The 72,089-nt window shown below is 40.4% G+C and overlaps 1 protein-coding gene across 1 annotated transcript; it reads left to right on the top strand.

Annotated features, from left to right (window-relative positions):
* The first annotated feature begins 13,381 nt into the window (after window positions 1-13,381).
* Window positions 13,382-67,678, top strand: FERMT1 (FERM domain containing kindlin 1). The gene is made up of 15 exons (XM_068524521.1): window positions 13,382-13,511; window positions 18,672-18,840; window positions 20,707-20,940; window positions 24,347-24,493; window positions 25,928-26,141; window positions 28,182-28,284; window positions 45,307-45,414; window positions 45,833-45,964; window positions 47,857-47,906; window positions 56,995-57,119; window positions 57,881-57,987; window positions 59,773-59,994; window positions 60,522-60,646; window positions 61,715-61,856; window positions 65,288-67,678. The coding sequence occupies exons 2-15, from the start codon at window positions 18,690-18,692 to the stop codon at window positions 65,459-65,461; spliced, it is 2,034 nt and encodes a 677-aa protein (XP_068380622.1). The 5' UTR covers window positions 13,382-13,511; window positions 18,672-18,689; the 3' UTR covers window positions 65,462-67,678.
* Window positions 67,679-72,089: the final 4,411 nt, after the last annotated feature.

The following is a 72,089-nucleotide window of genomic DNA, read 5'->3' as shown; positions in this document are numbered from 1 at the left end:
ACAATCAGAGAAGAAAAAGAAATAAAAGGAATCCAAATTGGAAAAGAAGAAGTAAAACTGTCACTGTTTACAGATAACATGATACTATACATAGAGAATCCTAAAGATGCCTCCAGAAAACTACTAGAACTAATCAGTGAATTTGGTAAGGTTGCAGGATACCAAATTAATGCACAGAAATCTCTTGCATTCATATACACTAAAAATGAAAGATCAGAAAGAGAAATTAAGGAAACACTTCCATTTACCATTGTAACAAAAAGAATAAAATACGTAGGAATAAACCTACCAAAGGAAGCAAAAGACCTGTACTCAGAAAACTATGAGATACTGTTGAAAGAAATCAAAGACAACACAAACAGATGGAGAAATATACCATGTTCTTGGATTGGAAGAACCAATATTGCCAAAATGACTATACTACCCAAAGCAATCTACAGATTCAATGCAATCCCTATCAAATTACGAATAGCATTTTTCTCAGAATTAGAAAAAAAATTTTTACAATTTGTATGGAAACACAAAAGACCTCGAATAGCCGAGGCAATCTTGAGAAAGAAAAACAGAGCTGGAGGAATCAGGCTTCCTGACTTCAGACTATATTACAAAGCCACGGTAATCAAGACAATATGGTACTGGCACAAAAACAGAAAAATAGATCAATGGAACAGGTTAGAAAGCCCAGAGATAAATCCACTCATCTGTGGTCACCTAATCTATGACAAAGAAGGCAAGAATATACAAGGGAGTAAAGACAGTATCTTCAATAAGTGGTGCTGGGAAAACTGGACAGCTACATGTAAAAGAATAGAATTAGAACACTCCCTAACACCATACATAAAAGTAAACTCAAAATGGATTAAAGACCTAAATATGACTGGATACTATAAAACTCTTAGAGGAAAACATAGGCAGAATACTCTATGACATAAATCACAGCAAGATCTTTTTTGACCTACCTCCTAGAGTAATGAAAATTAAAACAAAAATAAACAAATGGGACCTAATTAAACTTAAAAACTTTTGCACAGCAAAGGAAACCACAAACAAGACAAAAAGACAACCCCGGAATGGGAGAAAATATTTGCAAACAAAGCAACTGACAAGGGATTAAGCTCCAAAATATACAAACAGCTCATGCAGCTCAATATCAAAAAAGCAAAAAACCCAATCCAAAAATGGGCTGAAGACCTAAACAGACATTTCTCCAAAGAAGACATACAGATGGCCAACAAACATGTGAAAAGATGCTCAACATCACTAATTATTAGAGAAATGCAAATCAAAACTACAATGAGGTATCACCTCACACCAGTCAGCATGGACATCATCAAAAAAAACTACAAACAGTAAGTGCTGGAGATGGTGTGGAGAAAAGGGAACCCTCCTGGACTGTTGGTGGGAATGTAAATTGATATAGCCACTATGGAGAACAGTATGGAGGTTCCTTAAAAAAATAAAAGTAGAACTACCATAGGACCCAGCAATCCCACTCTTGGACATATACCCAGAGAAAATCATAATTCCAAAACATACACACACCCCAATGTTCATTGCAGCACTATTTACAATAGCCAGGACATGGAAGCAACCTAAACGTCCATCAGCAGAGGAATGGCTAAGGAAGATATGGTACATATACAATGGAATGTTACTCAGCCATAAAAATGAAAGAAATTGTGCCATTTGCAGAGACGTGGATGGACCTAGAAACTGTCATACAGAGTGAAGTAAGTCAGAAAGAGAAAATCAAATATCCTATATTAATGCATATATGTGGAATCTAGAAAAATGGTACAGATGAACCTATTTGCAAAGCAGAAATAGAGACACATGTATGGAATAAATGTATGGACACCAAGGGGGAAAGGGGGGTGGCATGAATTGGGAGGTTGGGATTGACATATATCCACTATTGATACTAAGTGTAAAATAGGTAACTAATGAGAACCTACTGTATAGCACAGGGAACTCTCCTCGGTGCTCTCTGGTGACCTAAATGGGAAGGAAATCCAAAAAAGAGGGGTTATATGTATACATATAGCTGATTCATTCCGCTGTACAGCAGAAACTAACACGACATTGTAAAGCAACTATACCCCAATAAAAAGTTTTAAAAATAAAAAGTAAAAAGAAATATTTGATTTGGGATTTCCCTGGCAGTCCAGTGGTTAGGACACCATGCTCCACTGCAGGGGCCATGGGTTCGATCCCTGGTTGGGGAAATAAGATCCCACATGCTGCACGGAGCTGCCAAAAAAAAAAAGAAAGAAAGAAATATTGATCTGTAAGTGCTAATATTTAAGTCAACTAGTAGAGCTCTTTTACAAATTAATTTTTATATCATCTGGAGGTAGAAACATCATATTTTTAATGTGCACACAGACATACATACATCCAGCTAGACACAGACAGAGATTCATAGTTTTCCTGCTTGAGTTTTAAAAGGCCTCTTTTCCCTTTTTTTTTTTTTTTTTACGTTTTAGTTTCTACTAATTGAGCCAGGGCTGTAGTCTCAGGTAATGTGGGCTATGTTTACATTTCAAGGACATGACAAGAGTTATAATTTCAAATATTCTCCTAGGAGTGCTTTTGTTCTCTCAGGGTCAGAATTTTAAAAAGATGTTTTATCAAAGTAGCTTATTCTAACTGTGCACACAAAAAAACAGTTTTGGAATGTCAAAAGTGTCCCAAGTGTCCCTGGCCACTGTAGGGCTAGATAAGTACTTGCAAGTATTAGCTCTGTACCAACTGTACATGAACCTAACTGGAGTTCCAGTGGGTGGCTGCCTGTCCAGGAGCTGGTAGGCATTAAAAGCAAAATTTCCCACCCTTTTTTTTTTTAGTTTCATTTTACTGTAAAGGACAAATATTTCCAATTTTAAGCCACATTTTTTTTTTTTAATTGGAAAGCAGAGGAGCCCTGACTTGTTTAGAGCATGGGACTGACATGATCAGATTTGTGGGGGGTTTTTGGGGTTTTTTTTGTTTGTTTGTTTGTTTACTAATTTTTGGCCACGGTATTCTATTCTATTCTATTTATTTATTTATTTTTGGCTGTGTTGGGTCTTCGTTTCTGCGCGAGGGCTTTCTCCAGTTGCGACAAGCGGGGGCCACTCTTCATCGCGGTGCACGGGCCTCTCACTGTCGCGGCCTCTCTTGTTGTGGAGCACAGGCTCCAGACGCGCAGGCTCAGTAGTTGTGGCTCACGGGCCCAGTTGCTCCACGGCATGTGGGACCCTCCCAGACCAGGGCTCGAACCTGTGTCCCCTGCATTGGCAGGCAGATTCTCAACCACTGCGCCACCAGGGAAGCCCTAAGCCACTTTTTAAAATAAAGGTCAGCCAACTCAGTTCACTCCAAAGTTCCTTCTAGGCTTTTCCTGCCTGGAAATTCCCTCTGGGTTCTCTGCCTAGTAACTTTCCCCTAGGTCCCTTCCACTAGGAAATGTACCGGTTTGTTATCTTAAGACTCCCAAGTCTTAAGATAACAAACAGCTCAAATAAAATTCATGGACTGTCACTTAATGCAAGGAGACCCAGATATCAGGAAAAACTCACTGAAGCACCTGAAAGGTGCTGTGAAGCTGGAGGGGCTCACGGGGCCCGTGCTTTGTACCAAGCGCTGGTCCAAAGTAGACTCCAGGCGATTTCAGGTGGGTTTCTCTGACATCCTACAGGCTATGCTAAGCAATGTCATTGGAAATAATCAATAAACAATCTATAATAGGAATAGAAAAGAGTTTTATTTGGCCCAAATTGAGGACTATAGTTGGGGAGATAGCCTCTCCAATAGCTCTGAGGAACTGCTCTGGAGATGCATGGTTTTCAGCACTTTTACATCTTGTCAGAATAAAGAACATCAAACAAGTCAGGGATACATTCTTTCAAGGTTTCAAAAACAAACAGATCAGCACAGCACATACACAGCGAGTCAATATGTCCTTGGCACCTGGGTAGGGTGTCTTATCATCGAAGGAATACCAGCACTGCCATCCCAGGAAAGGAGACATTTAATCTTTATTTTTAATATGGACATTCTTCTAATCAATGCACCCTTTTCTTTAATGATTAAAGCAGATGTTTGATAGACCACAAACAGGCTGTTTTATCAATAGTTTAGCATAAACTTTAAGCTAAATCATTTATAAGCCAGAATGATTTCCCCATACTTCAATATGTGAAAATTTCTTCCATTACAGAGATGACCAGAGGATGGAGATCAGTGGGCCGTGCAGTGTCCTGCAAAAAGCTCCAGCTCTGGGGTCACTTGGATGTAGTGTGAATCCCAACTCTGGCCATCTATTAGTGCAGCAGCCTAGGGTTAGTCACTTAACACTTCTGAACTTCAGAAAATGTTTAAAAATAGGATCTACAAGGATGAGTTGTTTTTAAATTTAAGATTATGATCTATGTGAGATATGTATGTGTGTATGTGTGTGTGTGTGTCTGCACATATTTTCCCTAGGAGCAATGGTTCATTATTGGCTAATTCAGTGTTCATGGCAACTTTATGGAACATAATTCCCATGAATAATAAGAATCAACTGTATATAATATGTTTCTACTACTAATTCTTAATTTACCAATTTTAGACATCATCTGTGGACTTCCACGTGTAATAGATGAGTATTAAGTTTTCTTACAAAACTCCCACCTCCCAATATAGGTATATCTAGACCTATTTTTATTTTAGTTCTTCTCTTGGTTACTTTTGTTACTTTAAGTAATATACTAAAACCTTGATTACTTGTTTATCAACCATATCTTTTAGCATCCCATAATGTAACATGAGGCTTTTAGCACCTCTAACATTTGCCTTCATCTATTCTTTCTTTCTTCCACCCTCAAATTCTGTCACCTGTGCCTTTATTTTTGCATTGTTGAGGTTGACTGGAGGGCTTTTTCCCCAACCAATTCTCTAAATTCTCTGACATAAATTGGGTGTCCTTCAAGTCAGTGCAATTCTGACACTGGCCACCTGGAGTAGCGGCAGACCCCACAGTTTTAAGAGCTCAGTCCCACAAGACTGCCCTCACTTCAGACGCCAGTTACAAGAATTGCATCCCCAAGTTACCTGTACTCTGACTTGGTTACAAAGTCATGGGTTCCCACAATCCCCCTCCCTCAGTGCCCAATAATTTGTTAGAAAGACTCACAGAACTCAGAAAAAAACACTGTACTTACTACTCCAGTTAATAAGAAAGGATACAAATGAACAGGCAGATGAAGAGGTACAGAGCATGAGGTCCAGAAGGGTGGCAAGTGCAGGGGCCTCTGTCCCTGTGGAGTTGGGGTGCACCACCCTCCTAGCATGTGGATGTGTTCACCAATTCAGAAGCCCTCCAAAACCCATCACTGAAGGGTTTTTATGGAGGTTTCATTACATAGGCATGATTGTGGCAGTTGGTGATTAACTCAAGTTCCGGCTCCTAGTGATTAGAGGGTAGTACTGAAAGTTCCAAGATTTTAATCAAGGCCTGGTCTTTCTGGCGACCAGCCCCCAGCCTGAGGCTATCCAGGGTCCTGCCAAGAGTCACCAGTTACAATGAAAGACACTCCTGTCACCCTTATCACTCAGGAAATTCCAAGGGTTTTAAAAACTGTGTGTCAGGAACTGGATAAAGACCAAATATCTTTCTTATTATATCACACTGACAATGTTTACATTCTGTTTCATAACTATAATTAAGTCTTATTTGCTTTGTCTATAGATTAATTTTTGAAATTGAAAAAGTTATATTTCCTTTTTCACATCCATTTGCTTTCCTGAATTTTCTAAATGACTATTTTTTCTTGTCCTACTTTCCTTTACCATATCCCAAATCTTTTTCCAAACTTCTCATAACATCAGGTATTCTACGATGTCTTCTTTTGCCCCAGAGACCTCCTCCCAGGGCACTCAATTCTCCCTTGCTTTTCTGGATTGGATCTACTGTTTCCTGCATCCTAGGTCTTCCTCTCTCTTGATTCACTTCCTTGTTTTCTAGAGCTCATTTTGAGAACGTTTCTAAGACAGGTTTTGTGAGAATTAAATTTTCTGAGTCCCAGCATGTCTGAAACATATTTGATTGATGGTCTGACTGGGTATAGAGTGTTCATTTGGGTTCTTTTGTAGATAAGCTGTTTTTTCTTCCTAAAAGCTTTTAGGTTTTTGATATTTCCACAGTGATCTTACATTTCACAATGCTGTACTTTGGTGTAGCTATCTCTTATTTATTTGATGGGTATCCAGTAAACTCTTTAAACTGGAGGTTCATGTTCCTCATTTCTGGGCAGTTTCTCACATTATTTCTGTGATAATTTACCCCACTGTATTTTTGCTCTTCTCTTGTATTGACCCTCTAGGTTTCTTATCTTTTTACTCATTTTTTTGTGTTAAATTTTCTCATGTCAATTATTTCAATAAAACTGGAAAAAATAAATTAAATAAAATAAAATAAGGATTTTTTAAAGTTTGCTTCTCTCTCATATTGGAGGATTTCCTTAAATGTTGATAGCATTTGAGAATGAGGATATAGTTTTTATGATCTATTTGGGAGGTTTCACTGATACGCTTTGCTTTAGGGTAATTGAGTGGGGAGTTGGCCTTTATACCAAGTAACCTTTTCAAAGGAAACATTTAACTTCTTTTTTTTTTTTTTTTTAATAAATTTATTTATTTATTTTATTTTTGGCTGCCTTGGGTCTTTGTTGCTGCGCACGGGCTTTTCTCTAGTTGCGGCGAGCGGGGGCTCCTCTTCATTGCGGTGTGCGGGCTTCTCATTGGGTGGCTTCTCTTGTTGCAGAGCACAGGCTCTAGGTGCGCAGGCTTCAGTAGTTGTGGCATTCGGGCTCAGTAGTTGTGGCTCGCGGGCTCTAGAGTGCAGGCTCAGTAGTTGTGGCGCATGGGCTTAGTTGCTCCGCTTCATGTGAGATCTTCCCAGAGCAGGGCTCAAACCTGTGTCCCCTGCATTGACAGGCGGATTCTTAACCACTGCGCCACCAGGGAAGCCCGGAAACATTTAACTTCTAAAGAGCAGAGCCCTCTGGATTTGGCCCCGCAGGGTGGAGATCTTGCAGCCATATATTTACCCTGAATGTGACAGTGAGGGGACTGACTATTCTTTATAGAGATTTTCTATTCATTCCCTTGTTTTTGACAACACATTTCATATCCACTGTCTGTCATACCTGACATTTCTAGGACTTGAGTTTCTCTGAGAATATTCTGGAAAGCCTCAGTTACATTCCCATTTTCACTCCTAGACTATGGATTTCACTACTCTGCTTCATTACTAACCATTTCTTCTTCAATTTTCTATCTTCTAGGAAATCTTGAAATCTCTTATTGGCTGATGGCCTTTCTCCTGTTAACCTTTGTCATTGTAGGTTTATACCTTTTTATTCCTATACTATAATTTTAGCAGGGAGTCAATAGGAAGGAAAGATAAGTATGAGTTGCCAATCAACTATCTTTAACCAAAAATCAAAATATGAAGTTAGATTTAGAAAAATAAAGGACCATGACCGTTCTCACACTCAGCATTCTGGACTTTTCAAAATCATACCTGCTACTATAGTAGTAGCTAGTGTTTATTGAACATATAGTACAAGAAAGCAGGACAGAAATCATTCCAATATTTCTAGAGCACCTTACACCTGCATTGGATTTGGAAAGAGCTCACTGTGACCCTTTTCCTGCTAACCTGGGTGTAAACTGTCACATTTTCCCTGAGGTGCAGTCTGAAAAAGTTAATAAATTCCTACGGGTTCACCTAAGTGACAATTCCTCCCCTTCTTTGGTCCCTTACCTGTGAGCAAGAAAGGAGGCGAGGTCTTAACTTCACTGGGATGAGATGCAACAGCCTCAGAGTCTCCAATTCCTCCTCTTTCCCAGAGAACACCCCATCCTTTCTTATTTACTTATTACTCTAGTAATAAATAAAGTTATTGAACATTTTCCATGTTCCAGGCTCTGTGCTCTGTGCTTCAGGAACATTCTCTTATTTCACAGCACCTTACGAGATGGGTATTATTACTCCCATTTTACAGAACCAGAAACTGAGATCAGAGAGCTCTCAGTTTCGTCAGAGATCCAGACTAAAACATGCCCAAGCCCTCTGATCTGTTGTGTCAGCAGTACCAGCAGGTGAACCCAAATTTGTCAGTTTTCAAATCCTGAACCACCATGCTATAAATTCACTGCTGGGGTAAGAATACCAGACATGGGCCCCAAACCCCAATCCAGTTTGAAAACTCTGGGTTACAGCAAACAACCATCTGTACATGGACTTTTCTCCCCCTGCTCACTGGAGGTCATAGCTGAATCCAGAACCCTGAACCCTCCTTATCCTCTTAGTGAGTTGCTTCAGGGTCAGAGCATGCTCCTGCCACCGCCTTCCTCCTCTTCCTCACTTTGAATAATTTTAGACTTATAGTAAAGTTGCAAAAATGGTACACAGAGAACTTGTCTACCCTTGTACATAACTACAATACACTTATGGAAACCAGGAAATTAGTACTGAAATAATACTATTAACTAACCTACTGCCCTGTTCACATTTCACAGGCCTTCCCCACCCATGTCCGCTCTCCATTCCAGGACTAAATCCAGGATCGCACATGGCATTTAGTTGTCACTTTAGTCTCCTCTGATCTGACACAGTCTCTCAGTTTTTCTGTCTCTCATTCCCACTTCTGAAGAATATTAACTACTTATTTCATAAACTGTCTTCCAATTTGGGTTTGTCTGACATTTTCTCATGATTAAATTGAGGTTGTATATTTTGGGCAAGAATACTTCAGAAGTGATGCTGTGTCTTCTCAGGTGTGTGAGGTCAATATGCATTATTACAGATGATGTTCATTTTGATCACTTGATTAAGGTGATAACTGCCAGTTTTCTCCACTCTGAAGTTACTATGTATCTTTCCCTATGTAATTGACAAATACTTTGTAGGGAGATATTCTGAGACTACAAATATCCTGTTTCTCAACATATTTTTACTCACTTATTTTATAATCCATCAATGATTCTTGCCTATGATTATCAGATGGAAACCTCAGGTACATCTTGTCTTTGCATCTCACTCACTTCCAAATTAAAGTTGTGTCTGTGTGTGCCTGAGCGAAAGGATCTAGGTCATAGGCCTGTGCAAGAGAGGTTGAGAATTTGAGCTCTGATTTCTAGACTGAAATAATAACATAAGAATTTCTACAAATATGTAAAGAGGACTTTCCAAGGGCGGTAGGCAGCCATGAATATGAATGATGTCCACTACGATAACTAAGATATTTTAAAGTGAGAAAACTAAACACAGAAAAAAATATGTATAGAATACTACCATATAAAAGTTAAATAGTCTACGGACAAAGACTATCTCTGGAAGGTTCAAGAGGAAATAGTAACAGTTTTCTCCGGGGAAGGGAACTTCATTATCAGGAGAGGATGAAGACTTAATTATCAGTGTATATTCTTTTGTACCCTTTGATTGAGATGGATGCTAAGGAAGGAAGAAGGAAGAAGAAAGAAATAAGGAGGGGAAGGGAGGGAGGGAGGCACCATCTTTCTTGCTCTTCTCACTCTCAACAGCAAGGAGCAAGGCCTTCTTTGCTCTTCCTCACACTTCTTCATCCGGTGCCTGTCGATACATCAAGACACACCTCTCTACCCTGTCAGGGAGAACATTTTAGAACTTGCCTGGGCATAGAAAGTGCTCATTATCTGTGCAGCTGGAAAGGAGGGTGTAGCTATAATAGGCACATTCTGCTTCTTTGCACTCAATAGAACACGTTGTCCACAGACATGAACACAACTCCTGAGTCGCAAGGACTCAGTGAAAACAAAAATACATTTTCGGTGACTCTTGCCATTTCTTAGTTGCCAGACTTGCAGAATGTTTATAAGCTGAATGCGCAACACAGACATTTACATTGGGTAACGGCCTATTTGTTTTGTCAAATAAAAGCATCAATCAGGAAAAAACACCTCTTTTCTCCTTCTAGCAGCATTCTCATTCTCTCTAAGTTAATTATAAAGAATTTTTTTAAACTTTGAGGGCTCATGTGGTGGAAGTAGAAAGGTGTAGAGGAAGAAAGTCACTTGTGCTTCACAAGTTGAAGTAGCCAGGATGGTCAAAGGCCCTCTACTGCTGTGTTTCCCTTTTCTGTTCAGCGATTAAGAACATGGCCACGGGCTTCCCTGGTGGCGCAGTGGTTGAGAATCTGCCTGCCAATGCAAGGGACTCGGGTTCGAGCCCTGGTCTGGGAAGATCCCACATGCCGCGGAGCAATTAGGCCCGTGAGCCACAACTACTGAGCCTGCGCGTCTGGAGCTTGTGCTCCGCAACAAGAGAGGCCGCGACAGTGAGAGGCCCGCGCACCGCGATGAAGAGTGGCCCCTGCTTGCCGCAACTAGAGAGAGCCCTCGCGCAGAAACGAAGACCCAACACAGCCAAAAATAAAAAAATATATATATATATATATATTAATTAATTAATTAAATTAAAAAAAAAAAAACATGGCCACATCTCTCATCCACTCCAATGTATTTATTACCAAGCTCTTACTGCTCGCCACATAACAGGCCAATAAATCGAGAAACAAGCTGTTGGTGCAAGGAACAGCGAATTTACTTAGAAAGCCAGCAGACTAAGAAGATGGTATACTAGTGTCCCAAAGAACCATCTTCTTGGAGTTAGAATTCAGGCTTCTTTTACACTAAAAGAGGAGCAGTGTGGCTGGTTGTTTCAAACTTCTTGGTGCTGGAATCCTTTGTGCTTGCAGCTATCCATGTAGGTCAGGTCACCATGTTCCTGTAAACCTCTGTTCCACAACATTTTATCTCTACATGAATGAGAAGTGTTATATCTTTAAAGGGAGGCAGAGCCTTGAGAATGGGCTATCATGTACATTTCAGGTTTGTTCTTTTCTGTTACACACTCATATCCCACATGATAATGCAAACATGACTAACTTAACCTATTGAGGGTAATGATTCTCAGGCCAGCTTTGCCATATATAAGTATCTGATAATAGTTATTGTTTCAATATTTGCACCATGAACATGGAAATTTTTAAGATCAGGAAATACATCTCTTGAAGTACAGTAACTATCTGCTAACTAAAAAATACCTTAAAATATTTTTCTAGAAACTACAGGTTATTATAGGCAACTAAATCTTCCAATTCCATCTCAAAACCCATCTCCTCTCTGAAGCCTTTTCTCATACTCCCCACCACGCCACACAACTGGGAGAGGTACACACCCGGGAGAGGTACACATCCCTCCTCTTTATTCCTTCACATCATATTATGATACGAAGATAAAGTCTGTGCCTAATCTGAGCATTCTCAGCACTTGTTTTGGTGTCTAGCTCACAGTTATACAGTGGCTGAATGAATAAATAAGCTTATTCATTGCTTGATGAGTATGTATGGATTAAATAACAGACTCAAAGTGTTGATTCTGCTTGTTTTTTAAGAGGGATTAAGGTGAGTATTGCTTGTTTATATATGTATGAAATTTTGAAGTCCAGAATATACTTTTTAATACACTTCTAAACCAGAACCTTAGGGGATGAGTTGGACCTGCATCACAATAATAGCTAGGTAGTGAAAAAAAAAAAAAAAAAAGCCTAGGACATTCAATATGGATGAAACTAAAAAATATAATGCTGAACAAAAGAAACCTGACACAAAATAGCATACATCATCCAATTCCATTTATGTATGGTACAAACATCAGCAAAACCCATCTGAGGATTAGAAGTCAGGATAATGGTTACTCTTGGTAAGGGGTGGTAGTAACTAAAAGGTGGGATTAGGGGGCTTCTGGGGACTGGCAATGTCCTGTTTCTTGATCGGAGTTTCATTACACAGGTGTGTTCAGTATGTGAGAATTCATCAGCTGTATATTTATGATTTGTGTTCTTGCGTATAAATATATAATATTTCCATTAAAAAGCTTTAAAAAGAATTTAGGCCAAGCAGAAAGCTTAAAACCAGTTAAATTCTTTGGCACAATCCAGATAATTTCAACTAAAATGGAAAACCAATTTGGTGTAAAGAAAGCCGTTACTGCTTCATGATCATATCCAAGATCCTGAAGACAGTCCATGGTCTGATCAACCATGCACAGTCTCCAGAAACCAAGTCTTAGACACTTTCTGCCCCAAACAAGTGCATATTTGCTCAGTTGGTATTAGGCATGCGGGGAAGTCAGACCAGATGACAGCTGACCACTTTCCTATAGTTGACAAACTCTACCAAATTAGGAAATTGTTTCAAATTTTTTAATCATTTTAATTATAAAATCCCATATTTGCTGACGGTTGTTCAACTGACCTTTTAAAATTAAATGTAAAGTACTTTCAAAACCATAATAATGGCTGAATATGGTCATGTCCAAGCAAAAACAAAGATTCCACTTCTAAATTTTACAACATCTTAAATTAATATTTAAGTTATCAAAAGCTTTACGTACTTGACAAAAATCACTAAAGACTACTATACTGCGTAGAACTCCTCCATGGACTGAATGCAATTCTGGTGGTGGGAATTCCATCCCCTTACCCATTTTACAGATGAGAAAACTATAATTTCCTATTTTATAACGACTGTATCCTCAAAGCTCAGCCCAGGCCTGGTGCATAGTAAACACTCAACAAAAGTGTGTAATTTGGGCGAAGGAGGCTTGGAGAGGTTGTGTAAATTCCCCAAGGTCACCCACCCTTCCTGCTCTCTTCGGAAGTGAATCCAACAGGAGGGTGAGCGGAGGGCTGGGTGGTGAATGTGAGGTGAGCCACCCAGACTTCCGCGAGGGGCGTGGCCTTGGGTTCCCCCGGGGTCTTCCATCGTGCATGTTTGGGGTGCCTCACCCTTCTCAGGGGTTTACGCCACCCTCTTACTCAGAGATGAACCGCTTTTTTTTCTTCCACCTGGCGACCACAGGTCCTCCAGGCTCTCTAGAGGGGAGGCGGTTGTTCTCGCCCGAAGCCGAGGCTCCTGGCGCGTGGACGCACCCCGGGGTGTGAGTGACTGGTACATCCTGAGGGCGGGGAAGTAGCAGGACCTTAATCACCGGGCTAGTCCCGGGCGGGCCTCGGTGAACCGGAAAACTGGAGGCGGTCTAAGAGAGGGTGGGCAGGATGAGAGGTCGCAAGAGGGGCACGGGGCTGAGCCTCCGCCGGGTTCTCCCCGCCCTCTCGCCGCGCGGTAGCCCGGCGACCCCCCTTTGCCCGTAAAGTCTGCGGAACGCCCCCTCCCCGGGCAGCGGGACCTGGCAGGCGGGGGCTGGGCGTGCAGGCGCCTGCCCGCTGTGCTGGCCGGCCTTGCCCCGGGGGCCGCGCGGGGCGGAGACTGGGCGGCGGGGGCGGGCGCCAGTCTAGGTGGCAGGTCCGCGCGCAGCCTTCTCCAGCCGAACCTCGCGGAGCAGCTGCCGCCACCGCGCGCCCCTGGCTCGGCCGGAGTGGCCTCTGGCCGGGTCTCCAGGGGGCAGCGACTCCGCACGCCGCAGGCTCCGGAAAGGAGGTGGGTGGCGAGGGGCCGGGACCAGGCGGGGAGGGGAGGCTGCGATGGGCACCGCTGGTTCCCGAGACCCCCGCCCCTGCCTTTCTACAGCTCCTTGCACTTAAATGGCTGCTGAATTAAAAACCGCGTCCTCGGCTTGTGACCACCTTCTCCGTCCTTGCGTATCTAGCTGCGCAAAGTAAACTCTCCGTCCAGCTGCGGGTACTGTCTTTATGGGGGTAGAGGGCAGGTTTCTACCCACCCACCACACTCCCCTGGGCTCCAGGACCCTGCAGAGCTGGCAAAAGACAGGCCAGAGGCCTTCGGACCCACTTACTCTGATCTTCCAGGGAAGCGTTGCGTCTATTTCCCCCCGTCTTTCTCTCTGTCTGCCTGCCTGCGTCTGTCTGTCTTTCTTGATTGAGTTTTCTATAAAGGACCCGAAGAAGTGGTAAACTGGGCTTCCCCAAAGGAAGGCAGGTCTGGTGGTGCGCTTTGCTTCTTGTTCTGGTCTTTAACTTAGATGTGCTTTCCTCAACAAGTAACAGCTTGCTGAACATGAGAAGTTCGCTCAAAAAGGCGCAGAAAAGATAGGAGAGGAATGCGGGGAAACCAGATTATCTAATTTTAGCCAGAATTTCGTTGTAAGGGAATCACCATTTATTGCCTAAATGAGAAGTGTTTTGATTGCCCAGGTTAGGAAAAGAAAAAACCCTGTGTCTGATTGTTCACAAAACAAGCAGCAAGGAGTCACCTTAAAAGTAAGGTTATTTTCTTTATGTACAAAACATTGTAAATAACAAAACCTCAAATCATAGCATTTTAGAAATTGTAAGGATCTTAAAGTCAAATACTTCAATGGCGTGTTATGAGTTTGAGTTATCTTTATTGTGTCCTCACTGGGAAAGATTTATGTTAGTAGGAATGCTTAGTGAAGGTACTGAGAGTTTAGCTCAGAGTTTTAAGAGTTGTACAATATATCCTTGTAGCTTATTTTATTTTTTTTTAAATTATTTTTATTGGAGTAAAATTGCTTTACAATGTTGTGTTAGTTTTGGCTGCTTATTTATTTTATACATAATAGTTTGTACCTCTTAATTTCCTACCCCTATCTTGCCCCTCCCCCCTTTCCTCTCCCCACTGGCAACCACTAGTTTGTTCTCTATATCTGTGAGTCTGTTTCCTTTTTGTTATATTCACTAGTTTGTTTTATTTTTTTAGATTCCACATATAAGTGATATTGTACAGTATTTGTATTTCTCTGTCTGACTTATTTCACTCAGCATAATACCCTCCAAGTCCACCCATGCTGTTGCAAATGGCAAAATTTCATTATTTTTTTATGGCTAATATTCCATTCCACATCTTCTTTATCCACTCATCTGTTGATGGACACTTAAGTTGCTTCCATATCTATTGTAAATAATACTGCTATGAACATTGGGGTGCATGTATCTTTTCTAATTGGTGTTTTCGGTTGTTTTGTTTTATTTTGTTTCTGATATATACACAGTAGTGTAATTGCTGGGTCATGTGGTAGTTCTATTTTTAGTTTTTTGAGAAACTGCCATACTGTTTTGCACAGTGGCTACACCAATTTACATTCCCACCAACAGTGTAGGAGGGTTCCCTTTTCTCCACATCCTTGCCAACACTTGTTATATGTAGTCTTTTTGATAATAGCCATTCTGACAGGTATGAGGCAATATCTCACTGTGGTTTTAATTTGCATTTTCCTGATGATTAACATGTTGAGCATCTTTTCCTGTGCCTGTTGGCCATCTATATGTCTACTTTGGAGAAATGTCTATTTAGGTCTTCTGCCCATTTTTTGAATGGGTTGGGTTGTTTTTGCTTTTGTTTTTGTTTTTTAATTGAGCTGTATAAGCTGTTTGTATATTTTGGAAACTAATCCCTTGTCTTTTGCATCTTTTACAAATATTTTCTCCCATTCCATGGGTTATCTTTTCATTTTGTTTATGGTTTTCTTTGCCATACAAAAGCTTTTAAGTCTAATTAGGTCCCATTTGTTTATTTTTGCTTTTATTTCGTTTGCTTTAGGAGACAGATCCAAAAAAATATTGTTACAATTCAAGTCAAGGAGTGTCCTGCCTATGGTTTCTTCTAGGAGTTTTATGGTTTCTGGTTATATTTAGGTCTTTAGTCCATTTTGAGTTTATTTTTGTATATGTTGTTAGAGAGTGTTCTAATTTCATTCTTTTACAGGTAGCTGTCCAGTTTTCCCAGCACCACTTATTGAAGAGACTGTCTTTTCTCCATTGTATATTCTTGCCTCCCTTGTTGTGGATTAATTGACAAGTGTGTGGGTTTATTTTTGGGCTCTCTGTTCTATTCCATTAATCTATGTGTCTGTTTTTGTGTCTGTCCCATACTGTTTCAATTACTGTAACTTTGTAGTATAGTCTGAAGTCAGGGAGCGTGATTCCTCCAGCTCTGTTCTTCTTTTTCAAGATCGTTTTGGCTATTCGGGGTCTTTTGTGTTTCCATACAAATTTTAAAATTATTTGTTCTAGTTCTGTGAAAAATGCCATTGCTATTTTGATAGAGATTGCATTGACTCTGTAGATTGCCTTGGGTAGTATGGTCATTTTAACAATATTAATTCTTCTAATCCATGAATGTGGTATATCTTTCCATCTGTTTGTGTTGTCTTCAATTTCTTTCTTCAGTGTCTTATAGTTTTCCAAGTATAGATCTTTTACCTCCTTAGGTTGGTTTATTACTAGGTATTTTATTCTTTTTGATGTAGTGGTAAATATGATTGTTTCCTTAATTTCTCTGATAATTCATTGTTCGTGTATAGAAATGCAACAGATTACTGTATATATATTTTGTGGTCTGCAACATTACCGAATTCATTGATGAGCTCTAGTAGTTTTCTGGTGGCATCTTTAGGATTTTTTATGTATAGTATCATGTCATCTGCAAACAGTGACAGTTTTACTGCTTCCTTTCCAATTTAGCTTCCTTTTATTTCTTTTTCTTGTCTGATTGCTGTGGCTAGGTCTTCCAATACTATGTTGTATAAAAGTGGCTAGAGTGGGCATCCTTGTCTTGTTCCTGATCTTAGAGGGAAATACTTTCAGCTTTTCACCATTGAGTATGATGTTAGCTGTGGGTTCATCATATATGGCCTTTATTATGTTAAGGTACGTTCCCTCTATGCCCACTTTCTGCAGACCTCCTCAGAGGTCACCATAGTCCTGGCTTAATAAGTGATCTAGTTAGTTTGAAGGGAGGAACTGAGTCCTGGAGCTAATTTTTCAAGTGGCTGTTGCAATTTGAGGGTGTGAGAGGAAGACCAGCATTAGCTGGATCTTGTTATGAATGCAGGGTCTCCACATCCACCCCAGACCTGCTGACTAGAACCTGCATGTTAATAAGATCCTGCTGAATAGAATCTGCATATTAATAAGGTTCTCAGGGTTCGTGTGCACTTTCCATTAGAGAAGCCCTTTCCTGGGCCGTTTGCATGCACAGATGTTTCTTAAAAACAGGCCTTATGAAAACATAGATTTCTCATAAGCTGTCTTTACTTAGCAAAGTGAAAAACATTTGTTGTCGCTTAAATGACTGATTTTTATTTTAAATTTTAAAATAGCCAGGAGAGGTAGTATCATTTGCTTTCTATTTAAGAGAGAGCTGACATTTTTAAGTTCTGCCAATTTGGAATCCCAGTGTTCCTATTACCCCCACAGCACTCAGTTCTGATACTGCTTAGCTTCTTTCATCATAGTTCCTCCAACGAGGAGAACACTATGGGTTTGAAGTTCTCACCCCTAACTGTACTTTGAAGAGTGGGTTTGTATGTCTGTCACTCCTGTTTTAAATCTGTTGCTAAAGGTGTGTCCAAAAACTTAATTGATACACTTGTTTATCAACCTCTATATGATATAAAATGGTTACTCAAGTAAATCAAATATGTGGCAATAACTAATGACCTGTATCTCTATGTGCTTAAGATAAAACTACCTTATATGACTAGAAAAGAAACAATTTTGCTCTATTTTTATTTTTTGAATTTTCATACCAGAAGATGTCATCAGTATTTATGGGAGGAATGTAATAATACATATGTATATACATTAGAGATAAAGATTTTTTTTAATATTTATTTATTTGGTTGTGCTGGGTCTTAGTTGTAGCAGGCGGGATCCTTAGTTGCAGTTCAAGGGCTCCTTAGTTACAGCTCACTGGCTCCTTAGCTGTAGCATACAAACTCATTGTGGCATGCATGTGAGATCTAGTTCCCTGACCAGAGATCGAACCCAGGCCCCCTGCATTGGGAGCACTGAGTCTTAACCACTGCACCACCAGGGAAGTCCCAAGATAAAGATTTTAATTTCCCCTTTTTTTTTTTAATAAGCATTAAGTCTGATTTTATCAGCTTCCTCATTTTTAATTAATTATATTTATTTTTGTCTGTGTTGGGTCTTCGTTTCTGTGCGAGGGCTTTCTCTAGTTGCGGCGAGCGGGGGCCACTCTTCATCGCGGTGCACGGGCCTCTCACTGTCGCGGCCTCTCTTGTTGCGGAGCACAGGCTCCAGACACGCAGGCTCAGTAGTTGTGGCTCACAGGCCCAGTTGCTCTGCGGCATGTGGGATCTTCCCAGACCAGGGCTCGAACCCATGTCCCCTGCATTGGCAGGCAGACTCTCAACCACTGCGCCACCAGGGAAGCCCTTAATTTCCTCTTTTAATTTCCTTTTTTTAAGTCAGTTCTATTGACATATAATTTGCATACAACAAAATACATCAAAGTGTACATTTAAATTCAATGCATTTTATTGTATACAAATTATACTTCAATAAAGTTGATTTTTTTTAAGTGTCAAGGATTGCCATGATTTGTTGCCTATTGCTAAAATAGTTCAGAGAAGGTCAAGAAAAGTCAGTAGAGAAGGATGGATGCACTGGGCAGGCACAGAAAATAGCCAGGTGGACCTGGGAGGGTGGAAAAGTGAAGTACATAAATTTAGAAGGCTTGAGATCATTTTTATAAGACTTTTTGTCTTTAAAGTTAAGATGCTGAATTTAATATCAGGAACCCTGCAGCATTTTTGAAGACAGGGCTAAAATGGGGGAAAAAAGAGTTTTGCTCTGCAAGGTCTGGTTGGCGAGTCCCAGCATCCTTATGCTCTGTCTGCCTTTTTACACACAGACACCTGCATTTGCCACAATGCTCTCATCCAGCGACTTTGCGTCTGCTTCTTGGGAACTCATGATCCAAGTTGACCATCCAAATGAAGAGGAGCAGAAGGACGTCACACTGAGAGTGTCTGGAGACCTGCACATTGGGGGAGTGATGCTCAAGTTAGTGGAACAGATCAGTAAGTTGCTGCTTCTTTATGGTTTCTCTACATTTGAAACCCTCTCTGTTGCATCACCACTAAATGGCTGAACTGGATTGTCTGACCATCTAAATTTTTTTGATCATCCATCTTGTAATGGCCCCTGCCTGCAAGAGGAAGAGAAATGGGAAGACCTGAAGGAGCCCAAACCACCCCCTGACCCCCAATGTGAAAATTTGAGTCTTTGGTGGCAAACTAAAGCTCCCCAGTAGGTGTAAAAATCTATTTGCACAAGAACGGGACCCCTTCCATGGTGACTTTAGACCACACCTGGGGCCTTAGATTATTGTGTGATTCTCCATTAATGCTTGATTGCTCCGTGATGCAGGCGGCCTGGTGCCAATGTGTCTTTTCACATTGTCCACCATTTGCTACTCACCCTGTTTAAAACAAGGAAAGAAGTCTTCAGGGTCAGAGTCTTCACATCACGAGTCAACATGAGGTACCTAGAATTTAATAATGTTCTATTTTCTTTGTATTTATTTTTTGTCTTCTACTTAAGACCACAGATGTTGGCTTTTCATTTACACTAGTGATATAAAGTATTTTTAAGTAAGCTTTCATTGGAGTATCATATACGTACAGAAAAGTGCACTTATTATAAGTGTACAGTTCAGTGAATTTTCACAGTCTTAAAACCACCACCCAGATCAAGAAAGAGAACATTACCTGTTCCCCCACCCAAGTCCCACACCTAACTCCTCCCAGCCACTGCCCCACCAAGGGTAACCACTATCCTGAATTCTTACTCCATAGGAATAATTTTACTTGTCTGCAAACTGTATATAAGTGGAATTATACAGGATAATATACTCTTAGGCATCTGCTTTCTTTCCTGCCACATTATGTCTGTGAGATTTAACCATGCTATTGCATATAGTTTGGGTTCATCGATTCTCATTGCTGTATAATATTCCATTGTATGGTTATGCCACAGTTTATCCATTTACCTGTTGATAGATATTTGGATTGTTTCCATTTGGGGGCTTTTACAGATAGTACCTGTCTTTTGGTGACTATATAGTACATGCATTTCTAATGCGTATATAGCTCAGAGAAAAATTACTGAATAGGACTTTCCAAAATAGTTATAGCATTTATACTTCTTCTAATAGCACTGAGAGAAAGGTTTTCTAATCTAAATAGAGAGAAAGAAAGAGGGAGAAACTATTTTTTAAGTAAATAAAAATAGCAGTGGCTCTTAATTTAGCAAAATAAAAGATTGAATATTGACTCTAACATTGGCAAAGGGGAAAGATTCAACCTAGATGCCAAGGGGCATTGAAGAAGGAGAAGAATTCAATGTTGATGCTACCATTGAGAGAGAAAATATTCAGCTCTGATTTCAGTGTAAACACTTTGGAAACTGGGAATATGGTGGAACTAATAAGAGATGGACATTCCTGAGAAGAGTGAAATGTCAGCTTCCCAGTACTTCTGCGTGGAATTTGATTGGGAGCTGTTGATACTCCCTTGTGGAAGGATTCATTTCTATTAGAGAAATAATCTTGATTAAACAGAGGTGATGCTCCTGGCCTTCCCAGAAAGGACCATGACACCAAGGGACTTGGGAGAAGAGAACTTTAGTATTTCATCAGGAACAAAAATTGTATGTTTCTCTTCCTTTCATAGTATTTAAATATAAAGAAGGTAAGGTTCAGTCTGTCTTCTACCTGCCCCGCCTTAGGGACTTTGACAAGAAGCCAAGAATGATGAAACCTTGGGTTGTAGGAGGAGGTGGGAGCTGAAGACCAGCATTGGCTTCAGTTTTGCACACAAGGGACTTGACTCTGGGGTGCGAGTGCTCACTCTCACTTTACTGCACTGTGTTCTCCGTTCTTGCAGACATAGCCCAGGACTGGTCAGACTTTGCCCTTTGGTGGGAACAGAAGCACTGCTGGCTTCTGAAAACTCACTGGACCCTGGACAAATGTGGGGTCCAGGCAGATGCAAAGCTTCTCTTCACCCCTCAGCATAAAATGCTTCGCCTCCGCCTGCCCAATATGAAGACAGTGCGACTGCGAGTCAGCTTCTCGGCCGTGGTCTTCAGAGCGGTCAGTGACATCTGCAGAGCCCTGAGTGAGTTCCCGCAGGCACCTGCGCCCTCTGGACTCTCAGCAGAGGAGGACAGGAAAATACGTGCACTTCTGCCAACAAGCAGTTGGCTTTACAGAACACGTCCCTTATTAGGAGCATACTTTTCAAGCCCAGTTCTGGAGACTTTAGCCATTTAAGTGAAGTTAAACCAAACGAAACATTATTGGAATAAATCAGGTTCACTTCCACAAAGCTTAAAACTATTTCAAAAGAGATTTGTAAACAGAGGAGACAACCCCAATAAGATTTCCCCCCCAAACCTCATTTCTCTAAGCCATACTGAAATCATCATTATATTTAAGACAAAAAAGAGTTCCATTAAATTATTATCACCATAGAGCCGATATGTCTTTATTGTTTTTGAGATAATGGTGATGCAATGTCTTAATTGCTTCCTTAACATTTGGCTCCAGTAAATAACTCTGTCCGCACACATCATTTGTGGAGTTTATTTTAAGCAGAAAAGTACACTTAATTATGGATCAGAAACTTTAACAGCCATTAGAGACAGCACTGTCCAAACCATTTCTTCTTCCTACGACTTCCATAATAGGAGCAAACCCTGGGTCAGGAAGGTGTTCTTATTTTATATTTTTTGAAAGTGTATAGGTATATTCTTGAGTTCCAAGGCAAAGATTTAGTATTTGCACACAGTATATACAGTACGTGAGTGAGTGATCTATCTCCCCATTAAACTGTAAACTGCTCATTCATTCCTTCAACAAATATATATGTATTGGTTTGGCAGGCCCTGGGATGAGTGCTAGGGATGGGTTAAGCAATAAAAATAGCCCAAAATCTCTGCCCTCCTTGAGCTTACATTGTAGCATACAGAGACAGGAAATAAATCATGTGAAAAATAAGATGTTAAAAGGAGATATGTAGTGGAGAAAAAAAGGAAAAAGTGTAATAGTGTACACAGGATTGAGAGTGCCAGTGTTGGGTAGTGCAGGCTGGTATAGTATTAAATAAGGTGAAGACAGAACCATTTCTTGAGCATGTCTGTGTTCCTAACACCTAGGAGAATGCCTGGCACACATCAGCTGCTTAGTAACTGGTTGTTGACTGAGCAAATGAATGGAAGCTTCCATTACAAAACATAAGTTCCAGAATTGTCCCTGATGCATGGTGAGCAAATGACAAGTACAGGGCGCCTTGCTTTCAGTAATATTCTAATGAAAATTTGAAGACAGAGTGAATGAGTAAATAAAATTCTACATTTCACACACCACAGTTGACTGGAAGCACACATTGTAGCTGGGGCCGAAAACTTGAAGTTTTGAAATAAACAGAAACATTCATACATTCTTTTCTTTTCCAGATTATACCTTCATGGTAGTTCTAAAGGGCTCAACTTGGCATTTCTAATAAACCCTTTTTTTTTTTTTTTTTTTCTTTTTGACCATGCCACATGGCTTGCGGGATCTCTGTTCCCCAACCAGAGATTGAACGCGGGCCACAGCAGTGAAAGGGCCGAGTCCTAACCACTGGACCACCAGGGAATTCCCTAATAATCACTTTTTATATGTGACCAATTGAAACTAAATCAAATTTAGCAATAGGATGATTTTTTCCCTTGAAGAAAAGACAAGACACAAATCTTGGGCTTGGAGATATCGATGTTTTGTTTTGTTTTGTTTTGTTTGTAAAGCTTCCACTGCACATTTTGATTCATCTCCGGGTTTTGTGTATAAATTATGCATTTGGAATGGTCACAGGTGTGTGTTGCAACCTGACAGTCAGGCTTGGTTACTGGGAGGGAATCGAGCTCAATTGCCAGCCTCAGCCTCAGCACCAAGCAGTGTTTGAACCAAGAGGTAGGAGGACCTATGGAATCAGTGCATTTACCTCCAGGAAAGCTGCCCAGAAACTCTTAACATCCACATTCCTTGGCTTTTACCTAGGATCATAGCAGCCCAGTGTGTTTATAAAGTTATCAGTTCTGATTGGAAATGGCAGTTATACGTATATTTGATTAATGGAGGAAAATGGGGACTATCTTCTTAGTTTGAGCACTCCAGAAGCAGACCTGAGATAAGAATTCAAGTACAAATATTATTTATTTGGAAGGTGATGCCAGGAAACACTGGCTGGGAGTGGGAAAGTGAGACTGGGAAGAGAAGGCCACTAATGAGCAAGTATCACTGATCAAGTAACACTGTGGGCAACTGGGGACCTCTGGGAGGCAGTGTGGACATGTCTTGGAGCTGTGCCACCCAAGGGGCAAGGGAGCTGGGGTGTTAATACACCATTCTCATCAGTCATTGAGTCATTGAGGGCTGTTCTTGGGGAACGTTAATTCTCTGAACTCATGTGGCCTGTTGCATCTGTATCTGAGCAGTGTGGACTCTGGCATCCAGAGCAAGCCCTTGGGTAGAGAGACACATCCTAGCTGCCATTGGAAGGGGGTCAGAGCGCACTGAAATGGTGATGGCCAAGGGGTGGGCAGGGTACCTACCATGTCTGCCTCGGGTATGAAATTAGCTGTTGGGCAGAGAAAGGCTCTGAAGACCGCTGGTCCATAAAGAAAAAAGGTAGGGTCTTTGGTTGTTGCTTAAAAACCTAAAAACAGAAAAGGAAGGAAGGGAGGGAGGAAGGAAAGAAGCAAGGAGGGAGGGGAAAACGTAGTAAATAGATGACACAAGCATAGCGAAATGCTGAGAGCAGTTTAAGCAGAGTGCCGAGCACAGGAAGGAGCCACTATACTATTCCCTTCACATTGGATATGTTTGAAACATTTTCACAGTAGATTAAAAAACAAACTAGAAATTTTCCTAGACTGAATCTCCCTCAACTATCTGACCCCCCCACACACCCATTTTAGGAGTCACTTATCCCCTTCAGTTTCTTCAAAAGGAATGCGATTTAGTTCCATTTATTTCTCAGGAATTTCCTGAGAAATGGTTTCAGATGCCCAACATGACTCTGAGTCTTAGAAGGAATTTTCTTTTTACTTTTTGCATTTCTTCTTTCTTCTTCTTTATTTATTTATTTATTTATTTAATTTATTTATTTTTGGCTGTGTTGGGTCTTCGTTGCTGTGTGCAGGCTTTCTCTAGTTGCGGCGAGTGGGGGCTACTCTTCATTGCGGTGCATGGGCTTCTCACTGCGGTGGCTTCTCATTGCGGTGGCTTCTCTTGTTGCGGAGCACGGGCTCTAGGCGCATGGGCTTCAGTAGTTGTGGCACTTGGGCTCAGTAGTTGTGGCTCACGGGCTCTAGAGCGCAGGCTCAGTAGTTGTGGCGCACAGGCTTAGTTGCTCTGCGGCATGTGGGATCCTCCTGGACCAGGGCTCGAACCCGTGTCCCCTGCATTGGCAGGCAGACTCTTAACCACTGCACCACCAGGAAAGCCCTCTTCTTTCTTTTTTATATTTTTTTATTTTTTAGATATTAGAAGAGCAGAAGAAGTTTCCTTGTTAAAGCCTTCTGGTGAATATTTTAAAAAGAAGAAAAGAAAAGAAAAAAATAATAAGGAGCCCATAATTGAAGATATTTTAAGCCTGGAGTGTTCTCCAACAAATTCAGGTCCACCAGGTAAGATTTATGATAGGTGTTTTGTTGTTTTAATTCATTATTAAATCCAAGAATTTCTTAAATTCTTAAGTCCCAAGAACTCTCCTCCCCTCTGCTCACCTTTCTTCTCTCCCCCAAACAAAGAAGGACTAAAATTGAGGATTCCAGTGATGAGGATAGAATATCCAACTAATTTTAGAACTAACAGAAATTTTTTGACAAGGTATGTTGTATGGCTCATTATTTTAATTGTATGTATTAGGTCGCTGATGAATGTAAAACTTTAGTAGAATTGGCAATGAATTTGTGGGATAAAGGAAATTTGTTAGATCACTCAGATATACTTCTCTTCCTGATCCTACCTTCATATGACTCTTTCCTGAACTCAATTTAAATTTTGCGTTGGACGTGTAACAGGAGGGGCAGTAAAAATTCTGTAAAGTCATCATCCTTTTATTTTTACAGTCTTACATCAGAGATATTGCAGACCACAGCAATAAAGCAAGTCACACGAATTTTTTTTGTTTCCCATCTCATATAAAAGTTTACACTCTACTGTTACTATTAAGTGTGCAATAGCATTATGCCTTTAAAAAAATGTACATACCTTAATTAAAAAATACTTTATTTCTAAAAATGCTAACATCATCTGAGCCTTCAGCAAGTCATAGCAGTAACATCAAAGATCACTGATCACTGATCCCCATGACAAATATAATAATCATGGAAAAGTTTGAAATATTAGGAGAGTTACCAAAATGTGGCACAGAGACACAAAGTGAGCAAATGCCATTGGAAAAATGGCGCCAATAGACTTGCTCAACACACAGTTGCCACAAACCTTCAATTTCTAAAAAAACAAAAAAACAGTATCTGCGAAGCACAATAAAATAAGATATGCTTATATATAAGAATTAATCTCTAGCTTGCTTGCAACTCTGAGGATTTCTTGCATGGTATATTCCAATGCAAAGAATGAAAAGGATTATTTACACTTTCCTTATGCAAATTAGAGTCAGATGATTTATAAACCATCAACTAGCTGGGTTCTTAAAATTGTAAATACGGTGATTTGTTTAGGGGATTTGCCAAAGAATATAGTGTATGCATGCATTCTGCAAGAGCTCCAGTTTTCTAATAGTGCCAGAACTCACTACCGAAATAGGAGAATTCTGAATTATTGAGAAGGAGATAGTCCCACATCTGTCTGGGTTGATTTTGGAAGTTTTTACAGCCTATGAGTTCCCAAGCTTCCCAGGAGCTAAATATTCAGACAGGAGTTTTACCTGTGTTTAACTTCTCTCCCCATCACTCATGACTCATCTGATTATTTTAAATGATAACAAACATTTAAGTTCAAAATCCATTTTAGTACAAGCAATATTGGTAATTATTTTTCTAAAGATTCCTACCCCAAATCTCATATCCTAGTTCATACTCTCCTTTGCTTTGCAGTAAGTCCTGGCTTATACAGTAGAACCATGACCCCCACATATGACCCCATCAACGGAACGCCAGCGTCATCCACAATGACTTGGTTTAGTGACAGCCCTTTGACTGAACAAAACTGCAGTATCCTTGCATTCAGCCAGCCCCCTCAGTCACCAGAAGCTCTTGCTGACATGTACCAGCCTCGGTCTCTGGTTGACAAAGCCAAGCTTAACGCAGGGTAAGGACATGACTTCGTTTTGCTTCTCTGTGAACTGATGCTGATATAGTAAGAGAGATGCTGCAGGGATGGGGGAGGGGGGGTGTTTCATTTTTAAGTTAGCATGCCTAGGGATTGTATACTATTCACAAAAATCAGTGCTGATTTTAGCAACAAAAGGGAAAAATGCAGCCTTTCATCATTTCAATACATTTAAAGTGTGACAACATTTATGCACTGGGTTAATTCAATGGTTTACCATATGTGAATACTAATTCTTTGCCCATACACGTGTGCAAAGTGTATTTTATGGAATGTAGAACAGCTTATAAGTGGGTTGGTCCCCATGGAGCAGCGGAGGAGACCCAAGGTGGCCTCACTGTCTTTCGTAGAGCACTCCTTCTCCATTCTGCGATCCAACGAGTGAGTCCTTCAGCGTTTGTTTGAAGTGGTCTCAGAAAACACAATCTATTTCTCAAACCACCATCTATTTCACTCCCTGCTGTCCACCAAGCAAAGTCAAGTTTGTTAACAGCATTCCATTCCCTGTGAGATCTGGCCCCGAAGATGTCCATCTGTCCGTCCTGCTGTGCTCTCATGCACCCCATCCCCTCACGTGCATGCTCACTCTTCTGTCACCGCCTCATCTCAGCTTTTCCCCTGCTCCAGAACCCTCTCCTTCCCTCCTCCTCTACCAGCCCATCCCTGTTTGTCCTTTAAAGCCCAGCCACATACAGTCTCCTTCTCAGATGTCACCATTCAAGATCAGTCACTTCCCTTGAGTCCTGTTCTTGGCTCCAGTGTTACCTTGTTCCTTTAGTATGAGGCTTGGTTACCCTACTGGACTGTCAGTTCCTTTAGGTTGGAGACTGAATCTTGGTTATTCTTATTCTCCCAAAAGGGAATATATAATATGTAATAGAATATTACATATATAAGTATATATAATCAATATATATAAACATATATAAAATACTTGATAGAAGTTCAAGCCATTTTCCTTCAGTGGTATTGGATGCCCCTCATTCCCACCTTGTTTTGTTGTTAACTTTTCATCACCCCTACCATTGCCAGTACTTATCTTTCAAACTCTAGAATTGTGCTACCCAGTACAGGAGTCACTAGCCGCATATGGACATTTACATTTATGTTTGAACATAATTAAAATTAAAATGTGGCACTAGCCACATTTAAACCTTCAGTAGCCACGTGTGGCTAGTGGCTACTCAATTGGGCAGGGCAATATAGAACATTTCCATCGTTACAGAAAGTTCTACATAGAACTTTCTGTAAGATAGAGCCAGTTCTGGGTTGGACCATCTGGTGTAGAAGTGGTCAGCAGTCAACAAGTACATGTAGCACAAGTACATGCAACAGTCAGCAAGCGCAGATTCTCATTCTGGCTCCACCACGAGGCATGTGACCTTGAACATATCACTTAATGTTGCTGAGGCTCATTTTCCTCATCCATAAAACTGAGAAAATAAGAACTGCCCTGGGGGACTTCCCTGGTGGTCCAGTGGGTGAGAGTCTGCGCTCCCAATGCAGGGTGCCCAGGTTCGATCCCTGGTCAGGGAACTAGATCCCACATGCGGCAACTAAGAGCCCGCATGCCACAACTAAAGATCCCACGTGCCGCAACTGAGTCCACATGCCACCACTAAAGATCCCACGTGCCGCAACTAAGACCTGGTGCAGCCAAAATAAATAAAATTAAATTGTAAAAAAAATTAACTCAAAAAAAGAAAGAAGAAGAAGAACTGCCCTGGCTCCTTCAGTTGGTTACTTTAAAGTGTCAGTGAGAAAATATATACATACAAAAAAGCACTTGGAAAGCTGTATGAAAGCTGTATGTATAAAATGGAGATATAAGCTATTATCAAGTCATCTCCCTTACTGAGTTTTGGTTATATTACTTACCCGGACTTTGTTCAAGGGTGTATGTATACACACGTATACATTTAGATATACATGCATATGTATATATAAACACATTATATAATACTATAATTATGTGTGTAAAATTGATTGACTTTTAAAACTCATCCTGTTGTTTTCTAGTTGGCTAGACTCCTCACGTTCCCTTATGGAACAAGGCATCCAGGAGGATGAGCAGCTGCTGTTACGATTTAAATACTACACTTTCTTTGACTTGAATCCCAAAGTAAGATACTTTTTCTCAATTCTGTCTCTCCTTTTTTTTTTTTTTAATGTGAATGCATGAAAGTGTAAAATTGAGTTATTTAGTTTTCAAAATTAGGATTAATTTATGTAACCTTCTGTTTAGCTCTGTAGGGTGAGACCAATAAATGTATACTGGTCTCTGGATTTTCATCTGTTTGTCTCTAGCGAGCATGGTAGGCTACCCCTGAGTTAGGGGAGTCTCTAAGGGTCTTCACTCATGGCATGTGCTGCCCCTCTCCATTCACGGTGAAGCAGGAACAAGAAGAGAGTGGCTCACAGAGTTGGAGTCCTTCATGCTTAGGAAGGAGGGAGTTGTCAGGGCCCAGGTTAAGAGGGGAGGGGTTTTGGCAAAGAAGCCAGGACCTCATGATAGCACACACCTGGCTCCCCACTGCGGTGCTGAATGAGTCTTGGGCAATGAGACAGAGGGATCATCTGGATAAATAAAGACCCCAGCTGGTTGCCAACTTTCATTTTAAGTGCACATCTCCCACCTGAAATTTCCTAGGACAGCTGAATGGTGAAATAACTCCTCTGAACATCTGCCCCTTCCTTGTCCCAGTTCTCCCTTTTGTAGAGTTGTGAATTGGCACTTAAAATGGCCCAAAGTAGAAAACACACACTGGGTCACCAGTCCTCTGAGTGCACAACATGATTGTATCCTTCCCATCCCAGTTCCGAGCTGACTGCTCTTCTTTGATTACCACCGGGCACTTGTCCAAGGGGCCTGCCTCGGGTCGCCTTTTCTGCACCCATCCCTTCCTCATCTACGGCAGTGTTTCTGCCTCTTGTGTCACTGTCTCCTCCTTGGTCCTCATTTTGTCTGGGCTCCAGAGGCCCATCTGGACTCCCACTGCTTACCTAACTGGCATCTGCTTCAAAATAAGCCCTCTTCCTTGTTTCTGTGGAGCTCTTGCTCAGTCTTTGGTTGAGATCCAGCTTACTGCCCATGGGCCTAGCTTGCATCTGGAGTACATCACTTCCAGTGAATCATGGTAAGAAAGCAAACTTTGGCTCTTCTTTGATAAAATCTTCAGGAGAAATTACTGTTATGGCTTCTCTTAACCAATTGTTTTGATTTTCTTAAGGGCAGTGTGAATTATACAACTATTCAGGTTTTCTTTTTTGTGTTGCCTGCTAGAACCAAATCTTTACATTTTCTGTGACCTCATTTTTTAGCCTCATTCCTGACTCAGCTTTACTCTTTCCTTGACTAGTTCCTAGGTAACTTAATCTACCTTGTTGTATGCTATCTATTCTAATAAACTGCCTTAAATTTTTTTCTGAAACTAGATAACACATAAATAAAACATACTTATGCATTTTCTAATTGCTAAGTCAGGAATGTGGCCCCAACTTATCTCTCAGACTTGTGCCCCTGTTGTTTTATTTATTCATTTGTTTATCGAACAACTACCGTGTGCCAAGAACTAAGATAGAAGTTGAGGGCCCAAAACTGCTGGATGTTAGAATAATGTTTTCAAATTTATGAAATAAAATACATAGGATTACAAAATGGAACTATATTGAACTATAGTAACCAAAATCTTTTTCAGAATGGATATAAGTAACATATCTGTTTAATTAGTTGATATCAAAGTGATGATGAATGTGAGCATTATTTGAAAACAGCAACTGTGATGCAATATGAAAAATCTGTGATTCTGGTAGTCATGAAGTCATAAGTGCTCTGTAGTACTGTGGTTTGTGGCCTACATTCACCATGGAAGGAAATGCTAAATTTCCATTAAGAGCCATTGCAAATAGAGGTGTAGGTTTTCCTAATCCAGGCTTATGGACCACCTGATTTAGACTCCCAAATCCAAGAATCGCAGATTCAGAAACCCTGCCCTAAGATCACATTCAGGTCTTATTCCTTCCAGAAAGGAGCTTTTCTCTACTCTTGGTCACACTGGCCCTTCCCTTTTCTAAGCCACAACTGAGTGTAATTTCAGGACTCACACCTCTAATTGTACCACATTCATGGATTTTCTCTACAAATAAACTGCAAACTCCTTGGAGTTAGGGAGCACTTCTGATATTTCCTTTACTCTCAACCCCTACGTGCTGCAAGGATGCTGGGAGAGTCAGACTTTCCTAGTCGCCTGCTCCAGGATGGGATCAGCTGGTCCTTGGAGACCCTCCTATCAATTTCCTTGCCAAGAGATTCCCCATTAAAACCCTTGCTTTGGCAATTGAGCTCCATGCTAAAAGTAAACTCAGTCATCTACTGCTTAAAATAATAGTCAGGAACATGTAAGTGACATCACAGTCAAGGAATTCAGACATGGCAGATCATCAGCATAAATATCAAACATGGAGGGGCAGTGTTAAAAATGTGTTGTCTAAAAAGTGGAAGATTAAAAGGAATCATACTTCCAGAAGGGGACAAGAACCCGGAAGGCAAAGGTTACTAGGGCTGTTGTCCTAGGCTCTTTGCCTCCAGCCCCTGCTTGCTTAATTGGTAAGGAGTTCTGTGTCCATAGCCTATGAACAAAATGTATCTGAATCTAACAGCAAAATAGCAGCTGTCAACCCAAAGGTGACAGGAAAACTCAAGCTGGTGGGATAGGACTTTGGGGTGCAGGATGATTCCCCAACCACTCTAGAGTTGTGGCAGCCCTCCCTTCTCTGCCCTCCTAAAGTACAGAGTGCTATAAATGAAAGCAAGTTTAAGGCTCCTGGGTAGAGGGATATAGAAACTTAAGATAGAGTTTGTGCTTTCAAAGAATCTACAATCAAATCAAGAAGAGCAAAGATAGCACCCATGAAACCACTGCAAACATACAAGGTACCCTACATTTAGGAGTTAAATCATATAATAGGACCAGGGAGCTTCTCTTCTCTGGCTTTCAGAGGAGAGATCCAAGCAAGCTGTAGAGCTGAGGCAACAGGCGCTGATTAAAATCTCAGATGTATGAAAGTACTAGAATACATTTCAAATATAATATACTTTAAAAATGCAAAATCCGGAATCCATAAAGAAAAGATTGGTACATTTTAATTAAAAAATGAAAATTTTATGCATGGCAAAAAACTGTAAATGAAGTTAAAAAAAAGTCATTGCAACACATACTACAAGCAAAAGGCCAGTCTCTAATATATCAAGAGCTCTTCCAAATCAATAATAAAATACCAACAACCCAGTAGACTAATGAGCAAAGGATGTGAACACATAGTTCATAGAAAAGGAACTACAATGGCTCTTATAAGGTCTTATACTGGCAAAGATCAAAAAGTTTCATGCACTATCTTAGCAAGAGTGTGGGGAAACAGGCTCTCTCATACATACACTGCTTGTAGGTCAAATTATGAATTAATCTAGCCTCTATGGAAGGCAATTTGGCAATATCTATCAGAATTACAATTCTGCATGGCTTTGACCCAGAAAATCCACCCCTCGATATTTATACCACAGTTATACTCAAATATGTGAGTTGATATGTCTGTACACAAGAACAGTTATTACATTATTTCTTTTAGGGAAAAATTGGAAACCACCTAAACATCCATCAATAGGGAACTGGTTAAATACGTTATGGTCCATTCATATAGTGTTGTTTTGTTTGTTTTTTTTTAAACTGTTGAGTTTAGTTGTCTTTTTTTTTTTTTTAAACTTTGGGTTTATTTATTTATTTATTTATTTATTTATTTAGGGCTGTGTTGGGTCTTCGTTTCTGTGCGAGGGCTTTCTCTAGTTGTGGCAAGTGGGGGCCGCTCTTCATCACGGTGCGCGGGCTTCTCATTATCACAGCCTCTCTTGTTGCGGAGCACAGGCTCCAGACGTGCAAGCTCAGTAATTGTGGCTCACGGGCCTAGTTGCTCCACGGCATGTGGTATCTTCCCAGACCAGGGCTCGAACCCGTGTCCCCTGCATTGGCAGGCAGATTCTCAACCACTGCACCACCAGGGAAGCCCTCATACAGTGTTTTGATTAGGAAGAATGAATCAGCTTTCTTTTGATGGGGAGCATATTCAGGGAATATTACTGAATGAAAAAGAACAAGGTACAAAACAGTTGGTAGAGAAACTACACTTTGTGGGGAACAAGGAAAGGTAAGAGACTGACTTTTTATTGTACACCCTTTGTCCCTTTTGAATTCATTCAAAATGAATTCCATCATTATATACTCTCTTGCCCCATTTAAGTGCATTTTATTTATTTATTTTTTATTATTTTTTTTTATAATGAGAGCCTCTGGGAACTACAGTTTTGTCTTTTATTTTATCTTATTTATTTATTTATTATTTATGGCTGTGTTGGGTCTTCGTTTCTGTGCGAGGGCTTTCTCTAGTTGCTGCGAGCGGGGGCTACTCTTCCTTGTGGTGCGCGGGCTTCTCATTGCAGTGGTTTCTCTTGTTGCGGAGCACAGGCTCTAGGCACGCAGGCTTCAGTAGTTGTGGCAGATGGGCTCAGTAGTTGTGGCTCGTGGGCTCTAGAGTGCAGGCTCAGTAGTTGTGGCGCATGGGACGGGCCTAGCTCCGTGGCATGTGGGATCTTCCCGGACCAGGGCTCAAACCGATGTCCCCTGCATTGGCAGGAGGATTCTTAAGCACTGAGCCACCAGGGAAGTCCCAAGGCACATCAGTTTTAATAAGAGGCCTAGAAGATACTAAAACTTGCTATCCAACTGGGGACTTCCCTAGTGGTCCAGTGGTTGAGAATCCGCCTGCCAATGCAGGGGACACGGGTTTGAGCCCTGGTCCGGGAATATCCCACATGCCGCAGAGCAACTAAGCCCGTGCGCCACAACTAGTGAGCCTGTGTGCCGCAACTACTGAGCCCGCATGTCGCAACTACTGAAGCCCGCACACCTAGAGCCCATGCTCTGCAACAAGAGAAGCCACTGCAATGAGAAGCACGTGCACCTAAACGAAGAGTAGCCCACGCTTGCCGCAACTAGAGAAAGCCTGCATGCAGCAATGAAGATCCAGCACAGCCAAAATAATTAATTAATTAATTAATTTTAAAAACTTGCTACCCAAGTTTTTAGGGAATCACTTAAGAGTGATTAGATCCAAATAGTAATCCCTTCCTGAGAGCATGAAAACTATGGGAGGTAGGTTTTGTTATTTTTTATATTGTTGGTTGGTGGAAGGAGGGAAGGGTTTACTGAATTGGCCAGATAGGGAGAAACAGGGATTCATGCGGTGGAGTTGGCAGAAACTACGTGCTTTGGTGGTTTCTATTTTCAATTAACCAGGAGACAAAGGAAATTGAGGGCCAAGGAGAGGGCAGCAGTAGCCAGTTCCCACCAGGGAAAAATTTGTTTCTGAGTTGCTGAAACCACTGAAAGAGTTCTCAGGAAAAAAGCTTTTGGGATACCTGTTAATGAATGAACCTGTGAAGACCCAGGACCTTGTGCTGTCCCAGAGCCTCAGTGGGAATGTGAACAAGCCTCCAAAGAGGAAAATCCAGAGCTCTGTGGATGCCGCAGAGGAATCCAGGTTCCTCAGCAGGAGCCAGGCTGGCCCGGCCTCTTCTCTTGATGTTAGTCTGTAAATGCAGGCAACTCTTGTTTAACCAATATTCTGTCAAAAGAGTTTTTTTTTTTAATCTGGCTTGGGGTGGAGGGGAGTTAGCTCTTTATCTTTAATCTGGCTTGGGGTGGAGGGGAGGTGAGGAAGCTCTTATTAAATTTTTTAAATCTTTTCTAACTGCATTTGAGAGAAAAGCCTTATAGGGTGATTTAACTTACTCTCACTAAAACCCCTACAGCAGACAGAGAGGGAGAGATAGATAGATAGATAGATAGATAGATAGATAGATAGATAGATAGATAGATAGATGGATAGATGATAGATAAATATGACAGTTTGTTAGTCCAATTCAGATTTCGGCAACCGCACATACTATTTAGATTTTGTGTTTCAGCTGTGAATTAAAGGCAGGGCCTTTTTGGGGGAGAGGGTTGGGGGTTGGGTGCCTGGTTTTGGTGTGCACTGTGTGTGTGGTTTGTTTAGTTGTCATGTCTTTGGATTACAGTATAATTGACATACCATAAAATTTACCCATTGTAAGTGTACAATGTGATTTTTAGTGAATCTATATAGTTGTGCAACCATCACCACAGTCTAGTTTTAAAACACTTGTGTCACCCAAAAATGTTTCCTCATACCCATCTGTGGTCAGTCCCTGCCACCAGCCCCAGCCCACACCTGGTCTGCTTTCCGTCTTGAGTTTTACCTTTTCTAGAAATTTCACGTATGGAATCATACAGTGTGTAGTCTTGTATCTGGACTCTCGGCATGATGACTTCGAAGTTTATCTGTGTTTTTGCCGGAATGGTGTCCTATCGTGTGGATGGACACACTTGGATACACTTGTTTATCCATTTTCCAGTTGAGGGACATTGGGTTGTTTCTGGTTTGGAGCTGTTATGAATGATGATACCATGAATGTTTTTATGCGTGTCATGTTTTGGTTTGTTTTTGGAGGATTCTGGGGCAAACTCCTGAGGGTTTCCATGACACCTGTCAAAGTTCACAAAACCAGGACAGACTTTAAGATTCTTATTGTTCCAGCCTCCTGAAAACCACACCCCTGGATCTGCATTTGCCCTCCTTTCCAAGCAGCTTTAGAAATGCTGAGAAGGAGGGAGCCTGTGGACAGGTCACAGTCCCACCGGCCTAAGAGCAGCACCGCTTGCCAGGCTCGGCTCACTGCGGATTTTGACCTTCCCTGTCACCTTTTTCCCTAGTGTACATAAAGTTAATGCAAAAGGAAAAACAAACTCATGCCAACCAATCCGTGATAGACCTGTTTAGGTATTCTGACTATCTTTCTATTTCTCCCCCATGTTATCTTCAACATTTTATCTTTTTTAAAGGATACAGTAAAGTGTAGCCTCAGTATGAAAAAAAAAAAAAGAAAGAAAATCAAACATAGGAGTTATTGTTTAATCAGTACAGAATTCCAGTTTTGCAAGATGAAATGAGTTCTGGACACAGATGGTGGTAATGGTTGCACAGCAATGCGAGTGTACTTAATGCCACTGAACCGTACACTTAAAAATGGCTAAAACTAAAAAGGAATTATTTAGAGTAAAACTGGAAAATAGTCCTTTACCATGACCCTTCTCCTGAGAACTAACCACAGTTAACAGCTTAATGATTAATCATTCATGCAGATTTTTTCACATACATTTATAAACGTATTTTTGAACAGATTTTCAGGATCTTTTCTTCCTACATGAATAGGATCATGTATTTGCTGTGTAGCTCACTTCTTTTTACTTCATAATATATCACGGCCATCTTTTCATGTCAGCATATGTGTCTGACTCATTTTTTTTAACCAGTACAAAATAATCAAAGGAAAGGCTATAGTTTATCAGGACCTGTGAGTTGCTTGAAATGTTTCCTCTTTCAAAAACTGTGAACATTCTTGTACAAGTGTCTTTGATGAGTGCTTTGCATTTCTTTAGAATAGTAACTGTGGACATGCTCATGAAAGGGCAAAAAAACCATTTAAATATCCCGCCAAAGTTCTTCCTACTGATCTCATATGTGTAAGTGCCCGTTTGCACCACATCCTCACCAATACCAGCCATTATCAGTACTTACAGCCTGGGTAAATCTGATAAGAAAATAGAAATTATGTCATCTTGTTTTTTGGGGGTTTTTAAAATAAATTTATTTATTTTATTTATTTATTTTTTGGTTGTGTTGGGTCTTTGTTGCTGTGCGCAGGCTTTCTCTAGTTGCGGCGAGCGGGGGCTACTCTTCATTGTGGTGTGCGGGCTTCCCATTGCAGTGGCTTCTCTTGTTGTGGAGCACGGGCTCTAGGCGCATGGGCTTCAGTAGCTGCAGCACGTAGGCTCAGTAGTTGTGGCGCACAGGCTTAGTTGCTCCATGGCACGTGGGATCTTCCCGGACCAGGGCTCGAACCTGTGTCCCCTGCATTGGCAGGCGGATTCTTAACCACTGCACCACCAAGGAAGCCCTATGTCTTCTTGTTTTAATTTGAATTCTCTGATTACTAGTGAGGTTGAGAATCTTTTCGAATGTTTATGTGGCCATTTTGGTTTCTTCTGTGAATTGCCCGTTGATATATATATTTGCCCCATCTTCTATTGAACTCTTTATATTTTTTGTATTTATTTATAGGAGCATTTTGTGTGAAATGGATATTACCTTTTTTATTGCAGATATTTTCTTTCAATCTATATCTTATAAACATATAATCTTCTTCAGGGTATTTTTCACTTAATAATGTTTAGTTATTGATTGTCAACTCAGCCTTATGCAGCATAACCTAAAGTTTTCCTGTCTTGCTTAGAAAAGGCTTCCTTGCTGAAAAATTACAAAAAGGTTTCTCTCATGTTTCCTTCTAATAGTTTTGATTGTTATCTTTATATTTTTTATAACTGCTTTTAGATATATAATTCACATAATACCATGCATTTCACATACCAACATTTCACCCATTTAATATGTACAAATCAGTGTTTTTTAGTATATTCACAGAGTTGTGCAACCAACACCACTATCTAATTTCAGAGCATTTTCATCATCCCACCAAGAAGTCCATCACCCATTAGGAGTCTCTTCCCATTTCCCTCCAACCCTCCCAATCCTAAGCAACCATCAGTCTACTTTCTGTCTCTATGGATTTGCTTATTCTGGACATTTCATGTAAATGGAGTTATACAATATACAAACTATGTGGTACTTTGTGACAGTTTCTTTCACTTAGCTTAATATTTTCAAGGTCCATTCATATTGTAGCATGTATCAGTATTTCATTTCTTTTTATTGCCAAATAATATTCCATTATATGTATATGTATTTATGCATTTGTCGGCTGATGGACATCTGGATTGTTTCTACTTTTTGGCTATTATGAAAAATACTGCTGTGAACATTCATGTACAAGTCTGGGGTGTTTTTTTTTTTTACTTTTTTAAATTATGATAAAATATAACATAACATTTGCCATTTTAACCATTTTTAGGTCTACAATTCAGTGGCATTAAGTACATTCACAGTGTTGTGCAACTATCACCACTATTTTCAGAACTATTTCATCATCCTGTACAGAAACGCTGTACCCATTAAACAAAGCTCCCCATTCTCCCCTTCCTCCAGCCCCTAGTAACCTCTATCCTACTTCCCGTCTGTATGAATTTGCCTAGTCTAGGTACTCCATATAAGTGGAATCATACAATAATTGTCCTTTTGTGTCTGTCTGATTTCACTGAGCATAATGTCCTCAAGGTTCATTTATGTTGTAGCATGTATCAGAATTCCTTTCTTTTTTTTTTTTTTTTTTACAATATTGCAGATTTAAGTGCACATAATTGAATTACTGTCCAAGCAGGTGTGAAAAATGTTTAAAATATTGTGTTTGAACACTGATTTGGTTTAAAGTATTACTGGCATCTGGGCAATAATGCATTTTACTTTATTACTTGTTTGAATGAGATAAATAATAGAATACACACAGGTATAAAGGCTCAAGATAATTACTACTTAACATTGACTTTGTTTTTTAAAAATAAACATGGCAATAAACAATACATAAGTAATTAGTCAAGCACATCAAGACTAATATTTTAGGTTATATGTAAAGAATTTACAATTAGGATAAAATCAGAAAAAAAATTACAAAAATTACATTGTAACCTCAATATCAACCACTTTCTCTTAATCAACAGATATTTCTCAAGCTCTGATACACATTAGGATATTTTTGTTTGTTTCTAACTGTTTAAATTAGCATGTGTTTCATATAGGCATTCCCAAGTGTTTGGATGTCTTTATTTTTTTTTTTTTTTCACACACACACACTGTGTTTTATTTTTACAAGAGATAAGTAGACTGACACCAAGCATTGTACATGGATGACCACAACAAAAGCAACAATGATTGCAATTAACAAACATGAAACACACTCATACTATGTCATAATATTGACATTCAGTCCAGTAATCCTCCACTGTAACAGCTCCTTTACTTTGCAGTGAAAATTGATTTGTATATTCTTTGCCTCTGAGTCCTTGTGGGATTTTTTTTTTTTAATTCAGACAGAAAGTCACAAAAATTATCCTCATCCTCATCAGTTCACTCAGTCCCATGTAATTAATTTTTTTTTTCATCTTGATCTTTTGTTAGCACTTTTATGAGTTCATCAGTTTTTCATTAGAGTTCTGAAAATGCTTATTCATTCAGTTCAGCAATACAGTCAGTTACCAGAAACCTGTACTTGTCAGAGTCTTTTCCATGAATTTCTTGAAGATGAAACCCTTTTATAGGAACATATTTGCAAAATCATCAGAGTACACCCAGAACTGTCTGTAAATGACAAAAGACTTAAAAATGACCACTGTTAAAGATTTGATGAAAGTTCATAATAATGGAGTTGACAAGAAAATTAGTTATTTCTGAGATATACATTTTAAAGTAATAACTAGGATTATTACATATAACATTATACCAGAACATATAAGATTTTTAGAAATTTCATGTAATGTCTGAAACATTTATATTAACATATTTCCATACAAATACAAATATAAGATTTTTAGAAATTTCATATAATGTCTGAAACCTTTATATTAACATATTTCCATACAAATACAAATATAAGATTTTTAGAAATTTCATGTAATGTCTGAAACATTTATATTAACATATTTCCATACAAATAACCCAATGAAAGTTTAGTATTAGTTGTTTTGTTTGTTGTTTTATACTGCAGGTTCTTATTAGGCATCAATTTTATACACATCAGTGTATACATGTCAATCCCAATCGCCCAATTCAGCACACCACCATCCCCACCCCACCGCAGTTTTCCCCCCTTGGTGTCCATATGTCCATTCTCTACATCTGTGTCTCAACTTCTGCCCTGCAAACTGGCTCATCTGTACCATTTTTCTAGGTTCCACATACATGCATTAATATACGATATTTGTTTTTCTCTTTCTGACTTACTTCACTCTGTATGACAGTCTCTAGATCCATCCACTTCTCAACAAATGACTCAATTTCTTTCCTTTTTATGGCTGAGTAATATTCCATTGTATATATGTACCACAACTTCTTTATCCATTCGTCTGTTGATGGGCATTTAGGTTGCTTCCATGACCTGGCTATTGTAAATAGTGCTGCAATGAACATTCGGGTGCATGTGTCTTTTTGAATTACGGTTTTCTCTGGGTATATGCCCAGTAGTGGGATTGCTGGGTCATATGGTAATTCTATTTTTAGTTTTTTAAGGAACCTCCATATTGTTCTCCATAGTGGCTGTATCAATTTACATTCCCACCAACAGTGCAAGAGGGTTCCCTTTTCTCCACACCCTCTCCAGCATTTGTTGTTTGTTGATTTTCTGATGATGCCCATTCTAACAGGAGTGAGGTGATACCTCATTGTAGTTTTGATTTGCATTTCTCTAATAATTAGTGATGTTGAGCATCTTTTCATGTGCTTCGTGGCCGCCTGTATGTCTTCTTTGGAGAAATGTCTATTTAGGTCTTCTGCCCATTTTTGGATTGGGGTGTTTGTTTCTTTAATATTGAGCTGAATGAGCTGTTTATATATTTTGGAGATTAATCCTTTGTCCGTTGATTCGTTTGCAAATATTTTCTCCCATTCTGAGGGTTGTCTTTTCATCTTGTTTATGGTTTCCTTTGCTGTGCAAAAGCTTTGAAGTTTCATTAGGTCCCATTTGTTTATTTTTGTTTTTATTTCCATTACTCTAGGAGGTGGATCAAAAAAGATCTTGCTGTGATTTATGTCAAGAGTGTTCTTCCTATGTTTTCCTCTAAGAGTTTTATAGTGTCCAGTCTTATATTTAGGTCTCTAATCCATTTTGAGTTTATTTTTGTGTATGGTGTTAGGGAGTATTCTAATTTCATTCTTTTACATGTAGCTATCCAGTTTTCCCAGCACCACTTATTGAAGAGACTCTCTTTTCTCCATTGTATATCTTTGCCTCCTTTGTCATAGATTAGTTGACCATAGGTGCGTGGGTTAATCTCTGGGCTTTCTATCTTGTTCCATTGATCTATGTTTCTGTTTTTGTGCCAGTACCATATTGTCTTGATTACTGGAGCTTTGTAGTAGAGTCTGAAGTCAGGGAGTCTGATTCCTCCAGCTCCATTTTTTTGCCTCAAGACTGCTTTGGCTATTCAGGGTCTTTTGTGTCTCCATACAAATTTTAAGATGATTTGTTCTAGCTCCGTAAAAAATGCCATTGGTAATTTGATAGGGATTGCATTGAATCTGTAGATTGCTTTGGGTAGTATACTCATTTTCACAATGTTGATTCTTCCAATCCAAGAACATGGTATATCTCTCCATCTGTTGGTATCATCTTTAATTTCTTTCATCAGTGTCTTATAGTTTTCTGCATACAGGTCTTTTGTCTCCCTAGGTAGGTTTATTCCTAGGTATTTTATTCTTTTTGTTGCAATGGTAAATGGGAGTGTTTCCATAATTTCTCTTTCAGATTTTTCATCATTAGTGTATAGGAATGCAAGAGATTTCTGTGCATGCATTTTGTATCCTGCAACTTTACCATATTCATTAATTAGCTCTAGCAGTTTTCTGGTGGCATTTTTACGATTCTCTATGTATAGTATCATGTCATCCGCAAACAGTGACAGTTTTACTTCTTCTTTTCCAATTTGTATTCCTTTTATTTCTTTTTCTTCTCTGATTGCCGTGGCTAGGACTTCCAGAACTATGTTGAATAATAGTGGTGAGACTGGACATCCTTGTCTCGTTCCTGATCTTAGAGGAAATGCTTTCAGTTTTTCACCATTGAGAATGATGTTTGCTGTGGGTTTGTCATATATGGCCTTTATTATGTTGAGGTAGGTTCCCTCTATGCCCACTTTCTGGAGAGTTTTTATCAGAAATGGGTGTTGAATTTTGTCAAAAGCTTTTTCTGCATCTATTGAGATGATCATATGGTTCTTATTCTTCAGTTTGTTGATATGGTGTATCACATTGATTGATTTGCGTATATTGAAGAATCCTTGCATCCCTGGGATAAATCCCACTTGATCGTGGTGTATGATCCTTTTAATGTGTTGTTGGATTCTGTTTGCTTGTATTTTGTTGAGGATTTTTGCATCTATATTCATCAGTGATATTGGTCTGTAATTTTCTTTTTTTGTAGTGTCTTTGTCTGGTTTTGGTATCAGGGTGATGGTGGCCTCATAGAATGAGTTTGGGAGTGTTCCTTCCTCTGCAATTTTTTGGAAGAGTTTGAGAAGGATAGGTGTTAGCTATTCTCTAAATGTTTGATAGAATTCACCTGTGAAGCCATCTGGTCCTGGACTTTTGTTTGTTGGAAGATTTTTAATCACAGTTTCACTTTCATTACTTGTGATTGGTCTGTTCATATTTTCTGTTTCTTCCTGGTTCAGTCTTGGAAGGTTATACCTTTCTAAGAATTTGTCCATTTCTTCCAGGTTGTCCATTTTATTGGCATAAAGTTGCTTGTAGTAGTCTCTTAGGATGCTTTGTATTTCTGCAGTGTCTGTTGTAACTTCTCCTTTTTCATTTCTGATTTTATTGATTTGAGTCCTCTCCCTCTTTTTCTTGATGAGTCTGGCTAATGGCTTATCAATTTTGTTTATCTTCTCAAAGAACCAACTTTTAGTTTTATTGATCTTTGCTATTGTTTTCTTTGTTTCTATTTCATTTATTTCTGCTCTGATCTTTATGATTTCTTTCCTTCTGCTAACTTTGGGTTTTGTTTGTTCTTCTTTCTCTAGTTTCTTTAGGTGTAAGGTTAGATTGTCTATTTGAGATTTTTCTTGTTTCTTTAGGTAGGCTTGTATAGCTATAAACTTCCCTCTTAGAACTGCTTTCGCTGCATCCCATAGGTTTTGGGTCGTCGTGTTTTCATTGTCATTTGTCTCTAGGTATTTTTTTATTTCCTCTTTGATTTCTTCAGTGATCTCTTGGTTATTTAGTAACGTATTGTTAAGCCTTCATGTGTTTGTCTTTTTTACGTTTTTTTCCCTGTAATTCATTTCTAATCTCATAGCGTTGTGGTCAGAAAAGATGCTTCATATGATTTCAATTTTCTTAAATTTACTGAGGCTTGATTTTGTGACCCAAGATGTGATCTATCCTGGAGAATGTTCCGTGCGCACTTGAGAAGAAAGTGTAATCTGCTGTTTTTGGATGGAATGTCCTATATATATCAATTAAATCTATCTGGTCTGTTGTGTCATTTAAAGCTTCTGTTTCCTTATTTATTTTCATTTTGGATGATCTGTCCATTGGTGTAAGTGAGGTGTTAAAGTCCCCCACTATGACTGTGTTACTGTCGATTTCCTCTTTTATAGCTGTTAGCAGTTGCCTTATGTATTGAGGTGCTCCTATGTTGGGTGCATATATATTTATAATTGTTATATCTTCTTCTTGGATTGATCCCTGGATCATTATGTAGTGTCCTTCCTTGTCTCTTGTAACATTCTTTATTTTAAAGTCTATTTTATCTGATATGAGTATAGCTACTCCAGCTTTCTTCTGATTTCCATTTGCATGGAATATCTTTTTCCATCCCCTCACTTTCAGTCTGTATGTGTCCCTAGGTCTAAAGTGGGTCTCTTGTAGACAGCATATATATGGGTCTTGTTTTTGTATCCATTCAGCCAGTCTATGTCTTTTGGTTCGGGCATTTAATCCATTCACGTTTAAGGTAATTATCGATATGTATGTTCCTATGACCATTTTCTTAATTGTTTTGGGTTTGTTTTTGTAGGTCCTTTTCTTCTCTTGTGTTTCCCACTTAGAGAAGTTCCTTTAGCATTTGTTGTAGAGCTGGTTCAGTGGTGCTGAATTCTCTTAGCTTTTGCTTGTCTGTAAAGCTTTTGATTTCTCCATCAAATCTAAATGAGATCCTTGCCGGGTAGAGTAATCTTGGTTGTAGGTTCTTCCCTTTCATCACTTTAAGTATATCATGCCACTCCCTTCTGGCTTGCAGAGTTTCTGCTGAGAAATCAGCTGTTAACATTATGGGAGTTCCCTTGTATGTTATTTGTCGTTTTTCCCTTGCTGCTTTCAATAATTTTTCTTTGTCTTTAATTTTTGCCACTTTGATTACTATGTGTCTCGGCGTGTTTCTCCTTGGGTTTATCCTGTACGGGACTCTCTGCGCTTCCTGGACTTGGGTGGCTATTTCCTTTCCCATGTTAGGGAAGTTTTCGACTATAATCTCTTCAAATATTTTCTCTGGTCCTTTCTCTCTCTCTTCACTTTCTGGGACCCCTATAATGCGAATGTTGTTGCGTTTAATGTTGTCCCAGAGGTCTCTTAAGCTGTCTTCATTTCTTTTCATTCTTTTTTCTTTAGTCTGTTCCGCAGCCGTGAATTCCACCATTCTGTCTTCCAGGTCACTTATCCGTTCTTCTGCCTCAGTTATTCTGCTATTGATTCCTTCTAGTGTAGTTTTCATTTCAGTTATTGTATTGGTCATCTCTGTTCGTTTGTTCTTTAATTCTTCTAGGTCTTTGTTAATCATTTCTTGCATCTTCTCAATCTTTGCCTCCATTCTTATTCCGAGGTCCTGGATCATCTCACTATCATTATTCTGAATTCTTTTTCTGGAAGGTTGCCTATCTCCACTTCATTTAGTTGTTTTTCTGGGGTTTTTTCTTGTTCCTTCATCTGGTACATAGCCCTCTGCCTTTTCATCTTGTCTATCTTTCTGTAACTGTGGTTTTTGGTCCACAGGCTGCAGGATTGTAGTATTTCTTGCTTCTGCTGACTGCCCTCTGGTGGTTGAGGCTATCTAAGAGGCTTGATGGGAGGCTCTGGTGGTGGGTAGAGCTGACTGTTCTCCTTTCCTTTTTAAGGCTGAATAATACTCCATTGTATTCCATTGTATGTATTGGATATATATTACATTTTGTTTATTCAATCATCTATTGATATATATTTTGGTTGTTTCTAGCTTTTGGCAATTGTGAATAATGCTACTATGAACATTGGTGTAATAGTATTTGTTTGAATCCCGGTTTTCAATTTTTTTCAGTATATACTTATGAGTGGAATTGCTGGATAATATTCTATGTTCAACTTTTTCAGGAACTGCCAAACTGTTTCCCATGGAGGCTACACCATTTTACATTCCCACCAACAATGCACAGGGGTTCCAATTTGCCCACATTCTCACCAATATTTGTCATTATCTGTCCTTTAGATTAGATTCATCCTAGTGGATGTGAAGTGGTATCTCATTGTGGTTTTGCATGTTTAGATTCTTTAATCTATCTGTAATTTATGTGTTTTGGATGTGTAAAATTGTTTTGTGATTTTCGATTTTTGTTCTCCAAGTTGCTTGGCATTTTTAACACTGTTACAGTGCTGAATTCTTTCTTCCCCTGCTGATAAAATGCCATTTTATTTTATATTAAATTATATACATACATAGGTCTGTTGCTAGATATTGCTTTATTGAAATTTTGTGCATTGCTATACCAATACCACACTATTTTAGTTGCTGCCACTTTATTATATATTTTAAATTCTGGGAGGACAAGTGTCTCCCCAGCATTGTTCTTTTTCAAAATGTTCTTGGAGATATTTGAACATTGTCTCTTCCAGCCCAACTTGATCAGCTTGCATGAAGTTCCACTAAAAACCCCTGTCAGATTCTGATTAGATTTACAGAGTCTACAGATCAGCCTGGGGCCCCTTCTCCTTATACTACTTATCACATAAACCATTTCACTACCTGTGTTTCCCAACAATAGAAGTGTGATAAGAAAGGGAAAATACTGGAATCTAAGATGGGTCAGTTTGGCCCCTTGAAAAAGCTCTGGAAAATATTTTGAGAAAGAAAGTTCTTAATTCAGAAGTAAAATGAGCTGGGGCAGTGGAAAGATAGAGGGATTTCTTTCAGTTACCTGAACTAAAGTTTATTGCATCTGATTAACAAGGATTGGCCTCAGTTATTCTAGATCTTTTGTATTGTGGAATGTAAATATGCCCCCTCATACATACACACACATATATCTATTTCTTTCTCTAGTACGATGCTGTCCGAATAAACCAGCTCTATGAACAAGCCAGGTGGGCCATTCTCTTAGAAGAAATTGACTGCACAGAGGAAGAAATGTTGATCTTTGCAGCACTACAGGTATGGGAACCTTGGTACCTTTCTCTGAAAGGAGACAAAGCAAATTTGTTCTCCTTAAAGTTTCATTTTCTTCATACTGATTTTTTTTCTTTGAAAAAGAGCTGAAAATAAGGGTAGTAAATTTAAATTTAAAATATTCCTCATAACCCATCCACATGCACGTCTTATAAGGCATCAGTCTTGCCATCCTCATCTCTTCTGCACTACAAGTTCAACCAGTGATGGAAAAGAACTGAGTTGGAACATGACTAACCATAAATCGCAGAATAATTTAAATTGTATTTCATTTTCCCTACATAGCTTGGAGATCTCCTTCCAGGAGATGTTCAGTATTACAGGGGAATTGTCTTCAAAGAAGAAATGACCGATGGATTCCCTTGTGTTTATAACATTCCTAAAACTTCTGTTTTTGTTGTAGTATCACATTAGCAAACTGTCATTGTCTACTGAAATACAGGATTTTACAAATGAGTCTGAGGTCGACGAAGTAGAAGCAGCACTTTCTAATTTGGAAGTGACCCTGGAAGGTGGAAAAGCAGACAACACTTTGGTATGAATTTTTCTGATAACTCGGAATTGTGGCTTTGCTCTGACTGATTGACAAATATAGATGAGTTTTTTTTATTATTGTAAATAAGGGAATATTTTGTCTGATTTTGAAAAAGGAAAATACTCTCTTCATCTGACAAACTTAAACCTAGCAAGAACTGACTAGCTTTTCTCAGGTCGCTCTGTAAGAGACAGTAAGGTATTTTCATCACTCTCGATGACAATTCTTTCGTATTGTATTTCTTCTTAAAGATAAGCTAGCTTGTATGAGGGAAAGACTGCTGAGGGCTCCATTTCACTAGTGTGGAACATGAATTGACTCTTTAACTTAAGTCTAGAAGAATGAGGTAGCTGTGAAAGTAGAGAAACCATATGATTTGTTGACTTAGTCATACATTTCAACTGGGCAAGGTTGGACATCGTAAAAAATTCCTGAACCTTTTGACTTTAGTAAATAAAGAAAAACTCTCCAGTAAAACATAAAGAAATAACACTGTTTTATCATCTTTATTGCTCCTTATCCAAGAAATGTGGCTGAATGTCAGCTTTATAATTGCAGTGCCCCTCCTTGTTTGATTCATTCGTTGGGAGCCACCCTTTTGTTTAACTTCCTCAGTCATTAGTTTAATCACATTGAATCAGAGAGGTAGAATCATTGTAATTGGCTATAAATAGTAATAGATAAAAATGAGTCATTATATAGTTTTGTATTTAATGTGAGTTCTATTATGGTTAAATTCCTTAAAATAGGAAATTGGTATCATGCCAAAGCAAATACTTCATACAAACTGAATTCCCAGATTCTGTAGAGATTCAGGCCCTGAATCACATTTATCAGAGACATGGGCCCCATGAAATTGGACTTCTCTTTTGTCTACATCCTCCACTAAATCCTTACAATGGAAAAGTCATCCTTCTTAGAATAAATTAAAAATTCCCTTCTCACCTCACTCAGTATTTTTATTTGATGCCAAACAGTAGTCTTTTCAGTTTGAAAACAGGCACCAACCTACACCGCAGAATGAACTTTGAACGAGATTCCTTCTGAGAGTTTAATCAGTGAACTAGATATAGCTAGACTTATCCACTCTGATGTAAACATTGTAAAATATTTTGTTTATACATAAAAGCAGTAGTTTTTTTAATACATTTATTTATTTTATTTATTTATTTTTGGCTGCGTTGGGTCTTCGTTGCTGCGCGCGGGCTTTCTCTAGTTGCAGCTAGCAGGGGCTACTCTTCATCGCAGTATGCAGGCTTCTCATTGCGGTGTCTTCTCTTGTTGAGTAGCACGGGATCTAGGCACGTGGGCTTCAGTAGTTGTGGCACATGGGCTCAGTAGTTGTGGTGCACGGGCTTAGTTGCTCTGCGGCATGTGGGATCTTCCCGGACCAGAGCTCAAACCCGTGTCCCCCGCATTGGCAGGCGGATTCTTAACCACTGCACCACCAGGGAAGCCCCAAGTTAGTAGTTTCTAACTCAAATTTTTAACTTGAATGATAGTGTGTGGTAGTTTTTTAAATCTTTTTTCATTTGTGTAATATATGACACAGAGAAGTAAAAAATACAAAAACGTACAGCTTAACAAATTATTATAAATTTATCACCCGAGTCACCACCCAAATCAAGAACTAGAACTTTACCAGTCACCCCAGAAGCCCCACATGTGCCCGATCCCAGTCCTAACCCTCCCCCACCTCACCCCCAGGGTAACAACTGGAAATGTAGCTGGTGTGACTGAGGAACTGAGTTTTTCAATTTATTTAATTTTCATTAATTCTAATGTAAATAGCTACACATGGCAGGTGGCTACAGTGTGGGACAGTGCAGGTACAGAGTATCAGCACCACCTGTCTAATTACTGCTTGTCAAATGTCATCTGCTTTTCCTTAGGAGGACATTACTGATATCCCTAAACTTGCAGATAATCTCAGATTATTTAGGTAAGTCACCCTTGAAGAGGAAAGAAGTTACGCAAAATCTTTCAGGTAAAGAGTCTAGGAGTTTAAATTGAACATCCATTAGGCAGGTTCATGGTTCAAAGGTAAGAGCATGAGCTTTGGCATCAGGCAATGGATGGAGTCCTAGCTCCACTATGCACACCAGCTGGGTGACCTCGAGCATTGTCCTTATGTCCCTGAGCCTCAGTTTCCTGATCTATAAAGTGGGGATATACCTCCCCTTAGGCTTGTTGGGAGAATTAAATTAAATGATGCATATGAAGCATTGAGCATGGTGCCTGGCTCATTAAATGATGGTGTAAACACGGCTGGTGTCAGTGATACTGAACACATATGCCAGACTGGAATTCCTTCTATGGTCCACCTGCTCAGGACTCTCACACCATTTGAAAGCTCTTTCATGGTTTAAACATTAGTTGTCTCTAGAACTTTGATCCTGGGCTTATAAAGAGTAGTCACCTTAGTTTATCTACCTTCGCCTGTTAAAGTATTTCTGATAAACTCCCCAGTCACCTCCGGTCAATCTGAAACTGTTAAAAAGGCAGAGAAGTTTTTTACCTTCTTCATGGAAAGAAAGGGCTGCCACATTTGTGATGGTGCCAAGGTGGGTTAGGATGAAAGGAGTAGGGTCCCTTTGAAGTTCTATCAGTTACTTTATGGTTTGTTGACTTTTCTTAACAAGCTGACACTTCACTGAGTCAGTTGGCTTGAAAAGAAACACAAGTCGCTTTTTTTAACATATGATGCAAAGAAAGACTTGGAAAGAATGAATAATGAATCAGCTATAAATGAGAAACAAGCATCGGAAGGTAACAATATTTGTCACTGGGTTTCTACAAGGTTTTTTTTTTTTTTTTAGTGTGATTTTAGCAGATGGTTCCAAACAATAGGGTCATTCATTTAACTTCTGTGGCATAAATAGTTGCAACCACGCATATTGTTATAGTCAGAGCTACAGAAAAAAAATAATAATTTGAATCCACAAATATATCTTAATAAATTATTAATAATTGTTCTTAAAAGAAATTCAGTTGCCGTATTCTCTATATAGAGCAAATTGAGCTCTTCACAAACCAAATGATGACAATATTCTTCCTATAGATGTTTTTGATGAAGGAAACGATATCCTGAAATTAAGCCCTGCATCCGTATCACTTTAGGGTGATTATTATGCTAAAACTCATGAAGTTGTCCTCATATTTCACCAGGGGACACACTTTATCTACCAAAGGTTTCAAGGCATTGAATGTAATATATAATATGGTTTCTGGAAGAAAAAAATAAAGGAGGAAGGGAGGGGGATGAAACAGAAAAGGAGAAGGGAAGGGAGGAAAGATGTTGGAGAGTGGAGCTCTGCTGCTAATGGGTGTGTGACCCTTATAGACCCTTCATTTCTCTGGGCCTCCTTTCCTCAGCAGGAGAAGAGCATTGAACTAACCCTTTGATTTTTAATTTTTTTTTTTCTTTGACAGTGAAGCTCTTTTTTTCCCCCTAAACCACATCTATTGAACCACTATATAAATAGTGGACTTCACTTCCTAGCAACATGGCCTGTGATCTGATGCAAATCTCAGTCTCACTATAAATTCATTTGAACATTGGGTAAGATAAAAAGAATTGTCACTACAAAGTTGATCTTGAAGTGAGACTGGGAAATCTCAGCTTGTAGGAAACGAAGAGGGAACTAGTTCTACAAATGAAGCTTCAGCTGCACAGGGGGATTTGGCCATGAACATTGATTCTTATGGCTCAGGGCTGGGATTTTAATCCCCACACAGGATTCGAGGTGGGGTTGCCTCCTGTAAGGCTGTGAGCCAGGACTGAAGCTGCTGCCTAAAGGCAGAAACTTGCAAGAGCTGCCTTCTCTGCTTAACAGGGAGTAGAAAAACTGCCCATCAGTCGAAGGAAGAGTAAGTTCATCCTTGCATAGAGTGCTGTGTGGGGAGATGAAATGTCTCTTGAAAAATCAGAGCCAAGGTCTGTGCCACACACAGATGTAGATCTAAATTTAAATGTCTTATATGATAAGAGAATTCTGAAAAATAAAACACAAACTGGTCCAGAACCACAAAAGCTATGAAACCCTAGCAAATGTAATTGCAAAAATACTTGGAGGGAAATATTCACAATCTAGCATGCGTGGGCCTTCTACAGAAAACAGCAACACCCCCAAAACAAACAAACAAACAACCTCCCAATAAAAATTACTAACCATGTGAGTTCATGAACCACCATAAAGAAAAGTCAGTAGGCCCAATAAATAAGAGGATTAGCCATTTTAATAATTTTAGGTAATAGAACAATCTGAAGAAACCATAAAATGAGTATGTTTAGAATCATTAAGTACATTGAAAGGTAAAAATTGTATTGAAAGGCAATATTAGAAACTCTAAAAAAGAAAAATATAGTCATAGAAATTTAAAATTGAATACATGTATTAAACATCAAGTTCAAAACACAAAGAGAGGACTTAGAAAGGTAGAGGTGGAAGATATGGTATAGATAGAATGAGAAGGTTCAGTTAGGAGTTTCAGAAGGAAAAAAGGGGAAGAAGCAAACATTCCAAAGAGAATGCTTATTTTCCATAATTGTCGAAGACAAACTCCTTAAATTCAGGAATCACAAATCCCAACAAAATAAATCAGTATAAACGTACATCTTGGTATGGCCAACCATTGGTAAGAGAAAGTCTTTAAAGTCAAAGAGAAAAGATAGATTTCCTATAAAGGAAAAACAGTTCTTGTTGGCTGGAAGATATCTTGAAAGGGCTAAGAGAAGATAACAATCAATCTAGAACTTTATGCCCAATCTCTCAAGATTTTACTTGCTACAAACCCCTAAATATAAATCAGGCAAGATACAATCCTAATAGTAAATTACATATTTAGTAAAAACAATGATTTATCCCCAAACTGTAAGGTGTAACCACTGTTGGAGAGACTACCTTGGAATAAATGGCTCCACAGCAGGGTTATAGGGAGAGGTTACAAATAAAACTCATTCACGGGGTCATTCATAATCAAGTTACTGTAGCAAAGAAGTTCCAGTCAGACGTACCCAATGTGCTATAGAAGACTGTCAGTGTGATTTAGTTCATAAATATGAGACTCAAATTTGGTAGAATCTTTACAGTATTTTTAAAGAGATGGAGGGTGACCACGAAAATCTTTGGTCCTACTCTAAGGCTCACTGGTTATCACATGCAAAATTACCTGTAAGAGTTATACTTTAAAAAAAAAAAAGAGTTAGGGACTTCCCTGGTGGCTCAGTGGTTAAGAACCCACCTGTCAGGCTTCCCTGGTGGCGCAGTGGTTGAGAATCTGCCTGCCAATGCAGGGGACACGGGTTCGAGCCCTGGTCTGGGAGGATCCCACATGCCACGGAGCAACTCGGCCCGTAAGCCACAATTACTGAGCCTGCGCGTCTGGAGCCTGTGCTCCACAACAAGAGAGGCTGCAATAGTGAGAGGCCCGCGCACCGCGATGAAGAGTGGTCCCCACTTGCCGCAACTAGAGAAAACCCTCACACAGAAATGAAGACCCAGCACAGCCATAAATAAATAAATTAAATTAAATTAAAAAAAAAAAAAAAAAGAACCCACCTGCCAATGCAGGGGACACGGGTTCGATCCCTGGTCCGGGAAGATCCCACATACCACGGAGCAACTAAGCCCAAGAGCCACAACTACTGGGCCCACGTGCTGCAACTACTGAAGCCCATGCGCCTAGAGCCCCTGTTCTGCAATGAGAAGCCCGCTACCGCAACGAAGAGTAGCCCCTGCTCACCGCAACTAGAGAAAGCCCATGCACAGCAACGAAGACCCAATGCAGCCAAAAAAAAAAAAAAAACGAAGTTCCAAATCTGTGACCTTTCTGTAATGATAAGTGGCCATCAGTAGTGAGCCTCCAGATACTTTCAAAATAATAAATGCACTTAATCTGTCATTTAGGAAAAGGTGATTGTAAAATGAGTGAGAAAATAACCAGTTTTTGAAAGATATTAATGCTGTGAAGAGAACATTTTGAAACAATTATTTGGAAATGTTTCCATTGCCACAGTGTTGACAATAATGATACTGCCTATTAAAACAATATTATCTGCTCACCTTTAAAACCTGGAAACAATTTTTCTGTGTTAAAGCATCCAAATTAAGAGTGATAGTGTATTTTAAACCCACTTATTAAAAATATTAAAGTGCAACATATCCTGATCAATTTGCATAAGTGAGTGATTGACATCAGGGAAGATGGAAATTAACAGCCTTGTTTCAACAAAAACCTTCACAAACAGGTAGACGGCATTAAAATATGAATAGTGTGATTTAGTAAACACGGCCAACAGTGTGCTTCCTCCACTGGGGTTTGTATAACTGAGCAATAACCTCCCTTCTTGAAACAAACCAAACTTTTCATATATATTTATTTTTAATTTAGGTTTATATAAGTTTTGTAATGTATATATTACAAATATTACAAATAAATAATCGTAAATATGTTAGGGGGTAGGTACTCAAAATATTTTAAGGATTGGGTGTGCCATGTTTTAGTTTGGAGATCACTGGTCTGGAGTTGTGTTTCTCAAACGAGGGAACCAGGTTAGGAAAGGTTACTTAAAATGAAGATGCCTGGGCCCTAACCTGGACCTGCTGAATAGGAAGGACTCTGGGACTGGGCCCAGGCTTGTATATCTTCAACAAGTTCCCTTCCAATTCTGATGAACACCAGAATTTGAGAACCATTTTTCTAGAAAATAAAGCCCAGCTCCTTAGGTGGACATTCAGAGTCCCACCGTGGCCCTGGTCCACTTGCTGTTCTGGTCCCCATCAGCCCCACACATGGAAATGCTGTAGCCTCAGAAACTGCCTCTTTTCCCATTTCCATGGCTCAGCCTAGCACCCAGCATGAGGCAGATGTCCAAGAAGTGTTGACCCAACTCCTACCAGCAAGGTGCCAGTCTCTGACTCGTCTCTGCATTTCACACATGCAGTTGCCTGAACTCTTTTTTTGTTTTTAATTTTATTTATTTTTGGCTGTGTTGGGTTTTTGTTGCAGCATGTGAGCTTTCTCTAGTTGTGGTGAGCAGGGACTACGCTTCATTGCAGTGTGCGGTCTTCTCATTGCAGTGGCTTCTCTTGTTGCGGAACACGGGCTCTAGGCACACGGGCTTCAGTAGTTGCAGCACTCAGGCTCAGTAGTTGTGGCACACAGGCTTAGTTGCTCCATGGCATGTGGGATCTTCCCAGACCAGGGATCAAACCCATGTCCCCTGCATTGGCAGGCGGATTCTTAATCACTGTGCCACCATGGGAGTCCCTGAACTTTTTGAAATTTCTTTTCCCTGTTCCTCCCATCAAATTCTTATTGATCCTTCATTCTATGTTTAAATGTTGTGTACTCTGTTACTCACCACTCCTATGTCCTTGTTGTATGACTTACCACATTTTATTATATTTATTTACTTATACATTTCCCTCTTTTACTTACAAGCTCCATGAGTATTTGACACTGTCTCTTTTCTTTTTTTTTTTTTTTTTGTCATTCTTCAGGTAACATTTATTGATTGTTTGTTTTGTTTTTTGGTTTTCTGAAATTTATTTTTACTGAGATAACATTGATTTATAACATTATATATTTCATATGTACAACATTATATTTCTACTCCTGTATACCCTACAGTGTGCTCACCACCAAAAATTTAGTTTCTATCCATCACCATACAGTTGATCCCCTTTACCCATTTCACCATCCCTGCCCCACCCCTCCCCCTCTAGTAACTACTACTCTGATCTCTGTTATCTAGGTGTTTGTTTTGATTTGGTTTGGTGTGTTCATTTAGTTTGTCTTTTGTTTTTTTATTAGTTCTTTGTATTCCACACATGAGTGAAATCATATGGTATTTGTCTTTCTCTATCTGACTTAGTTCACTTAACATAATACCCTCAAAGTCTATCCATGTGGCCACAAATGGCAAGATTTCATTCTATTTTGTGGCTAATATTCCATTGTGAATATATATGTATACATTCATATACATATACATACCTCATCTTCTTTATCTGTTCATTTATCGATGGATGCTTTGGTTGTTTCCATATCTTGGCAATTATAAATAATGCCACAGTGAACATAAAGGCGTATATATCTTTTCAAATTAGTGTTCTCATATTCTATGGATAAATACCCAGAAATGAAATTGCTGGGTTATATGGTAGTTCTATTCTTAATTTTTTGAGGAATCTCCATATTGTTTTCCATGGTGGCTACACTGGTTTGCATTCCTACCAACAGCGTATGAGGGTTCCCTTTTCTCCACAACCTCACCAATACTTGTTATTTCTTGTATTTTTTATAATAGCCAATCTAACAGGCATGAGATGATTTTAACCTTGTAGTTTTGATTTGCATTTCCCTAATAATTAGTGATGTTGAACATCTTTTCATGTACCTGTTGGCCACCTGTATGTCTTTGGAAAAATGTCTATTCAGCTCCTCTGCCTGGTTTTTAATTGGGTTGTTTGTTTTTTGTTGTTGTTGAGTTGTATGAGCTCTTTATATATTTTGGGTATTAACGCCTTATTGGATATACCATTTGCAAATATCTTCTCCCATTCAGTAGGTTGTCTGTTCATTTTGTCAATGGTTTACTTTGCTGTGCAGAAGCTTCTCAGTTTTATGTTATCCAATTTTTAAATGTTTGCTTTTGTTTCTCTTGCCTGAGGAGATTTATCTAGAAAGATATTGCTAAGACCAATGTCTTAGCAATGTTAGCAAACATAGGCATACTGCCTATGTTTTCTTCTAGTAGTTTATGGTTTTAGGTATGGTTAAGACTTACATTCAAGTCTTTAATCCAAGACTTACATTCAAGTCTTTAATCCATTTTGAGTTGTTTTTTGTGTATGGTGTGAGATGGTGATCTCGTTTCATTTTTTGCCTGTAGCAGTCCAGTTTTTCCAACACCATTTATTGAAGAGACTATTCTTTCTCCATTGTATGTACTTTGCACCTTTGTCATAAATTAATTGTCCATAACCGCATGGGTTTTTCTGCCAATACCATGCTGTTTTGATTACTATGGCTTTGTGATTTAGTTTAAAATCAGGGTGTGTGATACCTCCAGCTTTGTTTTTTCATTTGTTTGTTTTTTGTTTTGTTTCATTTTGTTTTGTTTTGTTTTGTTTTCCCCCTTAGGTTTGCTTTTGCTATTCAGAGTCTTTTGTGGTTCCATATAGACTTTAGAATTTTTTATTCTATTTCTGTGAAAAATGTCTTTGGGATTTTGTTAGGGATTGCATATAATCTGTAGATTGCTTTAAGTAATATGGACATTTTAACAATGTTAATTCTTCCAATTCATGATCATGGAATATCTTTCCATTTATTTGTGTCTTCTCCAATTTCTTTCAACAGTGTCATCTAGTTTTCAGTGTACAAAAAACTGTCTCATTCTTGTGTGCACCATTCCCCACCCAGCCACCTTCTCCACTCCTCCTTCCCTGCCCTGCCTCAGCCTCTGGAACATCATTAGTTTTGGGGATATGCGAAAGCAGCTGGAGGATGAACCAACCTGGAAAAAAATAGTAGAGGGAATTTAAGATCTTTTGGTACTCTTAAAGTCCAGTTAAAATAGAGAAGCAGAGTTTCATTCTTAATTCTGAATGGAAATATTTAGATGCCTAGGACTAAACTGAGACTTCACTGTCTTTTGGTTGTAGGCCGTGTCTTTAGATTTTATTTTGAAAATATTAACTTTGGAGAATCTGATTCTTAGACAAGTAACCTTTTAAATATGTTCCTTAGAATTATACTACCTACAACTCTCAACATGATAAATACTATTTTAATGTAGTGATTTTCTAAATCCTAGAAATATTAACTCCGTATAATGTTTTTCAATTTTATTGTGTGATTGTGATATAATAATCTCCTGTAATACATTGGTTTTTTTTAACGAACATCTTCTCCCTTATCCTGTTGTTAAGGATAGCACATTTTTAGCTAATGAAAGACTAGTACTGACATATTAAAAGACTTACCCCAAATTATATATGAGTGCAGTTAAGCCCAAGCTTCCTCTCTTCCTCTCTTCTTGAATGCAGAAATCTACCCCTCAGACATGAGATACCCTGATGCACCCCCAAGGCTGGGATTGTTCCACTGAACCACATACAATTCCTATTACCTTTTCTCTGTCCATCTGTATCCCCTTCCCTACTCCCCAGCTCGATCTCTTGTTTTCTGTTTTGAATGACCCAGCTGAGGCTTGCCATTGGCACCGCCAACCTTGTCTAGCCCAGAGTACAAAGTTTTCTGGCCCCAACGGATATCATGGTTGGAGATCTTCCCCCAAAATATTTTTTTAATTGAAGTATAGTTGATTTACAATGTTGTGTCAAAATATTTTTTAATAAGAGTAGAGTCTATGTAGATTAGCTGTAGATTTTGGTGATTTCCATGGCTCACTAGGAATTTTCTCATGGTTCCTCTTAAGGGTCAAGAGGAAAGTACAGAAAAGTACTTTTATATCTGATTTTTATGTCTGATAATCTGAAGATTGTGTTGTCCGTATACACAGCTTTTTCAGATTCAAGAAGTAAACTGAAATTTTAGATGTCACCAGATTCATGGATGTTTCTCACATCATCATCATAGTAATAATAATAATAATTTGTTGAGCACTTCAGTTTGCCAGGTACCTTATAGAGATAACCTCTTTCCATCCTCACAAAAGCCCTGTGAACTGGAGGCTGATACTCTCCCATCACATGGAAGCAGTACATGTGGCCCAGACAGATGAAGTGTCTTTCCCAGGGTCACACATTTATACAGTAGCAGAGCCAGAGTGTAGCCCCAGGTGGTCTAGCTCCTGAGATTTTGTGTTAACTTCTGCATCTCATATCAAAACCCCATTTTCAGTTTTTAGAAATGAGTTAGCAATTTGAAAATTATTTTAAAAAATACAGAGGATGTTGTTTCAAAGGGTCCCTAGAGTATCTTGATCCACTTGAATTTGTGATGTGTCCTACATTTCTGGATGCTTTTTCAAATGCTCACTGTACTTTAATTTGCAGGCCCAAGAAGCTAATATTAAAAGCTTTCAAACAATATTGGTTCGTCTTTAAAGACACGTCTATAGCCTACTTTAAAAATAAGGAACTTGAACAAGGAGAACCAGTAGAAAAACTAAATCTTAGAGGTAAGAGGGTCCAATATCTTTGTATGACTTGTCACGGCCCAGCAAGCGGAAGAAAGCCAAGACTCCCACCAGTGAAGCAGGTTCACTCCCAGAGGAACCTCTTATGTCACAGGTTGTCAGTGGCCGCCTGCCTGCAGCTCCTCCTCCCTGTGAAACATGGACCTGAAATGCAAACCAATGAATGGTTATTTGTGTTATGCTGTCCCTTCTTTCCCAGTGTGTCCAAGTCTCTGAAGTGGTGGTAATTGGTGTCATAAACGTAGTACATGAGACATTGTTGGATCCTGAAAAGCGCTCTGAATTCCAAAACAGTTATGTCTAATTCAGTATCACTTTTGTGCCTGATTTCTGAAAGTGGCTGTGAGTGTACTGGTAACTCCATTAACTAAAAATTTAATTAACTAGTGCACTCAATTCCCTTATCATTGTGACAATCAGAGGATTCCCTCTGCTTTAATTCATTTCAAAGCTTATATTCAATAATCGATTATATGACTTAGAATAGCCAAATCAACCAGAAAAATGAATTCAACTGATGATTATTTAAGAAATCCATAAAAGAAATATTTTTATTTATCCATGTTATGTTCATAACTTATCTAGTTATCCTTTAATTAATGTTATCAGTCTGCTCCTCAGTTTTTCAGAAGAGAACCAAATCTGAGGAGCTTATGTTCAAAGTCTTTATTTTAGATGCACATCTGATATTTGTCTAAGAGATCTCTCAGAACTCAGTTCTGTCCTTGCCTTTTATCATTCAGGCTGTGAAGTTGTGCCAGATGTAAATGTAGCAGGGAGAAAATTTGGAATCAAGTTACTAATCCCGGTTGCTGATGGTATGAATGAAGTATATCTGAGATGTGACCATGTAAGTAAAACCACAAAAATGGTAAGTCACTTCACCTTTATTAAGCCTCAGGACAAACCGTCTCAGGTGTTTTCTCAAATGAGAGCACTCATCAGTCAGCTATTGCTTTGTAACAAACAATCACAAAAATCACAAAGACACATACCAATAAACATTCTGCAGGTGGGCTGGGGATTGAGTGATCCAGGCTGAGGGCATCTGGGCAAATCTGCTTCAAGCCATCCACCTGGCTCGGCTGGCTCCTTATCGCAGGCTGTGTTCATGGGATTTATTCTGGGTCCCAGGCTGCCTGGGGAGGAGGCTGTTCTCATAGTGATGGCAGAAGTGCCAGAGGGGAACTGGGAACGTGTGAGACCTCCTAAATCTTAAGCTTGCAGTCAATCAGTAGGTACACTGTCATTCCCACCCATGCTCCACTGACTAAAGCACATCCATGGCCAGGCCCAAAGTCAAGAGATGGGAAATTACACTCTGACTCTGGTGGGAGGGACTGTAAAATTACATAGCAAGAGGTGTGGTTGCTAGGAGGGTGAAGATTGAGGCCAGTGATTCAGTGAACCACACCTACTGTTGCCCTGAAGAATTAATTCGACTCTTCACCTGCATCCCCTCGGCTTCTGGGACCACTCCCCTTCGCTCCCTGAGGTAACAAATGAGCACAGACATTAAAGAACAATAGAAGCCACCACTAACTGGTTCAGCACCACCAATGGACCTGATTCTTACCATGGGATTAGAATCTTTACTAAGGATAGGCCAGAGGAGAAATAATATGAGAAGTCAGTTAATGATTTTTCCTCATTTTCTTCTGTCATAGAGATAAGATGTGATATGAAAATGGAAATACGTGTCAAGGACGCTATCGGGTAGTTTGGGTTTTCACCTGTCTGTGCCCCATGGAGCTCCTTTGTGTCCTTGGTTCATCTTTTTTTTTTTTAATTTATTTGGTTGCATCGGGTCTTAGTTGCGGCAGGCCGGCTCCTTAGTTGCAGCTCATCAGCTCCTTAGTTACAGCACACGGGCTCCTTAGCTGTGGCTCGCAGGCTCCTTAGTTGCGGCATGCAAACTCTTAGTTGCATCATGCATGTGGGATCTAGTTCCCTGACCAGGGTTCGAACCCGGGCCCCCTGCATTGGGAGCATGGAGTTTTATCCACTGCACCACCAGGGAAGTCCCTCCTTGGTTCATCTTTAAATGCAAATTTCTCCGCACGGAATTTCTTTTTTTTTTTTAATTTTTATTTATTTATTTATTTATATTTTTGGCTGTGTTGGGTCTTCGTTTCTGTGTGAGGGCTTTCTCTAGTTGCGGCAAGCGGGGGCCACTCTTCATCGTGGTGTGCAGGCCTCTCACTGTCGCGGCCTCTCTTGTTGTGGAGCACAGGCTCCAGATGCGCAGGCTCAGTAGTTGTGGCTCACGGGCCCAGTTGCTCCACGGCATGTGGGATCTTCCCAGACCAGGGCTCGAACCCGTGTCCCCTGCATTGGCAGGCAGATTCTCAACCACTGTGCCACCAGGGAAGCCCCCACATGGAATTTCTTAAAGTTGGCATTCGTATTCTCTAGCCCCATGGTATCTAGAAATTCAACACAGGACTCAAAAGCTCTCATTGGACTTTAAATTACGTGGTTAACAGCCAGTCTGAATGTGTGCCACTTCGTATCTTCCCTTGCTGGGAAGGTGACGGTTTTGTATCATAGAGATGAAAGCCCAGGTCCTGCTCTGTTCCCAGCATGGCTGCTTTGCATTTGAACTTACTTCTCAGCTCTCTGGTGTTTGCTGCAGGAGAGTCAGTATGCCCAGTGGATGGCTGCCTGCATCTTGGCATCAAAGGGCAAAACCATGGCAGACAGCTCCTACCAGCCAGAGGTCCTTAACATCCTTTCATTTCTGAGGATGAAAAACCGGAACTCAGCATCTCAGGTGGCTTCCAGTCTCGAAAACATGGATATGAACCCGGAATGTTTTGTGTCACCTAGGTGTGCAAAAAAGCACAAGTCTAAACAGGTACTGCTAATCTGGTTGGGGTGATTGTTTGCAGCAAATTCTGTATTTTCTGAAATAAAATAAATAATTAAAATTATAGCAGTGACTATACTGCTAACTGAACATGGCAATATTCTCAGAATAAACCTAATTTAAAAATAATGATTTAGTCCCCACAAATTAAAATTTTAAGTTATGCTTCCATAAGAGTGGGTTGAAAGTTACACAGATAAACTGATTCAAGTAGAACCGTTGTCCATGGAGACCACAGACCCCAGAAAGAAGAACTCAGGACTCTTCATCTACATAAAGCTTAGATACTTATGTGTTGGTCCATCTTCCTGTTTCTCCACAGTGATTTGCATGTATTATAGAAAGAGAGAGAGAGAGTGAATGAATGAATGAATGAATGGGAGGAATTGTCTTTGTGGAGCTGTAGTTGGGCCTTGCATTCATTCTTCTCGTTGGGGACCCGGGGCCAACAGGATGATTGCTGTAGAGAGTCAGTGCCTGTTAAGGAGAATTTGACATCTCCCACTTCTGCTTAGCTGGCAGCCCGCATCCTGGAAGCCCATCAGAACGTGGCCCAGATGCCCCTGGTCGAAGCCAAGCTGCGGTTCATTCAGGCATGGCAGTCTCTACCTGAATTCGGCCTCACCTACTACCTTGTCAGGTGATTACAATGCTCACTTGCCTCTCTCACTTTCTGTTCAATTTTAAGTGGTTTCATGGAGCCCAGTTTATTCTCATTTGGTCTAGAATGTAGAACTCTTTCTTTTTTTTTTTTTTTTTTTTAATTTTAGAATACTGTCCTGTCACAAATGGCCCAAACACTTCTGGCTGCTCATGACAATCTTCCATACCTCTGTTCACAGTGCCTACCAGATCTCTCTGCTTCTCCTGGGTCCCCTAAGTTTTCAACTTAGCAGCAAGAGTGATCCTTTTAAGATCTCAGTCAAACCGCGTCAGGCCTCTGCTCACCACCATCTGAAGGCATTGTGTCACACTCAGAGTAAGAGCCAAATCCTTACAGTGGCCCTACAAGACCTTAGTGCTGGAATTTCACATCCTCTCCCCTCCTTCACTGTGCCCAGCCACACTGGCCTTCTAGCAGGGCCTTGAGCCTGAGGAAAAAAAAGAAACTCTGGCCTTCGCACTGGCTGTGCCCTCTGCTTAAGATACTTTTTCCCCAGATATCCACATGGCTCACTCCCTCACAGACATTAGTTCTTTGATCAAATCTCCCTTCTCACTGAGATCTTCCCTCTCGATTTAAAATTATAACTACATCATTGCCAGTATTCCCTGTCCCACTTCTGTGCCTGATCCTCCTTTATGACCTTATCTGGCATGTATATTTCACTTATTCATGACCCTCTCCCCCAGCTAGAACACAAGCTGCATGAGGTCAGGAATCTTCTGTCTGTTTAGGTCACTGCTGTATTCCCAGTGCCTAGAAGGGTACCTAGCATACACAGTTGGTGCTAATTTGAATTAACTGACTTGACTGCCTCATTTTGCTTTCCTCTGGTGTCAATTTCACTTAAATAATGTCTGCAGGACAGCCTACTCTCCAGCCTTCATATTCTATCCTAATAAAAATGCCCTTCTATAGAAAGTTAATCCCTCATTGTCTGTTCTTCAGAAATGATTTGAAATGTTGGTATTATCTTTAAGAAGTTGTATGTGAATGAACATCATGTTAAGGAAGCAGTTACATATTTTAATTATTTTTTTTCAGATTTAAAGGAAGCAAGAAAGATGACATTCTGGGAGTTTCATATAACAGGTTGATTAGAATCGATGCAACCACTGGGATTCCAATTACAACATGGAGATTTACAAATATGAAACAGTGGAATGTAAACTGGGAAATCCGGCAGGTAAAGTGAAAGTTTTTGGTACATTCAGCATTGAGCCTATAAATGTGTGTTCCCTCAGAACTGCAGCTTATTTTGATATTAAGAAGGTGTTATTATACTTAGAACTCAGAAACCACAAGCATGTGGTAATTGTCTGCTAAAATAATCACATGCAGTTCTGGGCAGTTTCCTAGCAAGCACAGACCAAATGCTTTTGAATTAACACAAGTTGGCTTAGTCTCCATACAGACAGACTCTAAAATTGCTGAGCAGTTTGATTAATTTCCTTCAACTCATTGTATGATTATGTAAGATTTAGACTGATAATTACTTAGCTGAAACTACCTGAGATGTAAATATCATACAAAATAAATCCAAACAGGTGTCATCTGACTAGCTGCCAAGAGGTGTAACTGGTTGAGAACTCAGAGGTTCAACTGCCCACCTGGAGAGCATTCCAGTCCCAAAGGGGAAAAGTATCAGAGAAGCCAGCGAGGTACACAGGGGAGGAAACTGTGTACCTCCAATGGAGGAAACTTAGCCTCTGAGTTCAGGAGCCCTCAGCCCCCATCATCTCCATCCTAGGAACCAGGTCAGGCCATGCCTGCATCACAGGACGTGCTAGACCAAGTCAGACACACCTGAGTGTCCTGATGATTTAAGACATTCTGCTGTTGCTGATATAGGATTTTTACCTCATTTCTTTGGCATTCCCATTTTTCCAGTATAAAGCTGTCAGTGTAGAGCGAGGATAAGAGACTCACATTTTTCTTTTTTTAAGAACCATGGATTCCTCTCAGCAGGGCTGTTGGCCATCTGGACTCATTTGCAGAACAATGTTCTGAGATCAGATGGCCTCTAAGGCAGTGACTCGAAAACCTTGTTGTACCCTCAAGGCCATGTAAATCCGACTCTGGGAAATGCAAATCAAAACTACAATGAGGTGCCACCTCACACCAGTCAGAATGGCCATCATTAAAAACTCTATATATAGCAAATGCTGGAGGGGATGTGGAGAAAAGGGAACCCTCCTATACTGTTAGTGGGAATGTAACTTGGTACAGCCGCTATGGAAAACAGTGTGGAGGTTCCTCAGAAAACTAGAAATAGAATTACCATATGATCCAGCAATCCCACTCCTGGGCGTATATCCTGATGAAACTCTTAATTCAATCCGATATATGCACCCCTATGTTCATAGCAGCACTATTCACAATAGCCAAGACATGGAAACAACCTAAATGTCCATCAGCAGATGAATGGACAAAGAAGATGTGGTACATAGGTACAATGGAATACTACTCAGCTATAAAAAAAAGAACAAAATAATGCCTTTTGCAGCAACATGGATGCAGCCTGAGATTATCATACTAAGTGAAGTAAGTCAGAAAGAGAAAAACAAATACCATATGATATCACTTATATGCAGAATCTAAAATATGACACAAATGAACCTATCTACAAAACAGAAACAGACTCACGAACATAGAGAACAGACTGGTGGTTGCCAAGGGGGAGAGGATTGGGGGAGGGATGGAGTGGGAGGTTGGGGTTAGCAGATGTAAGCTTTTATATATAGAATGGATAAACAACAAGGTCCTACTGTATAGGATATACAGAACTATATTCAATATCTTATGGTAAACCATAATGGAAAAGAATGTTTAAAAAAGAATGTATATATGTATAACTGAATCACTTTGCTGTACAGCAGAAGTTAACACAACATTGTAAATCAACTACAATTTAAAAAAAAAAAAGAAATGATCCAACTGTGCACCTTAAATAGATCTGTTTATTATACATCGGTTATACCTCAATAACGCTGTTTGGAAAAGAAAAGAATCTGACTCTGGGAATTACTGAGATCAGTGATTCTTTTTTTGTTTGTTTGTTTTTAAAATAACATTTATTTTTTGAAAGTTAACATGTGCATGATAGGAAACCGAAAAACACAAGAAGCAAAAAACAAAGTCATCCATAATCATAAGCAGTTTACCATTTGATGTCTCCTTCTAGGTTTCGTTTGTGTATCTATACAACTAAGTATCCATTTTCATATAAGTAAGATCATACAGTTATGTACTGTGCTTTTTCAGACATCAGGAATATTTACCATTTCAAAGTCACAAAGCTATTTGAGTATTTTGATAACCAAGAATACACTACACCAACTCAATCTACAAGGAAAAAAATGTAATCCTGCCTTTCTTGGCAACAAAAATTTCATAAAAGACAAAAATGGCAACAGGCCTCTATATAAAGATATTGGCAGAGTTATGATTAAAATACTACATTCCCTTAATGTTCCATCAAAAATGAGACAGAAAGCAAAATATAAATACGAACACATCCACATACATGCCTCCCTTTATACTTCCTTCTGCCCCTCTGCTGCTAACCTAATGAGCTAGTCCTGACGTACATTTCTCAGAGACGGTTTAACAATTCCATATCCAAGATGCTGATTTTATTTATCAGTTTTAACAAAGATATTCACCCATTGGTTAATTCACTAGCTCTACTTTTTATCATACATTGTCACCTCAGGACATCTGAAAAGCTTAGATGTTGCAAAATAATGAGCCTTGAAAAAGATTTTTGCTGGTGTATACTATTGAACATTTCAACTTATCCATTGCTCTATGTTACATGCCTTTGGTTTAACTTTACTGTATATATTATGTATATACTGGACAAATGGGTCCTAATTTTATAATATCTAGTCTCTAGATATTAAAGGGGTTGCCAGTGTATGACAAAAGTAGAGTTAGTAAACTAACACATTTTGTACACTTTGTGTTAAAATTCATTGAAAGGCCGTCTTCTGAAAAGGATCTTTGGAAATGAAATTGTAAATCACATCTAAGTGACACATGTGCCTGTACTCACCCACTGTTGGATGATGGAAAGAAGGAATTGGGAGAAATGAAGGGTTCTAGACTAGAATGTTCTGTGTAGATCAGTGATTCTTAAAGGTCCCCAGCTGATTCCAGTGGGCAGGCAAGGTGGAGAACGGGTGAAGCTTCGGTTTCTTCTAGTGTTAGAGTTTATGACTTCCAGCTGGGAAGGAGTGAGGGCCGTGGCTGTAGGAAAATTCACGTGGGCCTTTTCCTCTCCACTAAAAAATCTGCAAAGCACTCTGCCCCTCCACACGGGGAGTGCTTAGACAGTTCTTTCATCTAAACAAGAGCCAGACAGGAAATATCTTTTGTGTTGAGCGAAAGAATGTTTTGCCAGGTGTGCAGCAAAGCTGACACCACAAGAGGGCGCCCAGAGAGCAGAGACGTTTTCTGTAAGCATTGATGCAAGCGGTGGGTTTTGCAGGGTTTGGGGAAACCCATCTGTCAGCACCTCAGCAGTCCTCAGCTCTGGGACCATCTCCAGCCAAGCGGCTTCTTTCTCATTCGTCCTTGTCAGAGCTTAAGCATACCTGTGCCTTCCTCTTCCAGGTGGCGATCGAATTTGATCAGAATGTCTCCATCGCATTCACCTGCCTGAGTGCGGATTGCAAAGTCGTGCATGAGTACATCGGGGGCTACATTTTCCTGTCCACCCGCTCCAAGGACCAGAATGAAACGCTCGACGAGGACCTGTTCCACAAGTTGACCGGCGGCCAGGAGTGAGCAAAGCAGGCCTGCTGGGCCTACACAGAGGGCGGGCCTACCCGGATGTTGGGTCAACAGCCTGCACCATGTGTACATTCCAGGCTGACAGCATATATTCACCACCGGACACCCAGACCCTCGCCTCATTTCCAGCACCCTGCCTAGCACATCCCTCTCCTCACTCTGCCCTCTGCTACCCGCTATGGAAGGGGCCTCAGTTCACCTCTTCTGTAACGCGGGGCGGGAGAGAGGACACTGCTCGGCATTGCTCTAAGGCTCCGCGTGTAGCTATGCCCTGCAGAACCTGCAAGTGCATGGCTAGAAGCTGTCCATGTGCTTATCTGCTTTGCTGCTAAGTCAAAGGAAAGACAGGTTAAATGCACATGTAGCAAGGACAGATCTCATTCCCCAAACTCAGGTATGAAAAGAAATATGTCTTTCCTTAACAGAAGTGCCTTTAACTACCATCTTGTGAAAATGGCAGAGGGAGCCTCCGCATACACTTTTGTCCTGTAGGTCAAAGTCTGGGGGTGAAGGTCTGGGGAAAGGTGGGGTTACCTGGTACCAGTTGGTGACAAGGGGTCAGAGTAGTGGCCCTCAGTGTCATCAGTCCCGAGTGACATCTGCCAAGGTGACCATTGACCCATCTGGTCTTGGACATTGGTTACTGCCCCACCTGCAAGTCCCATTCCATTCCTGGGGATCCTTCAGCCAGGATTAAAGGGGATCCCTTAAGTCCTTCTAAAGACACAGTGACACAGGGGTTCAGGGAAACCCATTCCTCAAACCCACTCCATGTCTCAACAGCTTCTATCCTGGGTTGGGGCTCAGGAAGATGGGCTCCATTCTCTCTTCATGAAAACCACCTCCCAGCATCAAGGCTTCCAGTGAAGTCTCCATCCCAACCAGTCCGGGAGAGACGAACAGGACACAGGGCAGCCCCGTCCCCAAAGACCACCAACTTAAGGGCTCTCAGCTTCCCCAGGGGCTTCTGTCCACTTACAGCCTTTGGCTGGTCTGTGGGGTAAGGAAGCCTTGCTCTTATCACTACCCAGTGTTCTGGATTTGTGTCTGTTTATATGACTCACGGCCTTTCCTCTAAAGGCCTCTGGCTTTGTAAATCAAAAGCTGATAAAGGACTTTTTTTTTTCTCTACTTTTTGCTCTGTTGTCTCTGCCTTGAGACGTGAATGTGGGCCAATTAACAGCTGCCTCAATTGTCATTTTCTGTTTTGGTTCATCAGTGTTGGGAGGAGTGAGTTTTAAGAAGGTAAAAAGCAGTACTGGGGTTAGAGGGAAATATCAGATGTATTTTATTATGTTTTTATAAATATTCTCCTGTCACACAAAGGATGTGGGTTGCAAGGGTAAGGCTGAGACTCTGTTTCCATTTTGAAGTTCTTTTAGGATGCAAACCTCAGGGGGCCTGGCTGGACTTCAGATGCCCAAAAACATTGGCTGTTGCTTTATTTTCTAACAAAACTGTTTGAGAAGAGAGATCTCTGCAGTTCTGGGGGCCACCTCGAGACAGCCTTGGCTGGGGACCCTTGGGCCCTGAGCCAGAAGCTGTCACTGGAAATTCCTCTTTCAGCCTCTCCTTAGAGGTGAATGTTAGTGAAGAATCTTCAGGCAACACCTGAGCTTCTGAGGCCTAGCTTAAATCCTGGATGTGGCTCGGGCACTTGGAAAATCTGGTCCATGTCAAAAAGAACTGAGTTTGAAACGTTTTGTGCAGAAACCAGTGCCAAGTGAACTGCGTTGAACTTGGTAGTCATTTCTCCATAGTCCTGGGCTCCATTAATTTAGAACCTAGCTGGGCCTGACATTAAAATAATGCTCCTTGATGTCACAGTTTACCTGTCTGCTGTCAAATGCAGCTCTGCCTAATTTACCAAAGCTAAACCTTTGGTTCAACCTTCTTCCTTAGCTTTTCCTGGTTGTCGGACATTTCCATGAAAACACTCAAAAGAGTTGACCAGTTTTAACCAGACTTTCAGGGGAGCATTTCTTCCACAACTCCACAGCCACATCCCAGAGGAATAAACAAGCATGGCAGGAAAACCTTAAACACTGCTTTTCCAAAGAGCAACTTAAGGACTTTTTTTTACATTGGGTGCAAAGGTCACCTGACTTCCTATGATGAAATTTGAAATTAATGTGTGCCTTTCAACCCTGTTTGATTTCTTATCTACAGTACGTGGGGAAGTCTGCATTTTTGTGTGTGTTATTTTATATGACTGTGTAAATTAAAAGGTTTATATGGATTTGAATATGGTCTAGTTGCGTCCTCTCCAGTCTGTTGCCTCTAAAAAGGTGAACATTTCCTCCATTATGAAAAAGGAGTGCAACTTTCAGGTTTAACATTTGCTTTTCCTCACAGTTCCAATATCTGAGCTATTCTCTGCAGTGAGATTGACTTAGAAACCTCACTTAACCATTGGTTTCAACTCTTTTCTCATTGACTGTCACTAGATTTCCTGACATATCGTGAGCTCTTTTTATACAGGTCTACCTTTTGGAAAAAGCACCATAGAGCAAAAAAATAGCCAGAGGCAGAGGGGCATCAGAGGGGCTCTGATTTGATGACCAAATGTCATGGGCACATCTTTGATTTAGTGATAGATGGTCCATGAGGGTTAGGAATGTGCAGTTTTTAGATATCCCTTCATGAAATTCTTTTTTTTTTAATTTAGCTGCAGTTAATTTACAATATTGTATTAGTTTCAGGTGTACAGATTCTTATCCATTATAGGTTATTGCAAGACATTGAATATAGTTCCATGTGCTGTATAACCCTTTGTGCAATTCTCACATCAACCCACAGGGAGCAGAAACGGCTTGCCTTCTCATTTCACAAAGGAGAAACCAGGCTCAGAAGGTGAAGTAACTTGCCCAAGGTCACACCAAGAGTAAGCAGTGGAACCAAGATTCAGAGCCAGGTCTTAACTCCAGAGACCACTGAGCTTAACCCAGCAAACCCCACCCTTCCATTTCCAGCCCTGCTCAGCCTTGAACTGCCTGCCCCACCCCCAGCCCCAAGGCAGGCCTCTCCTGAGCTCAGTGTCCGCATGTCACACACCGGTGGGGGAAGGCCAGGGAGGTCAGAGGATTGGCTGCCCCAGAGGAGCTGGGGAGGTGCAGATGGATCAAAAAGATCTGGGAGGGGTTTCCCTGGTGGCACAGTGGTTAAGAATCCGCCTGCCAATGCAGGGGACACGGGTTCGAGCCCTGGTCCGGGAAGATCCCACATGCCGCAGAGCAACTAAGCCTGTGCACCACAACTACTGAGCCTGCGCTCTGGAGCCCGCGAGCCACAACTACTGAGCCCGCGAGCCACAACTACTGAGCCCGTGTGCCACAACTACTGAAGCCCGCATTCCTAGAGCCCATGCTCCACAATGAAGAGTAGCCCCCGCTCGCCACAACTAGAGAAAGCCCACGTGCAGCAATGAAGACTCAATGCAGCCAAAAATTAATTAATTATTTTTTTTAAAAAAGGTCTGGGAGCCAGAGAAGTGAGTATTTTGATTCTGGGAAAGTTTCATTTTCAGTCCCACAGTCGAAAAAGTAAGCAAATGAGTCTTTCATTTGAAAACTCATCTTTGAGTTGTAGGCACTTGAAGCCAAGATATCCTGCAATATTTGTTTTCTGAAATTGCTAAAAAAAAAAAAATGTAATTCACTTGTAAGTAAAGACTTCTTTTTCACTTCAGTACATTCAGCAAAGAGTAAAATAGAAAGGGAGGCTCCCTTCCACCCCTCCAACCTCCCTGAGAGATTCTGCGGTGACAGGAGGAAGGGGAAGAGGCAGGAAAATCATGTGAAATAATGAAATACGTACGAACTATATTCTTTCATTATCTTCCCACACGAACACATGATTTTTATGAAATCACAGGAGATATGATCATGTGAAATAATGCTATATATATGAATTTTTTTCATTATTTTCCCACACAAACGTGGTTTTCCTGCTTCCTCCTCTCCCCGCCACCCCACTATCACCCAAGAATCTCTCTGGATGGCAGGGGTGGGAGGAAGCCACCTCCTCTTCTGTTTCACCCCTTTTTTCCCTTCATGCCGCCTTCCTTCGAGAGCCATTGAACCCTGGAAATCCTGGAAAAGCTGAAGGTCAGCACGTGACCCTTCCTTGTGTTCAAGTTTCCCTGTCCCCTTTCTCAACAGCAGGTACCTTCCTGAAGCCGAGTGGAGTTACTGAGCTCCATCAAAGAGAACAAAACCAGCCTGCACATTCTCCCTCCTCGCAAATGCCTGCGCTGCCCTGGAGCTCCCACCGGCCTTGGGGTGATGGGTTCTCAGACTTCTTCAGAGCTGAACCCTTTTGCTGAGTGAAAGGTCTGATCCCAATGAATTAAGCCACCCTTGAGCCCAGAGCTCCAGCGAAGCCACTTCACATAACACCAGATCAGACGATTTAGAAACAGCCTCCGGGAGCCTCCCCACATTTGCCCAAACATCCGTGTTGCATGAAGACCCAGTTCCCTCAGAAGAGCCCCTATGAAGAACGCACGTAAGCAGAATGGGAATGTGAGGTTTCTCTTCAGGCTCACTAACGCTCCTCACTAACAACTGTTGAAGAGATTTTCAACTAAATGAATTTACTTCCTTCTGACTCGCCATGTGACCTTGAAGACCCATAATTCCCCAGCAGGCCTCAGTTTCTCCAGTCATTACAGAGGAAAAATCCCACCGCCCCTCCTTCTCAGGGGACCCGCACTGACGGTGCTGTCCTGTCCGGGAACCCAGCAGGACGTTGTTTCTCTTCTTGGGCCAGTGAGTTGGGAGACCCGGCCCCTGGCTGCTCTCTGAGATCCCTGGGATGTGGGAACTGCCCAGGGAAGAGGCGGAGCCCTTTGTGAGGTGACCCAGGGCCTCAGGGGAGGGGAGGGTCCAAAGCCCAAGCCTGTGTCCTCTGACTCAAGGGGTGTGTCATCAGGGTCCTTGTTGACCCCAAGCAGGGCCCATGACAGGGAAGCAGGGAAGGCAAATGAGGTTCCAGAAGGGAAAAAAATTATGTATATATAGCTCCTTGAGAAAAGAGGGGGTGGGGAATGCAACAGAGCCTGGGGGACTCAACCGTAGGGGTTGGTGATGGGATGGCTGGTTTGAGCCCACCACCTGGCTGGTAAAGGAAGCCCCCACTTGTGCCCACTGTGGCTATTGGGAGAGAACAAGGGTGCTCTTGCAGGCAATATGATGGAAAGTGGGGGAGCCAGTTCTGGAATAGTCAGGTATCCCAGGAACCGGTCAGGCTTTGGGATGGAGGTCTGATGAGGTGTTTACAAAGGGGCCCTAGATATCCGTGCTATGACTTAACTCCCTGCAATGTTCCCAAAGCACCAATATTGGCAGCCAGGTCAGCCCACAAGACCCAGCGTTAAAAACATAGCAGAACCAGTGTTCTTTTCTAGGACTTACAAAGCCCACGCACCCAGCTTCAAAATGGAAAGCATCCTCTTCGCTATTGAGGCTCGGATACCGAGCATTAAACCCACATAGACTGCAGCTTGAGACCTTGCTACTCAAAGTGTGTTGCTTGAATCCACAGCATTGGTCAGAAATGCTGAATCTCACAGGGCCGGGACTAGCAAGTTACCCAGGGCACAGCATTTAAGGAGATCCCACCGTCAGGGCCTCCTTACCTCACCCTAGTCCCAGCTCCGAGGCCCACCTCAAACTTCTGAATCAGACTCTGCATTTTAACAAGACATTCAGGTGATATGTGTACACAATTAAGTTTGAGATGCTCTGGCCTAAGACACGTGGTATGGATTTGGCGGGGAGGACACCAAACACTGGAGGAATTATGAGCATAAATGCCATGAACTCTGAATGCCAGTGTGTGGGTTGACTAGTGTCCCCCAAAACTTCATGTTCACCCAGAACCAGTGAATGTGACTTTAATTGGAAATAGTCTTTGCAGATGTAATCAAGTTAGGATGAGGTGTACTAAATTAGGGTGGACCCTAAATCCAGTGTCCTTATAAGAAGAGAAGAGACACACAGAGACAAGGAGAAAGAAGGCCATGTGATGACAGAGGCAGACATTAGAGTGGTGTAGCTGCAAGCCAAGGAATACTGGCAACCACCAGAGCAAGGAAGCGTTCTTCCCAAGAGCCTTCAGGGAGATCACAGTCCAGCTGACATCTTAAGTTTAGATTTTTAGATTGCAGAACTGTGAGAAAACACATTTCTGTTTTGAAGCCACCAGGCCTATGATAATTTCTTATGGCAGTTCAAGGAAAATAGCATAGCCAGAATTTTCACATCTTTAAAACTGGGGTTGCTGCTTTCCCCACCATATCACTGGGCTACTGGAAAGAATATAGGACAGAATGACGGCAAAGATGTTTTAAAAACTATAAAATGCAATACAAAGGTAAAGTATCATTATTTTTAATGAGGACATACTTTCAGTTATAAAAGTATTTACGTACTTATTTTCAAAGAAGTTCACGTGATAATTTGGATACTTGCTCCCCTCCCAGTGTGGGTAGTGCATACCTCCTGCTCCATTGTACGGGCTTGGCCATATCACTTCCTTTGGCCAATGAGATGTTAGTGGTTGATGTGAGTAGAGGCCTCCATGTGCTTGTACAATCTGACTGGCTTCTTGCACTCCTGTC

Source organism: Eschrichtius robustus, chromosome 16, assembly GCF_028021215.1.
Source record: "Eschrichtius robustus isolate mEscRob2 chromosome 16, mEscRob2.pri, whole genome shotgun sequence".
Taxonomy (NCBI): Eukaryota; Metazoa; Chordata; class Mammalia; order Artiodactyla; family Eschrichtiidae; genus Eschrichtius; species Eschrichtius robustus.
This window is presented reverse-complemented; position numbering and strand designations above follow the sequence as displayed.

What these genes read in the sequence shown, in the direction of transcription:
- FERMT1 (XM_068524521.1), top strand. Translation starts at nt 18,690, where the DNA reads ATGCTCTCATCCAGCGACTTTGCGTCTGCTTCTTGGGAACTCATGATC. An exon ending in AAAGCCAAGCTTAACGCAGG is followed by an intron (nt 26,142 to 28,181) that starts GTAAGGACATGA and finishes GTTGTTTTCTAG; the next exon opens with TTGGCTAGACTCCTCACGTT. An exon ending in AAAAGCACAAGTCTAAACAG is followed by an intron (nt 59,995 to 60,521) that starts GTACTGCTAATC and finishes ACTTCTGCTTAG; the next exon opens with CTGGCAGCCCGCATCCTGGA.